The sequence below is a fragment of the Hibiscus syriacus genome, unplaced genomic scaffold (genome assembly GCF_006381635.1).
Source record: "Hibiscus syriacus cultivar Baekdansim isolate YM2019G1 unplaced genomic scaffold, ASM638163v2 tig00001728_pilon, whole genome shotgun sequence".
Taxonomy (NCBI): domain Eukaryota; kingdom Viridiplantae; phylum Streptophyta; class Magnoliopsida; order Malvales; family Malvaceae; genus Hibiscus; species Hibiscus syriacus.
Window position 1 is genome coordinate 1358518 of NW_024061884.1, and position 72089 is coordinate 1430606.

General features: G+C 34.1%; 2 protein-coding genes across 2 annotated transcripts; one reads left to right on the forward strand and one right to left on the reverse strand.

Moving 5' to 3' along the window:
* Nucleotides 1–14224: 14224 nt before the first annotated feature.
* Nucleotides 14225–50442, forward strand: LOC120132556 (formin-like protein 17). The gene is given in 15 exon segments (XM_039149301.1): nt 14225–14474; nt 35119–35242; nt 35319–35445; nt 35735–35806; nt 44555–44665; nt 44809–44850; nt 44939–45019; nt 45107–45157; nt 45261–45340; nt 45673–45769; nt 46124–46195; nt 46261–46377; nt 47053–47125; nt 47170–47253; nt 50321–50442. Coding segments are annotated over 15 exon segments (1503 nt in total).
* A 1398-nt stretch (nt 50443–51840) lies between these two features.
* On the reverse strand, nt 51841–52732 carry LOC120132566 (WRKY transcription factor 18-like; the record flags this gene model as incomplete). The annotated part of the gene is made up of 3 exons (XM_039149310.1): nt 51841–52259; nt 52330–52446; nt 52517–52732. Coding segments are annotated over 3 exons (681 nt in total), but the record flags the coding sequence as incomplete, so codon positions are not given.
* Nucleotides 52733–72089: the final 19357 nt, after the last annotated feature.

Sequence of the window (72089 nt, forward strand, 5' to 3'; positions counted from 1 at the left end):
ACCCTAGAATTTGGAAACTTAACATTCAAGCAATATTATCATGCAATAATGGTACCAAATGATAGCGGTTTTCTAATAGAATAATTAGCTTGAAAATGAAAAATAAAATTTTCTCTTACCTAGGTTATGAAGGCGAACAAAATGGATCTTGAAGAATGCCTTATTTTCATGAAATTTATAGTTAAATTCATGTTAATTTGTCATTTATTAAGCTTAAATGAATTTAAAATTTATTTAATGGGAAATAACAATTTTACCATTAATGAAACTTGATAATTACATCAATGCCAAGCCATATAACACTTATCATCTTCCCAAAGTCAAAGATGAACAAAATATTATACTCTTAACAATTTTATTCATGCACATTTCTAAAAATTTCAATCTTGTCATTTTCATCCAACAGTCCAAATTGAACATGAAAATAAATTCTCAAATCCAATGATCCATATTATTTTCCATCATTTTTAAAATGTGGAAATAATATTTTTAAGCTTAATTTATCATCCTTCAAAATTTCTCAAAATTTCTATTCGATCTGATTTACTGAATTTTTACCGGACTTTAACACTTTCTAGCTTTTAACACAAATACCGGATCAAAAATCTAATTCCCACCAAAACTTCATTTTTTGAGTGAACTATTCATTTATGAGGTCAAAACACCTAACTTTTGAAAATTACACTTTTAGTCCCTAAACTTTTGAAAATTACCTTTTTGGTCCCTAAACTTTCCAAACTTTATACTTTGGAAGTAAACTACTTATTCCTTGTAACCTTCTACAACGAGACATCTTTTGCTGTCAACTTCAGAGCTGAAGTGATTCTCCTCTTTATATATTTAAATCTCCACTTATTCTTTTAGGTGGATAACGAACTAGTTAAAATCGACATGAGTTGCCATATTGTGGGTGATGTTGTTCTTGAATTTATTAGTTTAGATAGTAGTGATCGGCAGCGGGAATTAATGATGTTCAAGGTCGTGTTCAATACAACCTTTATAAAATCATATATTTTGATGCTTAACCGTGAAGAAATTGACATCTAATGGAATTCTAAAGACCGATTTCCAAAGGATTTTAGAACAGAGGTATACATTCATGTTCCTCAATCGGTATTTTGTTGTGTGTTGTTTGGTTTTTGAATAGTTATTATCTTATGTCTTGGTGAAGGTTGTTTCCTCAGATATGGATATTCGAAATTCTGCCTTTTCAACTGGTTCAAGTGTTGAGGAGAAAGGTGGTCTTCCCATAGAAGCTTTTGCTAAAGTTCAAGAGATCTTTAGCAATGGTGATTGGTCATCTCCTTCAACAGATGTAGCAAATACACTTCAGCATATTCCATCAGGAATCCAAGAAAAAATGGAGAAATCAAAACACAGTTATTAGAACACAACATCACAAGTCAAACATGCACTGATTCAGAGAAACCATCTACATCATATAAAAATGTATCTCGAAAGAAGTTTGTACCACATGAAATCCAGGTTGTTCCCCAAAGGTCTTCACATTCCTATTTCATATCACCTTTTGATCCAATTAAGGGGAAAACTGAATCACAATTTCAAGTTGCTCCACAAGGAATAGAACATTGTAAAACATCTACTAAACCATCTGTAGAAGCCAATGCAAGTAGAAGGAAGGTCGAAACTTAAGAACTTCAAGTTGTCCTACACCAGTCTGCAACATTGAAACCAACCATGGATGCAAATTCAGTGAAGCTCTCTTGCCTTGTGTTTCAATAGAATCTTCTGCCATTGAGAACTCTACTTCGACCCCATCTTCTGCTTGTTATACCCCTTCTCTTCCTCCTACTGGAGCAATGAAGTCATCCCAATCTAGAAGACCCCCTGCTCATCCCCCTCATTCCTCTTCAGCTCCCACAGTCAAAAAACTTATCCTAGTCCTTCGGTCCCTCTCCCTGTAACATCCCAACCCTTACCAACCCGAATACGAATCCGAGGTGTCACATTGACTTTTCCCAAAACATTTTCTCTTACTAAATCGTTGAAAATTTTAAACTTTCATTAACATTAAAAGTAAAATTATTTACATACAATAATTCAAAAAGTTTACAAAACTTATCAGAGCGTATACAATTCAAATCTTTTATTTACATGCCAACTACATTCCTTATAACAAAATATGTATTATTCAAATACTTTTATGATCTGGTCTTTGGAAATGAGAAGGTGACCTGACTTGGCTATCATTACTCCTCTCCTTGCTTCTTAGAACCTACATGTGAAACACTCATACGCTAAGTCGTTGACTTAGTTAGGCATATAAAACGTATAAATGGAAACTTGAATCCGTAACAATACCAGAACATTTCATATCATCCTATCATACAAAATTATATAATATTACATATAACAAAATGCATACATACACATATGTTATCATTATCAATATTATTATCATTAATATCATTTATCACATAATCTTGTACTTATCATTTATACAATTCTTAAAACACATTTCCCCCAAAAACACACATAACAATCTCACAAGGTTTATTATGTTATGTCTTTTATTTTCCCATGGTACACTTGTGAGAACTAAATATATGTGAGTACATTGAGGTTGTGCACAAATGATGTCACCACAGCTCGTATAAATTACCACTGAGTGGCATATAAAATTGTATCAAAGGACCATGGAGAAATGTCCCGAAGGACTACATATATGTCCCGAACGACCACGTAGAACCCTCAACTCTTGGCATGCCAACTATACCCCTAGCTCTCTTATCACGTAACATGGGCTTTACCATTTATCATAATTATTATAACTCATGTAATGTCCCAATTGTTGAATTAGGGACTTTATTGAAAGTATTTTAAAATATGGGGATTTATTCGATTAAATGATAAAAGATGAGAATTAGTAGGATCAATAGTTAGACTAAATTGTGACTATGGATTATTAAAAGGGTATTTTAGTCTTTTGCATGAAAGAGGAGTTAAAATGTATTTTAATAAGGTATTAAAGAAAGAGGAAATATGGGAGTTAGGTTACACAAAAGCTTTTCTTCTTTCCTTTCTTCTTCCCCGTAGAAAGCTTCTCTCCCTAGCTCAAAGGTAAGATTCCATATGGATAGTTTATCCGTTCGTTTTTGGTTGGTTATTGAAGCTTTGAGTATGATAGAAGCCTAAAGAGGGATTTAATGAGATTAAAACTAAGAAATGGAGAAAATATTAGAGATTTTAGAAAATGGATTTTTAAATGATGTGTTAATATATTGGTGTTTATTGAGGTTTTTTGGTAGATTTGACTTGCCAATGAGGTAAATGAGAGATTAGAAGTATTAGATGGGATAAAGAACACATTAGAAAAAGTGGTTTGATTCTTAGAATTGAATGTTCTTGAATGATATTAGATGTTCTAAGAGGTTAAATGAAGGAATATTAGTATGGATAGTTAACGAAGAGTTTAATAGTTTTGTATGGAGTAATTATAACGAGAATTGGCCACATTGGGATGAAAATCAAGTTGAAAACTAGAAATTCTGGTAAGGGTATTGGTAGTGCTAAGAACAGTAGGCTACCATAGTATCGATAGGGTATCGATACCATAATAGGGTAGTATAGATACCATGGTAAGGGTATCGATACCTGGCAACATCAAATCAAATTTTGGTATCGATACCGAAAGGGAGTATCGGTACCATAGTATAGAAGTATCGGTACCAGGGTAGTAGTATCGATACTATGTATACAAAAATGTAAAAAAGAGGCTGATATTGGTATAGAAAGTTAATGATATGTTCTTTTGAGTATTATTTAAGTACAATGGTTAGAAAATATTCTAACATTGAGTATAATATATGTCTTTATGGATTGCTTGAGTAGATCGGAACCAAGCTCCCAAAACAAGCAAAACTAAGGGCAAACACAAAGTACCAGAGTAATCAGCCTTACCTTTTGGACACATAGCAAGGATAGTCAGGCGAGTGCATTTATTTATATAGTAAGGGTTATAATGATATGTTGTTTAAAATATATATTGCATCGATATATCAGTACTATGTGTACTACAAGCACTTTGTGTGCATATTTACGGAATTCATCATGAGTTGACGAATCACCGTACAGGCACTTTGTGTGCATATTCACGAAATTTATCATGAGTTGATGAATCACCATATAGGCACTTTGTGTGCATATTCACGGAATTCATCATGAGTTGATGAATCACCGCACAGGCACTTTGTGTGCATATTCACGGAATTCATCATGAGTTGATGAATCACCGTACAGACACTATGTGTGCAGCCCACAAAATTCATCATGGGTTGATGAATTCTCGTATAGGCATTAATAGTGCACTCTAATAAATGAACATGAATAGAAAGTGGTTAAAGGACCATAAAAGAACCAATGGTGAAGAGTTATAAGGTTTACAATAAATTGTAAAGAATTACTCGATATTAGAATTGTTATCTTGTATCATGTTTATAAGTTGCTTATGATTATGTATGCCTCACTAAGTAATACTTAACATGTGTTCATGTTACATGTAGGTTGAATACCAACTGAGTGAGGATTTCATCGGACATCATGTCAGAGTCACCTAATTCAGTAACAATATGAAATACATGTCTACTTTTGATATATTTTAATTGGCATGTAATAGGTTTAGTAAAAAACGCTGTGTAAAACCTTTGAATTGAATTATTGTAAAATGGTAAAATGTGGAACATTTCTTTTTAGGTGTATATGTAAGTAATGCATGTTTTAATCATAAATAAATTCTAATGGTTTTATAAAATAAAACAAAATTTTACGGATTTTGAAATGGGAACTGTTTTACAAATGATGTGACATCTGTAACTCGTATATGTATGGGTATATGGGAGATGGGTGTTACATTTATTGCTATCAGATCTATAGGTTTAGCCGATTCTCGACCGAATCAAGTGTAATTTTTAATGTAAAAAGAGTCTACATGCCACTAAGATGTCAAGGTTACTGATAGGGTATAGAATGGATGTGATAAGATGTCTCTCCTTACTAACTTAGTGTCATAACCGTTTTTAGGTGAGACAATTAAATATTATTTTAAAAACAGTTACAACTTTTAATTTTGGAAAATGGGTATTTTTAATTAAATTGAATAAAATTGGATAGAGTCGCCATCAGCCTTTGGGTTAGGTAGGTCGAATACCTAAAAACGTCTTTTAAAACAATTTTAAGAAAAATCATTTTTTAAGACAAAAGTTAGTCTGCGTTTACCAAAAATTCGATTAAAACGGGTTCGGGAGTCGGTTACACGTGGGGAAGGATTAGCACCCCCACAGCGTCCAAAATTGGTACTGTTTCGCTTACACGTTGTCGTAATAGTGGAAATCCTTAGTCAAATATCAAGTTAAAATATGATCCATTTATTAAATATTAATAACTTGTTTCAAATTAATTAATTAAAGAAACTATTTATTTGAATAATAGATCTAGCAAAAACATGAACTTAAAGGATTAAATGGTAAAAACATAAACTCAAAAGGCTAAAATAGCTAAAACAGATATTTAAATGACATAAATAGCAAAAACATAAACTTAAGTGACTAAAATATAATAACAGAAATTAAAGTGTCAAAATCAAGAAAACATATATATTCATATGTTGGAATGAAAAACACATATAAAAGTTCAGGGATTAAACAGAAATTATACCAAAAATACACAACATGTGTCATGAATGATTCACCGGCCATCGTGTTGTTGTGCTGCCGTGCCACCGTCTGATCATCCTAAAATTTCATTATGTTGTTCGTGTTGACCTCGCGCAACTTTTGACCGTTCGAAATTTTGATCGGAGGTCCCGATCGTCGGAAAGAGGCCAAAAAACGTCTGGATTTGTTTTCGCCGATTCACCACCGTCCACCGTCCAATCGTCCATAAATTTTAGTATGTTGTTCATGTTGACATGACACAACTTTTCAATATTTTGAATGTCGATCGGAAATCTCGATCGTCGGCAAGAAGCCAAAAACCGTTCGGCTTATTTTCTTCGATCTGTTGTGATCCACTGTCCGATCGTCCTGAATTTTTAGTATGTTGCTTGTGCTGGTCTCGTGCAACTTTTGACCGTTCAGAATGTCGATTGGAGACCCCGATCTCTGGCAAGAATCCAAAAACCGTTCTGCTTATTATCTTCGATCCATCTCTGTCCACTGTCCGATCGTTCTGAATTTTCAGTATGTTGTTCAAGATAGTCTTGCGCAACTTTTGACCGTTCAGAATATTGATCAGAGATTCTGATCACCGGCAATAATTCGACAGAATCACTGAAGCTTTTTTTCTCTCTCTCCCGTATTTGGCTTCCCATGTTTTTCTCTTGGTGTCTGACCCCTCTCTTTCTTTTTATGGTGGCCTCCTTGCATGTAGTGGTAGATGAAGTGGGTTAAGTGGGTTGAGTGGGTTTATTTTAGTGGAGAGTTAGGTGTGTTTTAGTGAAATAATGAAGATAGTGGGGGGACAAAAATTAGTGATGACAGCTGCCCCTCTTTGCTCATAGTTGTGAAACAGGAATAGAGCAAAGAAATAAAACAAAAATTTTTGGACTATCAATAAGTCTCGAGCTCCAAATTCTTCTTATTATGAACCATTCACTCTTCTTTAAAGGCATCAGTTGAGGTTGAGCAAGCTCTTCTTTTATCGGCTCCCCTTTCTTCGAATAATCATTGTTTGTTGACAACATTCTTCTTAGAGGTAATTTTGATGCTAACAATGATGCTGCTCATTTACGTTGAAGAGATCTGGCCACTTTAAAGTAAATTATTTGCTGAAGATGACACTGTTCCTTCTCGTTGAGGAAGTCTGGTTAATTTTGGATCAGTTGCGTCCTTATGGGCTACTGGAGCTGAAGTAAAAACCTAATGGGTTTTCCATGTGAGTTATGCATTGTGCCACCGTTTCGGCTTATTGTAATGGCTTCATTTCTGGGCCTACAAAATGTAAATGTTGTATTATTAATAATAATAATAATAATAATTATTATAATAATAATTTTTTGGTGTTGTTTGATTTGGGGGGACGACAGGGTTCATACGTGCTGAAGAGTTCGGGTCGTATAAGGATGATAACATGGATCCTACGTGATGAGGACTGCATGCTATCTTTAGGGATGATAACATGGTTCCTATATGATGAGGATAATTGGTTATCTAAGGTTGACACGACTCCTACGTGATGAGGAGATCAGGTCGGGTGATGACACGTTTGTTGTGACACTACGTCAATCCATTGGGCACGATATCCTTCTTCATAAAGTTGAAATCATGGGTGACTCCTTCGTTGTGAAATTGAGCTTTGAATTGGATATCCTTCGTCGTGAAGTTGAAATCAAAGGGTTGCATTGCTACTTGTGGACACGATATCCTTCGCCGTGAAGTTAAAATCATGGATGGCCCCTTCGTCGTGAAGTTGAGCCTTGACGTGAATATCCTTCGTTGTGAAGTTGAAATCCAAGCTTGTGCTGTTTCGAGTCCAAAATCCTTCGTCGTGAAGTTGAAATTGGCTCTGAAACTGAAAAGTTTATTGACAGACACTCCTTCTTTGAGTTGGATATCCTTTGTCGTGAAGTTGAAATCCAATCTAGAGATTGATGTTGTTTGTGTGTACGATTCCCTTTGTCGTGAAGTTGAAACCGTGGATGTGTGGGCACGATATCCTCCGTCGTGGAGTTGAAATCGTGGATCCATGGGTACGATATCCTCTGTCGTGGAGTTAAAATCGTGGATGGCCTCTTCATCTTGAAGTTGAGCCTTGACTTGAATATCCTTCGTTGTGAAGTTGAAATCCAAGTATTGTATGTTGCGGGTGGACACGATTCCCTTCGTCGTGAAGTTGAAACCGTGGTTGACCCCTTCGTTGTGAAGTTTGGCTTCGAGTTAAATATCCTTCGTCATGAAGTTGAAATCTACTCTCGAGCAAATTATTTCGTTTCGAGTTCAATATCCTTCACTGTGAAGTTGAAATTGACTCTGAATGAAACTAGAAAATTGTTTGTTGAGTACAATATCCTTCGCTGTGAAGTTAAAATTGACTGAAAGTTGGAAAGTTGTTTGTTGAGTCCAATATCCTTTGCCGTGAAGTTAAAATTGACTCTGAATGAAATTGGGAAGTTGTTTGTTGACAGACACTCATTCGCTATGAAGTTGAGCAAACATCATCAATTTCTAAATGTACTTTTGAATCGAGTATCTTTCTTCTTGAAATTGAAAATTGACTCTAAAAGATGCAAAAAATATGTATAAAAAATGATGAATGTGATGCTCTTAAGTATATCTAAGATGCATGCAACATGAATTAATTCATGTTTTATCTCTTAAATGGAGCCTCGTTCTTTGTTCCTGCATATGGAGGAAAGGCCTTCAGAAGGTCTGATTGTTCGTATCAGGATGTTGAATCCCCAAAGATGCCCCAATATTCGATGTTGAATCTCGAAAGATTCCCCAACATTTGATGTTGAATCTTTAATGATGCCCTCTATTACTTCAACGCTGATTTTAAACATGATTTTTGCATCTGAGAACCACATGTTAAATACCAAGATCACTGTAGAGAGATTGTCTTGTTTGAAAAAGAATTTTCTTTTTCTTTTATTTTCAAAAGTTCTAAAAATATCAATTAGAAGAGTTTTGAAAAATGTTTAATCAAAAAGTTTTGAAAATATTTCCCCTTACTAGGTTTCACAATTGAGACGAATCATAAAACTAGAGTTCATTGGACATCAAAGAATTAATTACACTGTTAATCCTTCAATAAATTATTACTATTTGACAAGTGTCAAGATCAAAGCTATCTTTGGGAAATGGTTAAGTAAGGAAAGGATAAAAAGTCTCAGGTTGTTGTGTTTGGTCAATGGTTTGGCCTTCTTATTTTTTTGATGTTCACTGATTGGATGGGATAGTTTGTATGCTTCTCTACTGGAAGTGTTTTTTGACTCCCAACTTTCATGGTTACGCTTGGATTATGCGATGCTTTCTCAAGGAATTTGTGTGATCGCCTCAACTGCACCATTTTTACATTCGAGCCACCTTTTTAGGTTTTTAACTCGAATCCTCCTTTGGTTTCAAGACGTCATTCAGAATTTACGTCTTGAACCCCCCTTTTTTATTTTTCCTACCATGCATTAAAGATTTTAGAAAACCTTTTGCAAATAAAGATTAAACCTGATGGGCGGAATGAAATCTGAAGATAGTCTCTTCTGTTTAGAAATCCATGTATGATTAGAAGGGACTTTTTAAGGCACGTAATGTAGGTCATGGTTCATGGTTATGAAAGAAAATGATAAATAGGCCCAAACAAGTATTTCAGGGTATTGAACCAAGGATCAATTCATTCTGATGCCTTCAATCCTATCTTGCTCAATTTGAATATGCTCGTATGTGTTTCTCTATTGATGCTCTATGATCTTCGAGTAAAGTGATTCTGGAATGATTGTGATTGATAAATCTCATAATTTGAAGCTTGATGCGCCATTTGACTTGAGGGAATCTTTATGTGTGCTTATTGTCTTCATTTTTTCTTTACTTTTTTCCTTTGTTTTTTTCCTTTTTTTGTTTTGATTGGATCTTCGCACTTGGCATTGGTTCACCTTTTGGTATCTCCTTTGGATTGATATCTTCACTCATGTGAGTAGATTTCTTCCACCTTGCCCCCCCAGTGTGGAGGATGATCCTTGGTTAGGGTTGAATCAGAAGAAAAAATATTATAGGCTTAAAAGGGGATAACAAGGGATACATATATAGATAAATGAAACAAAGCCATTCATCATCTCATACACAAAAGTCTTCACAGAAGAGGTATCTCCAGGGGGATAGATTTTTAGGATTAAGTTTTATTCACATGAAAACAATGTAATTAATGCATGATAGAATCATTTCAAAGTAATTATCCTTTCTGCTTCTTGCTCCCGGCATGCCTTAATTGCTCAGGCTCGTCCTCAGAAGATTGCTTTGAGATGCCCCACATTGTTTATTCTAGTATGAAGGTTCATGTTCAAGTGAAGATTCAACGTCTGTAGGTTTTATGGGTAAAAAAATGTTGGCTTTGCGTCTAAGAAGACAATGGTGTGACTTTATTGACTCGAAGGTATCGATATGACTCTCCATGGATTATTTTGGGTAAAGAATTGAGGGATTTTTTGTTTTTGTTTTTTTAACATGATAAGAAAGGTCTGATCTTGCCATAGGTCAAAAATCTATAATTCTTGAAGAATTAAAAGAATTCTTAATTCATTTAATATTCGAAGAACTAAATATTGAAATTTGCTCAATTATTCCACCTTAGAAGTTAACATAAATTCAGTCGTTTAAAAGATTAAGCAAACATGAAAGATCAAAAAACGTGTTCAAACAAAACAATGCTCTCAGTACAAATGATAGGTGCAATACCCTTTCTTCGATTATTCATGTCCCTTAATCCATCAGGTTTTGGATCCTGTGCTTCAGTGCCTTACCATTCTCAGAGGCATGTCTGGAGCTTCCTATGTGATAACTGTGCAAGATATCAACATCGTAACCCTCGGGATATGGGGACTCTTTTGTCAAATCATTCTGAAAGGATTAAGCTCCAACTGTACTGATATCAATTTTTCTTTAATTGTTCAAATATTGCTTCCATATGGTGTCACGTGATTAAGAAAACTGCATCGAATCCTCCATGAAGAAATTTCATGTTTATAAACATGCTTAAAAATGAAATGTATATGCAAAAAATACAAAAATGCATGAAATGTTCGAGGCATTGATCCAAAAACATGTTTTTTATGATAAATAATCCTTATTGGGGACAAAAGTGTTTTATCTTTTAAGAGACAAAAAATATTCTGACAGCTTCTGACATATTTACTAGTCTTCTGCCTTCGTTTGCAAATGTTGAGTTGCTTTTTGTACTGGTCCAAGAAGTCTCGAATGACTACATCTCTGACATTTACTTTTTGTTGAACCTGTTTCTAATGAATACGTCATTGGAGCCCTCAATTGATAGGAACTATGTGAAGTTCATTTGTATGTTTCTTGAATTCATCAACAATGGTCTCCAATTTCAGCTATCGTTTTGCCATCTTGTTCTTGTTGTTTTTGAAGAGAGTCTTCAGATCAGCAACCTTCATCTTGTCCCTGCAACCTTTGTCAGTCAGTTCTTGAAAGGTTGACTTTCGTTGTGTTTGATGTAGACCTGATCCATTTTGATTCCTTCGCAATGCAACAACATAGTATACTCTTCGATTGTAGGCACCATGTCATATTGGTTAAAGGTGAAACAGTTATACCTCGGATTCCAGAATTGAATGTGACACATAGTCACCTTGTAGATTGTCCTGCATTTTTCATCTCTTGTATTACAACCCCTTTGTCCATTAATGCAAACTACTCATGTTTAACAAACACGCTTTTATGGATCAACACCTCTTGCATTATATTATGACAATGCAAATGCAATGCAGAGAACAATGAAAAAAAATGACACAAACAAAAGAAGGGAGATAAATTAGTGTACTCAAACAAAACAAGTGAAATTGGTTAGTACATGTAAAACAATCGGTATATATAAAAAAATGTCATTCAAAGATGAATATAACACCTACCCAGTCATGATATCTACTCGAACATGCTTTAATTAAATAACATCCTACCCAAACATGCTTTCTACCCACAATGATGTATTTACAAGAAATTAATCCTAACCGCATGGTATCTAGTTCACATGCTGTCATTCAACAAAATTTAAAGCAAAAGAAAAGGTTAAAAAATGCTCCTCCTTTGTGTACACTTAATTTGGGTACCTACTGAATAGAGGTTCAGTATGACTATACCTATGGTGACTGTGCTACGGTTCACTATATGCATGGTTATGGCTCTATGAGCATAAGGGTACTCGAATTGTCCTTGATATCGGTGACCCCTTGGGCTACCAAACCCTCAATCCTAACCCATTACAGGCTTAAACGGATAGAGTTCAATTCGAGGGGATATATTCCCTTATGCCTGCACGGTGAATAAATTCACACGAAGACATAAGGTATATGAATCCCAAAGGTTACTTGCTAGGCCCATACGGAGAATAAATTCTCACGAAGGCGTCGCTTTCGCCCCCACTTAGAAAGCGTTCGGAGCTCGGGTATAGAGCTTAATTTATGCAAATGCATGTGATGTGTGTCAGGAGGAACATTCAACTCTTTGACTCAAAAGGAAAATGAAACCACTTGATAAAAACTTGGACATATCTGAAAGCAAAAAATCAAAATGTTAGTATAACAAAAAATGAAGCAATTACAAACTTCAATAAAGGATCATAAGTTAACTAAATACTTGAACTGATAATTTCCAGCAAACGACAATATGTAAGTGACTTACAGCCTGACTCTCTAAAAGTCCCCAGCGGAGTCGCCAAGCTGTCATAACCGTTTTTAGGTGGGACAATTAAATATTGTTTTAAAAACAGTTACCACTTTTAATTTTGGAAAATGGGTATTTTTAATTAAATTGAATAAAATTGGATAGAGTCGCCATCAAACTTTGGGTTAGGTAGGTCGAATACCTAAAAACGTCTTTTAAAACAATTTTAAGAAAAATCATTTTTAAGACAAAAGTTAGTCTGCGTTTACCAAAAAATTATATTAAAACGGGTTCCGGAGTCGGTTACATGTGGGGAAGGATCCCACAACGTCCAAAATTGGTACTGTTTCGCTTACACGTTGTCGTAATGGTGGAAATCTTGAGTCAAATATCAAGTTAAAATATGATCCATTTATTAAATATTAATAACTTGCTTCAAATTAATTAATTAAAGAAACTATTTATTTGAATAATATATCTAGCAAAAACATGAACTTAAAGGATTAAATGGTAAAAACATAAACTCAAAAGGCTAAAATAGCTAAAACAGATATTTAAATGACATAAATAGAAAAAACAGAAACTTAAGTGACTAAAATAAAATAACAGAAACTAAAGTGTCAAAATCAAGAAAACATATATATTCATATGTTGGAATGAAAAACACATATAAAAGTTCAGGGATTAAACAGAAATTATACCAAAAATACATAACATGTGTCATGAATGATTCACCGGCAATCGTTTTGTTGTGTTGTCGTTCCACCGTCCGATCGTTCTAAAATTTCATTATGTTGTTCGTGTTGACCTCGCACAACCTTTGACCGTTCGGAATGTTGATCAGTGCTCCCGATCGCCGGCGAGAGGCCACAAATCGTCCGAATTTGTTTTCATCCATTCACCACCATCTGATCGTCCTTAAATTTTAGTATGCTGTTCGTGTTGACATGACATAATTTTCAATATTTGGAATGTTGATCGGATATCCCGATCGTCGGTAAAAAGCCAAAAAACCGTTCGGCTTATTTTCTTCGATATGTCGTCATCCACCGTCCGATTGTCCTGAATTTTTAGTATGTTGTTTGTACTGGTCTCGTGCAACTTTTGACCGTTCAGAATATTGATTGGTGATAGTCTTGCGCAACTTTTGACCATTCGGAATGTTAATCGAATATTTTGATCACCGGCAAGAATCCGGTAGAATCACTGAAGCTTTTTTTTTCTCTCTCTCGTATTTGCCTTCCCATGTTTTCTCCCCTGGTGTCTGACCCTTCTCTTTCTTTTTATGGTGGCCTCCTTGCATGTAGTGGTAGATGTAGTGGATTAAGTGGGTTGAGTGGGTTTATTTTAGTGGAGAGTTAGGTGTGTTTTAGTGAAATAATGAAGATAGTGGGGGGACAAAAATTCGTGATGACACTTAGGTATTATCCTTATGAATGTTGTGATAGATGTAGCATTCTACAAATTCGAGAAGGGCCGCTGGTCGAGAGAGTATAGAAGAATCGGGTAGTGAAAGCTATGAAGAGAATAGTGAACATCCGATTCCGCTTGAGAATGCCAGCGCTCCAGTACCTCAGAGTATGCATGTTCCAGAGGTTGGAGCTTTTATGCAAGCTCTCGACACTATTTTGACAAGGTTCCAACCTTCTCCGCCTTCCCTTGCTCCTCCAGTACTGCGAATGCAAGTTCTGAAGGAGTTGAGAAGTTTGGGAGCTCCTGAGTTTAAAGGAGAAAAAGGTGAAGGTCCTAGGGATGCAGACTTATGGTTGAACGATGTGATGATGATTTTTGAAAGCCTTCAGTGCTCCGATCATGAAAAATTGAGAGGAGTTGTATCGTTACTCAGAGGTTCAGCTCCTATATGATGGACAAACACGAAAATGTATGCGTCACCCGAGCAAGTGAACTGGCAGTTCTTTCTAAAGGAGTTTAAAAACAAGTATATCGGGGAACAGTTCATGAGATCAATGCTGTTGAAGTTTCTCAACCTAAAACAAGACGATCGAGTGGTGCATGAATATGAAGATGAATACAACAAGCTTAGTCGTTATGCTACTGAGGTGGTCCCTAATGACAAAGCTGTTGGGACCATCGACGGACCTCGCGGTGCAACAGAAACAAAACTCGACAGTCTCACCAGTGATCCAAGTATGTAAAACCAAAATCGGGAGGAAAGGATGTGAATACTTACAATGGGTTCCTTGAAAAACAACAATGACAGCAGCGGGAAGTGGTGATCACGAACGGTTCAAATCGTAAGCCTCCACGAAAACATGTCTCGTCCTCTGCTTAGTTCACCCGATTGAGAGCAAAATTTTCTTTTTCCAAAAACGGTTTTGAGAAAAATGGTTGAAGTAAAAAAAACGGCTACTAGACCTTACCTCCTTAAATATATCAATTACCCTAACATCTTAGGGTTTTTAAAGTTATTTCGAATTAATAAATAAAATATTATTTAATTAATTCATATTAAATATACATTAAAGACTTATAATTAGAATTACTATCTTTAATGTTTATTTAAAAATTTATTTAATTTTTCCGAATTATATATATCAATTAAAAGAGTTGTAATCTAAATCACATTCTTTTAATGCTTACTTACTATATTCGAGATAATTAAATTCATATGTATATCAAATATACATATCTTAACTAGATATATTTTAGTAACGTACAACAAATTGTACATCTTTGCTCATTTCAATCCTGACATCTCTATGTCAATGACAACTCCTTATCATCAATCAATAACATGTTAGTCTTAAGCGTATTATTATTGTCCATTTCCATAATAATAATTTACTTTGGATCTTTTAATAATGATATTTTATGGACTTTATTATCTTTCAGTTTATGTTAAACACATACATATAACTGAAAATAATATTGGAAATGCCTTTATTCAATAAAATCAGTAAATAAATGTATTATTACAATCATCATATGATTGGTCTTTGGGCATACTCTAACAATCTCCCACTAGCACTAAGACCAATCACTCACATATCTAATACCGAGTGACTCGGTGTGACGATCATGCCTCTGTTGTGTAAGAGGTTTTGTCGATGGATCAACAATGTTGTCATCCATGTGTACTCTGCATACTTCAACATCTCCTCGATCTATGATCTCTCGAATGAGATGAAAGCGCCTAATAATATGTTTGGATCGTTGATGAGATTTGGCTTCCTTTGCTTGTGCAATGGCTCCATTATTGTCACAACGGAGTTCTATATCATCTAATATGCTGGGACAACCCCTAATTCCAATATGAACTTCTTGATCCAAACAACCTCTTTTGCTACTTCACTGGCTGCAATGTATTCAGCCTCTATTGTAGAATCAACTACTGTGTTTTGCTTCGAACTTTTCCAGCTCACAACACATCCATTAAGACAAAATACAAAATCCGATTACGATCGTGAGTCATCCTTGTCAGTTTGAAAGCTGGCATTAGTATAACCTTTTACACTAAGCTCTTCATCCCCTCCATATACAAGAAATTTATCCTTAGTTCTTCTCAAGTATTTAAGGATATTTTTAACCGCAACCCAGTGAATTTCACCAGGGTTTGCTTGATATCAACTCATCATGCTTAAAGCATACAATACATCAGGTCGAGTACATATCATGGCATAAATGATATAACCAATAGCCGAAGAATATGTAATCTTATTCATCCGTTCTCTTTCTTATGGAGTTGAAGGACACATTTCCTTCGAAAGAGAAATGCCATGTCTCATAGACAAAAATATTTTCTTGGATTCTTCCATACTGAACCTTTTCAGCACTTTATCTATATATGTACTTTGACTTAGACCTAGAATTCTTCTTGATCTATCTCTATAGATCTTAACTCCTAAGATATATGCTGCCTCACCCAAATCTTTTATAGAAAAACAACTACCTAACCAAGTCTTAATTGACTGTAAAGTAGGTATATCTTTTCCTATGATGAGTATGTCGTCTACATACAAGATTAGGAAAGAAACAGTGCTCCCACTAGCCTTCTTATGAACACAAGGCTCATCTTCATTTCTGATAAAACAAAACTCTTTGATTGCATCATTGAAACGAAGATTCCATCTTCGAGAAGCTTGCTTTAGTTCATAAATAGACCTCTATAGCTTACAAACCTTTCCAGCATTTCCTGGAATGACAAAACCTTCTGGTTGTGTCATATACACATCCTCTTCAAGTTTTCCATTAAGGAAAGCAGTTTTGACTTCCATTTGCCAGATTTCATAATCATGGAATGCAGTTATTGTGAGAAAAATCCGAATGGACTTAAACATAGCTATGGGGGAGAATGTTTCTTCATAGTCTACACCATGAACTTGTCGAAAACCTTTAGTGACTAATCATCCCTTTTATGTTTGTACATTACCATCCATGTCAGTTTTCTTCTTGAAAACCCATTTACACCCTATAGGTTTGACCCCTTCAAGTGGTTCAACCAAAGTCCATACTTGGTTTACTGACATGGAATCCATCTCAGATCTCATGGCTTCAAGCTATTTCTCATAGTCTGGGCTAGACATTGCCTCTTGATAAGTCTTGGGCTCATCTTGATCCATAAAAAGAACATCTCCATGTGCATTAACGAGAAATCCAAATCTCTCAGGTGCACGACATTCTCTTGTGGATCTACGCAGTGGTTGTGTTTCTAAATCTGTTGAATGCTCCTCAACAACTTGTGAAACATGCTAAACTTCAGGTTCATTGATTTGTTGTTCTTAAACTTCTACAAGTTCAATATTTCTACCCTTCCCTTTCTTTGAGATAAATTCTCTTTTGAGAAAACTCATGTTCAAGCAATAAACACTTTGTTCTCATTAGGGTTGAAGAAATAGTATCCCTTAGTTTTTTAGTATATCCAACAAATACACACTTATGAGATTTAGGTTCGAGCTTTCTAGACATCTAATGTATTACATAAGCTTCACAACCCCAAATCTTTATAAAAAGACATACTAAGATGTTTCCCAGTCTATATCTCGTATGGTGTCTTTTGAACCAATTTAGATGGAATACGATTTAGTGTGAAAGCGGTTATTTCACGTTCATGTCCCCAAAATAAAGTTGAAATATCACTATGACTCATCATCGATCGAACCATGTCTAACAGTGTTTGATTCCTTCTTTCAAAAACTTCATTCCATTGTGGTATACCAGGCGGTGTAAGTTGTGAGACAATCCCACATTCTTTCAGGAGTTGATCAAACTCTATGCTTAAGTATTATCCACCTTGATCAGATCGAAGTTCCTTAATACTCTTACCTTTTGATTTTGTAATTCATTTTTAAATTCCTTAAACTTTTCAAGGGATTCAGATTTATGGTGCATAAGATAAATATACCCATACCGACTGAAGTCATCGGTGAAAGTATTGAAGTAATGGAATCCACCTCGGGCTTGTGTTTTCTTCGGTCCACATACATCACTATGTATTAACCCCAATAAATCACTTGCTCACTCACCTTTACTATTAAAAGGAGCTTTAGTCATTTTTCCTAACAAGCAAGATTCACATACATAATATTGTTCGAAAAAAATGAATCTAAGAATCCATCTTTATGGAGTTTTGATATGCGTTTCTCACTTATATGGCCTAAACAACAATGCCAAAGATAAGTTTGATTCGAGTCATTTGTTTTTGATCTCTTAGTATTTATGTTATAAATGGTGTTTTCTTGATCCAAAATATAGAGACCATTAACCAATTGTGCCGAACCATAAAAACATTATCGAGATAAAAATAACAATAATTATTCTTAATAATAATCTCAAAACCAATCCTGTCCAAACAAGAAATAGAAATAATGTTCTTAGTCAAACTAGGCACAAAATAACAATCCTCTAAATTTAAATCAAGTCCACTAGGCAAAGATAAAACATATGTCCCTATAGCTAATGCAGCAACTCTTGCTCCATTTCCCACTCGTAGGTATACGTCTCCTTTAGCCAGATTCCTTCTCTTTTGCAGTCCCTGTATGGAAGTACAAATATGAGAACCATAATCGGTATCTAATACCCAAGAAGTAGATGTTGACAAATTTACATCAATAACATAAATACCTGAAACAAACGTTCCGTTTGCTTTTGCCTTCTTGACCTCTTCAAGGTAAACAGGGCAGTTTCTCTTCCAGTGTCTGGTCTTATCGCAATAGAAACATTTTCCTTCCTTGTTAACTCCCCTTTGGATTTCAATGCAATTTTCCCTTTCGGTTTGGCCTTACCATTGCCCTTAGACTTTGCCATTACCTTTTTCTTTCCCTTTCTTTTGTCCTTGTGGACCATCAGAATGGGCTTAGGTCCAACCTTTTTCATGTTACTTTCAGCAGTTCGTAACATGCCGAGTAATTGTGGCAAAGTCATGTTAATTTCATTCATGTTGAAATTAAGATTGGCTAAAGCTATATGGAAACGATTGCAGGATAACATCGGTAGCCAATTCATCTTTGAGAGGAAATCCCAATTTTCCAACGTTTGGATGTAGCCCATCATCTTGATGACATGAGCTCCTACATGAGTTCCCTCTGCCATTTTGCATTGAAAAAGAGTTTAGAGGTCTCATATCTCTCTTGACGTGCTTTCAATTCATATATTTCTTTGAGATTTTGAATCATCTCATATGCAACCATGTCCTCATTTTGCTTCTGAAGCTCATGAGTCATGGTGGCAAGCATTAGATATCCAACATCTAACATATCATCCATATGTTTCTTGAATTTGTCTTTGTCAGCTCTTGAAGCATTAGTTGTCGGTTCATCAAGAAGAGGTTCTTCAATGACATATTTCTTCCTTTCCTGTTTGAGAACAATTCTCAAATTACGAAATCAGTTAAGCAAGTTTATGCCATTAAGTTTATCCTTCTCAAGGAGTGATCGCAGTGATAAAGTGTTGTATGCCATTAAATCTACAACAATGGAAATATTAAAGTAAGTAAATTTACTGAATTAAAATTTATAAATAGGTCTTTATTTACAAATTACTCCTACTATTTTATTCAAAATTAAAAACACTCTCTGTTTTAATTTAGAAAAATTCAACGAAAATTTTTCTAGTGGGTGATGATCCATAGTACATCAATTTCCTAAATCAGCTTTGGCTTTTCTTTTAGGATAGTGATTATTTACGTAAGTAACACTTTACTAGTTACATCTCATGTAACTCCTCCTTTTGGTGAACAACTCCTGTTCAATTCATCTCATGACTTATCCAAATATTTAACGTCTAGGTTTCTAATCGTATTAGAATAACCTAGCTAAGTTATTACCAATATCTCAATCGGTGAATATCGCTTGCTTATTCTTCACGTTTAACCAAGATAGATTTTGTGTGCCAAGATAGAACATATCGCATCAACCAAGAATTTAACCTGAATTCAAATCGTACAAGTGGCTCTAACAACACTATTGGGATTGTCAGCACACCCCACGGCGTAGCGAAAAAAAACTCGATGGTCTCACCAGCGATCCATGTACGTAAAACTGATATGGGGAGGAAAGGATACGAATACTTACAATGGGTTCCTTGAAAAACAAAAAAGACATCAGCGGGAAGTGGTGATCACAAACGGTTCGAATCATAAGCCTCCAAATTATATATATCAATTAAAAGAGTTGTAATCTAAATTACATTCTTTTAATGCTTACTTACTATATTCGGGATAATTAAATTCATATGTATATCAAATATACATATCTTAGCTCTAGATATATTTTAGTAACGTACAATAAATTGCACATCTTTACTCATTTCAATCCTAAGGTGTGACCCTGTAGGTTCTTGTAACGTTAGTAGTAATTATTATAATAATTCTAATATTACATACAATGAGTGACATCTAGCAATATATCATTGTCACCTAAGTTATAAGAAATTTTGATCGACATATCATCTTTGTGATTAACTCTTTTATGTATTGCATTTTTTTTTCCTTTATATCTAGAATAGGCACAAGTCTTAGAATACTCACACTTGTATAGCCCATCTATTGTTTCTTGATATCTAGAGTAGACTATAATTAACGAATAATTTGTGATATCACATATCAACTTATTCGAGCATGGCCATGCATTTCTAGTCTCACTCAATCAAGCGGCTTGTGATATATTTCCTATTATGTAGGCATGACAAATCCTATCTTAACCATATACATCCCACTACATATATCGATATATATTCAATAACAGTCTTTATAGTGCAACCAGTTACGGAGTATGTTTAACTCTATCAAAACATACAACAATATATGTTGAGATGACATTGATCTCAAGTCTGAGGATCATACATATAGTCATCGCCATGAGCAATGTTATGATTGTTACATAATAATCCAAGACATATGCTCATGATGGGTCAATCCAATATATTGTTCTCTAACAATATAATCATGTATCAATTCTGACATCTCTATGTTAATGACAACTCCTTGTCATCAATCAATAAAATGTTAGTCTTAAGCGTATTATTATTGTCTATTCCCATAATAATACTTGACTATGGATCTTTTAATAATGTTATTATATGGACTTTATTATCTTTTAGTTTATGTTAAACACATATATATGACTGAAAATAATATTGGCAATGCCTTTATTCAATAAAATCGGTAAATAAATATTATTACAATCATCATATGATTGGTCTTTGGGCATACTTTAACAATAGCTCGACGGGATTGGTTTATTGAGGGACTGAGGCCAAAACTGAAAGAGATGATGTTGGCCTTAAGTTTTCCTAGTCTACAGAAGGTGATAAATAGAGCTAAGGCAATTGAAAGAGCTTAAGAGGAGACATTGGCAGCAGAGCTGAGTTTACAGTCAGGAAACAATATTGGGATTTAATCATCTATGTCTCATACTAAGAGAGGTAAAGGCTCATGTTCCCGATATACTGATAGAGTGGATGATGCAGCTGTACAAAAGTCTAAGTAGTCCTATTCTTCTACTACAAGATTGGGTAGAGCTTTTGGAGAAAGAAATAATCAATGTCAGATATATGGCAGATTCCACTGGGGAACTTGTAGAGTTCTTTATGGTGCTTGTTTTATTTTTGTAGAAGCGGTCACTATGCTAGGAACTGTCCACAAAAGTCAAGGGACAGATCAGCACAAACTGAGAGATCGGTAGCCGCATCAAGTAGAAGCTGAGGAAGAGGACGATCAGGGAGTCAATATGGGTCTAGTCAGAGATAAGAGACTCAGGAGTGGCTCGAGTTTATAATATAAAGACCAATGAAGATAGGGATGATCCGGAAGTCATAATAGATACATTTCACATTTCTGATGAGCCTATTTTTGTTCTAGTTGAACCTGGTTCTTCACATTCATATATTAGTACAAAGCTAATTAGAAATAGAGGAATTCTTTTAGAACCAATTAGTAGTTAAATGATAGCGATAAGTCCTATGGGTCAAAGTGCACGGGTGACTAGGGTGTATAGAAAATATCCAATTAAAATTCAAGGGGTAGTATTATTGGCAAATTTGATGGAGTTTCCCTTTGATGAGTTTGAAATTATTTTGGGCATGAGTTGGTTGTCTCCACATCATGGATGGGTAGATTTTCGTCGGAAGCGATTATTCCTAAAGGATGGGGAAGGCTTTAAAACTGTGGTGGTAGGTGAGAGGGAAAAATCCCTGTCCAATGTGATATCGGCTTTAACCACCAAGAGAATGATGTCAAAAGAAGCATAGCTTTTCTAGCTAATGTGATAGACACTCGAAAGCCGGAAGTGAGATTACAGGATATCCCTAAAGTTAGGGAGTTTCCAAAGGTTTTTCCAGAGGAGTTAGCGAGTTTACCTCTGGATCATGAAGTATAATTTAAAATTGAGGTTTACCCGGGTATCGAACCTGTTTATATGGATCTGTATAGAATTGCTCCATTAGAGTTAAGGGAACTAAAAGCACAATTGTAGGAGCTACTTGATAAGGGATTCGTCCGACCCTGTGTTTCACCTTGGGGAGCACCTGTGTTATTCGTGAAAAAGAATGATGGGTCTATGCGTCTATGTATCATCAATTAAACAAGGTAACGATAAAGAACAAGTATCCTCTTCCGAGGATTGATGGCATGTTTGATCAGTTAAAAGGAACAGTAATATTCTCTAAGATAGATCTGAGGTCGGGGTACCATCAGTTAAGGATTGAAAAGGAGGATATTTCCAAGGCAGCTTTTCGGACTCGGTACGGACATTATGAATTTGTAGTAATGTCATTTGGATTAACGAATGCTCCTGCAGCATTTATGGATTTGATGAACAAAGTATTTCAACCTTACTTAAATCAGTTCATGGTAGTGTTCATAGATGATATTTTGGTATATTCCAAGTCAAGGGAGGAACAAGATACTCATCTTTGGGTGGTGCTTCAGATACTTCGTGAAAAGAAGTTATATGTGAAACTGTCCAAATGTGATTTTTGGTTAACAGAGATTGCTTTCCTCGGTCATATAGTCTCTATAGAAGGTATAAGAGTGGATCCCAAAAAGATTCAAGCTATAGTGGATTGGGAACCCCCAAAGAATATTTCTGAAGTTTGGAGTTTCTTGGGGCTCAATGGTTATTATAGGCATTTTATGAAGAAAAAAAATCTGATGTTAGCTCTGCCGCTAACTCAGTTGTTGCAGAAGGATATGCCTTTTTTTTTACAGAAAGATGCCAGGAAAGTTTTGAAATGCTAAAAAGAATAGTAACTGAGGCTCCAGTTCTCGTGCAACTTGAGTCGGGTAAAGAGTATGTTGTTTACAATGATGCATCCCATAATGGATTGTGATGTATACTGATGCAAGAGAGTAAAGTCATGGCCTATGCTTCTAGGCAGGTGAAGAATCATGAGAGAAATTACCCAACTCATATTTGGAATTGGCGGTAGTATTGTTTGCTTTGAAAATATGGTGCCATTATTTGTACGATGAGCGTTTCCATGTTTACACAGACCATAAAAGTCTAAAGTGTTTGTTAACTCAAAAAGAACTGAACTTAAGGCAGAGAAAATGGATTGAGCTCCTAAAGGATTATGATTTGGTCATTGATTATCATCTGGGAAAGGCTAATGTGGTAGCAGATGCGCTCAGTCGAAAGAAGTTTGCAGCCTTAAGGGATTTAGATGTATGTATGTACTTAAAAGAATATGGCTCTTTGATTGCCAAATTAAAGTTAAGGTCGATGTTTTTGGAGCGGGTTAGAGAGATGCAAGATAGAGATAAGAAATTCTTAATGAGATGGTGCAAGTGGAAAAAAGAGAAGCCAAGGATTTCGAAATTAGGGATAGTGGATTCTTATATTATCGAGAAAGACTTTTCATTCCTGATGATGATGTATTGAGGAAAAATATTATTGGTAAAGCACATTATAGCCCTTTGACGATGCACCCAGGTGGAAATAAGATGTACCAGGATTTGAAAAGTCGTTACTGGTGGCCTGGCATAAAAAGAGTTGTCACAGAGTTTGTTGCCAAATGTTTGACATGTCAGCAAGTGAAAGTTGAACATCAAGTGACATTCGGGTTACTTCAGCCAATATCCACTCCTGAGTGGAAGTAAGAGTGAGTCACGATGGATATTGTTTCAGGGCTACCGTTGTAACCAGGTAAAAAGGACTAGATCTGGGTAATTGTAGACAGATTGACCAAGACTGCTCATTTCATTCCAGTTCGAGTAGACTACCCAATGAATAACTATGTTAAGCTGTATATAAAAGAGATAGTCAGACTTCACGAAGTTCCGATATCGATAGTGTCCGATCGAGACCCCATGTTTACTTCAAGATTTTGGAAGTCTTTACATGAGGCATTGGGTACTCAACTGAACTTTAGTACAGTTTTTCATCCCCAGACAGGTGGGCATTCAGAGAGAGCTATTCAGATACTAGAGGATATGCTTAAGGCATGTGTGATTGAATTTAAAGGATCTTGGGAAAGGTATTTGCCTTTAGCAGAATTTTTGTATAATAATAGTTATCAATCCAATATTAAGATGGCCCCGTATGAAGCTCTTTATGGGAGAAAATGCAGAACACCATTAAATTGGTTTGAACTGAAAGATCGGGAATTGGTTGGTCCGGATTTGATAAAAGATATGAAGGATAAAGTAAATATTATTCAGAGTAATCTAAATATAGCCTTGGATCAACAGAAGTCCTATGCGGATTTGAAAAGAAAAGAAACAGAATACCACGAGGGAGATAAAGTATTTTTTAGAGTATCGCTTTGGAAAAAAGTGTTACGTTTTGGGCGAAAAGGAAAGTTGAGTCCGATGTTCATTGGACCGTATGAGATATTAAAAAGGGTTGGACCCGTAGCTTATCAGTTTGCTTTTCCTCTGGATATGGACAAGATTCACAATGTTTTTCATGTATCGATGCTTAGGAGGTACAGATCAGATCCCTCGTATGTTATCATTCCTAAAGAAATAGAGATCCGAACAGATTTGACTTATGAGGAAAAACCAATTCAGATTTTGGCTAAAGAAACCACAGAATTACGTAACAAACAGATTCCATTGGTTAAACTGCTTTGGCAGAATCATAAGGTTGAAGAGGCTACTTGGGAAAGAGATGAGGATATAATAAAGCAGTTTCCACATCTCTTTGATTCAGGTACTTCTTCAAAATTCAAGGACGAAATTTCTTAAGGGGAAGAATTGTAATGTCCCAATTGTTGAATTAGGGACTTTATTGAAAGTATTTTAAAATATGGGGATATATTTGATTAAATGATTAAAGATGAGAATTAGTAGGATCAATAGTTAGACTAAATTATGACTATGGATTATTAAAAGGGTATTTTAGTCTTTTGCATGAAAAAATAGTTAAAATGTATTTTAATAAGGTATTAAAGAAAGGGGGAAAAGGGGAGTTAGGTTACACAAAAGCTTTTCTTCTTTGCTTCCTTCTTCCCCTAGAAAGCTCCTCTCCCCAGCTCAAAGGTAAGATTTCATATGGATAGTTTATCCTTTCGTTTATGGTTGGTTATTGAAGCTTTGAGTATGATAGAAGCTTAAAGAATGATTTAATGAGATTAAAACTAAGAAATGGAGAAATATTAGAGATTTTAGAAAATGGGTTTTTAAATTATATGTTAGTATATTGGTGTTTATTGAGGTTTATTGGTAGATTTGACATGCCAATGAGGTAAATGAGAGATTAGAAGTATTAGATGGGATAAAGAACACATTAGAAAAAGCAGTTTGATTCTTAGATTTTAGACGTTCTAAGAGGTTAAATGAAGGAATGTTAGTATGGATAGTTAAAGAAGAGTTTAATAGTATTGTATAGGGTAATTATAACAAGAATTGACCACATTGGGATGAAAATCGAGTTAAAAACTGGAAATTTTGGGCAAGGGTATTGGTACTGCTAAGAATAGTACCGATTTAGCAGTATCAATACTATAGGCTAAAATGAGATAAATTAGATGAGTAGTACCGATACTGATTCAATCAGTATCGATACCTATTAGGTAGTATTGATACCATAGTAAAGGGTATCGATACCTAGAAACATCGAATCTAATTTTGGTATCGATACCGGTAGGGGTATCGGTACCATAGTAAGGTAGTATTGATACCATGGTAAGGTTATCGATACCTGGCAACATTTAACCTATTTTTGGTATCAATACCCAAACGGAGTATCAGTACCATAGTATAGAAGTATCAGTATCAGGGTAGTATAATTGATACTATGTATATAAAAATGTTAAAAATAGGTTGATATTGGTATAGAAAGTTGATATGTTCTTTTGAGTATTGTTTAATTATAATTGTTAGAAAATATTCTAACATTGAGTATGATATATATCTTTATGGATTGCTTGAGTATATTGGAACCAAGCTCCCGAATCAAGCAAAACTAAGGGCAAAGACAAAGTACCAGAATAATCAGCCCTACCTTTTGGACACATAGCAAGGATAGTCAGGTGAGTGCATTTATTTATATAGTAAGGGTTATAATGATATGTTGTTAAAATATATATATTGCATCGATATATCAGTACTATGTGTACTACAGGCACTCTGTGTGCATATTCACGGAATTCATCATGAGTTGATGAATCACCGTACAGGCACTTTGTGTGCATATTCACGGAATTTATCATGAGTTGATGAATCACCGTGCATGCACTTTGTGTACATATTCACGGAATTCATCATGAGTTGATGAGTCACCGTACATGCACTTTGTTTGCATATTCACATAATTCATCATGAGTTGATGAATCACCGTACATGAAATATGTGTGCAACCCACGAAATTCATCATGGGTTGATTAATTCTCGTATAGGCACTAATAGTGCACTCTAATAAATGAACATGAATAGAAAGAGGTTAAAGGACCATAAAAGAACCAATGGTAAAGAGTTATAAGGTTTACAATAAATTGTAAAGAATTACTCGATATTAGAATTGTTACCTTGTATTATGTTTATAAGTTTCTTATGATTATGTATGCCTCACTAAGTAACACTTAACGTGTGTTCATGTCACGCATAGGTTGAATACCAGTTAAGTGAGAATATCATCAGACATCAAGTCAGAGTCACCTAATTCAGTAACAGTATGACATACCTGTCTACTTTTGATATATTTTAATTGGCATGTAATATGTTTAGTAAAAACCGCTCTGTAAAACCTTTGAATTAAACTATTGTAAAATGGTAAAATGTGGAACATTTCTTTTTAGGTGTATATGTAAGTAATGTATGTTTTAATCATAAATAAATTCTAATGGTTTTATAAAATAAAACAAAAAATTTACAGATTTTCAAATGGGAATTGTTTTACAAATGATGTGACATCTGTAACTCGTATATGTATGGGTATACGGAAGATAGGTGTTACAACTCATATAACATAGGTATATAATCTCATAGTTTCTTATCACATAGCTCATGTAACATTTTCGTATAGTCTCATAGCTTATATCACTTTCTCTTGTTATCACATATTCACATAGTCAACCAAATCATCACATATACATATACTCATAGAGCTTATATCATTTCTCATGAAATCACTTATATCATATAATATAGCTTATACTTTGTTCTCTTATGATCACATATATCATGTAGCATATATAGTTACATATCACATAGACATATAGTCACATAATTCCTTGACATGTAACTTATATCACATGTTAATGTAATCAATTATATCTTATTGTATAGCTTATGTCACATTCTCCTATTGTCATATAAATCATATAACATATAACTCCTCATCATATAGTTTATACCACAGTTTCATATATGTACACAATTCAGTTTTACATTTCTTATATCACTGGTTCATATAATAGTTTATGTCAACATCACATAGCTTATTTTACTTTTTCACTTATTCATATAATTTCATTATACCAATTCTTATAAATTATTACACAATCATGTACTCCTTTTCATATAGTTCATATATCAATGTAATATAGCTTATATCCTAGTTTTACATAATCACTATATCATATTTCTTATATACTAGTTTCTTATATCCCCTTAGTTCAGTTTCACATAGATTGTCACATAGACATATATTCTTATAACTTATTATCACCTAGTTTCTATAACATTCTCATATGATTTTTTGGATCTTTGTACTATACCTCATATCACATACAAACCTAATAAGTTTTAGATCATAGTTTCATTTAAACATATAAACCTCCCTATATAGCTTATCTGACATGTTCGTATACTAATTTATGTCAATATCTCCTAACTTATATTCTATTCTCATATTATCATATAGGTCAACCCTACTTAGTTTATCTCACTTTTCATTTAATCGCCTAAATCTAATTCATATAATTTATACATTGTTATCATATAATTACCTATAACCTTATCACACAAAACAACATAGTTATCACACATACATGTATTCATATAGTTACTATATAGCACATACAATAACATATGACACCTATGGCTCAATTCATGTACTCATGCATACATAATAATCATATCAAGCACATACTAACATTCATAGACTCATGCAATCAAATATTGGAAACATGCTCATTGCGAGTCATATATCTATATCTCCATATACACAATAACATGCTCTCACCTTAGCCTCACTAGTCCCAGCAATACATTTATCTCTTTCTCAATCAATCTTATCTTATTGACTCATTCGGTACTTGCTTCGTTCGATATCTACATGATACATATAATCGATATGAATATCTTAATTCTAATCACTTATAACCAATCATCATAAATTAAGCAAAAAGAAACACTTAATTTATCATTTCATGCTCAATAATATCGGTACTCCCACTGCAGTACCGATACTTTCCTTATATGGTATCGATACCCCCTTCAGTACCGATACCATTTTAATATTCTGGAGAATTATCTTGGAAATGGTATCGATACTATACCCTTGGTATCGATACTCCCTATTCAGTATCGATACCTTACTCAACCAGTATTGATACTACCCTTTGAATTCAACTGATTTTTTCCTTGAAGTATCGATGTTGTTCTTCCAGTACCGATATTCCATGCCCAAAATTTCTCCATTTCGTAAATAAACCAAAACTCACTTAATTCTTTTTCTATAACCTCCTTTTAACCCTTTAAACTTAACTACACTTATTCAAATCAACTTATATCATTTAAATTCATCCTGATATCCAATATCTCACATACTCACTTGAATTCAATAATCATATCAATTTATCAACATGTTCAAAATTTAGTTCTAACACTTTGAATTTCTTATTTCAGCTCATGACAAGTCAAATTTAGCCTCAAAATTCATTTACAACCTATCAATTAACAATTCACTTAAAAACTCTTTATATTTAATCTTTCATAACTTATCCAACTTTGAGTTTTAAATCACTTAAATATTTCCTTAAGCTTTCTTAACACTCCAAGAATCAAAACTAAACTTAAAACTCAAGAAATAACCAGCTTACCAAGACTCACCATTTAAATGGAGCTCACGGCAACGAATGAGAAGATAACAATGGTTTACAGACTTCTCTTTTACCCATTCTTCCTTTCTCCATGTGAATAAATCCCTTATAAAGGGAAGATTAAAATCTTTCCTTAGAAAAGACAAATTTGTCCTTACTTCATTCAATATTTACTAAGCAATCCTTCACAAAATATTCCCAATAAATCCCTGAACTTTTCAATTTTTCAAAATTGATACCAAGTTTTAAAACATACGTTTTAGTTACTAGCCCGATTTTTGGGATGTTACAAATCTCCCCCTTAAGAAAATTCGTCCTCGAATTTTCACTACACAAAGAGATGGAAAACACTGATTACACAAATCTTCTAAAGTTACATATTGATTCATTTACTTTAATTTCACGTTTATCATTAATAGACTTGTCTTTTCGCTTCTTCAATTCTTCACCTAAATTTAACCTTTATAAATCCATATACTGTCCTTCACCATGTAGACAATAACCCCAATCCTTGACACTCAAAATCATGAATCAATTGATTTCTTTCATCATTCTCTAATTGCTTTATAACATTCACAAAGCCTTTACTATTCTACAATCCTTATTTGAATTACAATACACATATTCTTTTTATTATCTCAAACTTTTCTACTACATCTTTAGCTTTCTTGAGATATACACATCCTTATATCCTTGACTATATCACTTCTACATAACCCAGATACACAATCATATCTAAATCCACCTCATACTTGATTAGCTCTACTTGATATTATCTTCAAATCTAATAACTCTATTACACTCACATTCCTCTAACCTTTGAAAAACCAAAATATTATACTTATATTAACTATTTGTCTATGCTTGGATATAACTACTACCATCCATTCAAATTCCCGAGACCTTGTTTAAAGATTTCCATAACTTTGAGGTAACTTTAAATCTTTCTTAGATATACTTAAGACATATACTTCATGAAATCAAACAATCTTTTCATATAACATTACTTACTTATCCAAGAAATATTCACCTCACTTCAATATAATCCATGTCATACTTGACCTTTTAAACTCCATCATTTAATTTACTTATCTATTTATTCCTTCCCAAATCAAAATCTCCTTGTAACATAGGTCATATCTTTTCCTTTATGCTCCCATACTCTTTTCATATCACTCATACTTATCTCTGATTACCAATCTTTATCACCTTTCATAACTTTGCTAATTCACACCACTTACACAAAACCTTATTCTTTACCATTTCTTATACTTACATTTTTCCCACTTAATTAATCAAATACCATAATCAAATACTCACTGAATCCATTTAAAATACTTCTTGTACTTTACTTTTCATAATTTCTAACAAAACTTTTAATCCAATTCACCAAGTTCATTCTTAAACTTAACTTCATATCAATTAACCATTCTTAACTCCTTATTTAATCTTCCAATACCATACCCTACCACTTGAGTATGTCTGGCTATCATCAGATTTAATCTTCCGACAGGGAATACAACTAATTCAGATCAAGTTTGAAGTTGAAAACCAGAATCTCTCTCTCTTTGATAATATTGAATTCTATGAAACACCAATTCTCTTATTCCTTCTAAGCTCTTTCTAGGGCTTTAGCACGATTTACCACTTCTTGAAAAGGGAACAGTTCCAAAACCAATAACACTCTTTTAATCTAGGGCACAAGCTCTCCACAAACCAATCACATACATTATTTTCTGTAGAAACTAACTCAACAGTAATTTACTCAATTTATCAAACTCGAACTCTTACTAATACACGATGCAATTCCTTTGATCTAACTCAAAAATTATAACTTCATTTGTCTTATGAACTGATCACCTATGTACTCATTCTTGAACTCTGCTAAAAACAATAACCATATCACTTGATCTTTTAACATTCTCATGATGACATTTATCCATGATACTCTAACTTGCCCGCATACCAAAGAAACTATTCCACTTCAGAACAATGAAGACCCTCTAACACTATTCTAACTAGTTTACAACCTCTTAAAAACGATCATTGATCTTATACAGGCACTTCTTGAGGTGCCTGCTTTTCATTATGTCTGGCCAGGGCAGGTGAATTGCTACCACCATCAGGTCTATCACCTTTCGCTTTACTTCGAAAGCTTTCATAATCATGCATCTAATATAACCTAACAATCATATTCTATTAACAAGAAAGCACACTCCTTACACTATCAGATCATAAGTTTTTCTTTTTGTTAGCATGTACATGTTTCAAAACTCATTTGCCTTGGATTTATGCCTAAAATCAGCTAAACCTTAGCTTGATACTATTAAATATAACACCCCATCCGTACCCGACCCGGATACGAATCCGAGGTGTCACATTAACCATTCTCAAAACATTTGCTCTTACTAAATCGTTGAAAATTTTAAACTTTCATTAACATTAAAATTGAAATTATTTACATACAATAATTCAAAAAATTTACAAAACTTATCAGAGTGTATACAATTCAAATCTTTTATTTACATGCCAACTACATTCCTTATATCAAAATACATACTATTCAAATACTTTTATGATCTGATATTTGGAAAGGAGAAGCTGACGTGACTAGTCTATCATTACTCCTCTTTTTGTTTCTTGGAAACTACGTGTGAAACACTCACACACTAAGTCATTGACTTAGTGAGACATATAAAACGTATAAATGGAAACTTGAATACGTAACAATACCAGAACATTTCATATCATCCTATCATACAAAATCATATAATATTACATATAACAAAATGCATACATATGTTATCATTATCAATATTTTTATCATTAATACCATTTATCATATAATCTTTTACTTATCCATTTATACAATTCATATAACACATTTCCCCCAAAAACACACATAACAATCACACAAGGTTTAGTATGTTATGTCTTTCATTTGCCCATGGTACACTTGTGAGAACTAAAGATATGCAAGTACATTAAGGTTGTGAACAAATGTTGTCACCATAGCTCGTATAAATTTCCACTGAGTAGAAATGTCCCAAAGGACCACGTATAACCCTCGACTCTTGGCATGCCAACTATACCCCTAGCTCTCTTATCACCTAACATGGGCTTTACCATTTATCATAAATCTTATAACTCATATCACATAGGTATATAATCTCATAGTTTCTTATCACATAGCTCATGTAACATTTTCATATAGTCTCATAACTTATATCAATTTCTCTTGTTATCACATATTCATATAGTCAACCAAATCATCATATATACATCTACTCATAGAGTTCATATCATTTCTCATGAAATCACTTATATCATATAATATAGCTTATACTTTGTTCTCTTATGATCACATATATCATGTAGCATATATAGTTACATATCACATAGACATATAGTCACATAATTCCTTGACACGTAATTTATATCACATGTTAATGAAATCAATTATATATTATCGTATAGCTTATGTCACATTCTCCTATTATCGCATAAATCATATAACATATAACTTCTCATCACATAGTTTATACCACAGTTTCATATATGTACACAATTCAGTTTTACATATCTTATATCACTAGTTCATAAAATAGTTTATGTCAACATCACATAGCTTATTTTACTTTTTCACTTATTTATATAATTTCATTATACCAATTCCTATAAACTGTTACACAATCATGTACTCCTTTTCATATAGTCAATATATCAATGTCATATAGCTTATATCCTAGTTTCACATAATCACTATATAATATTTCTCATATTTTAATTTCTTATATTCCCTTAGTTCAGTTTCACATAGCTTGTCACACAGACATATATTCTCATAACTTATTATCACCTAGTTCCTATAACATTCTCATATGATTTCTTGGATCATTGTACTATACCTCATATCACATAGAAATCTAATAAGTTTTAGATCATAGTTTCATTTAAACATATAGACCTCCCTATATAGCTTATCTGACATGTTCGTATACTCATTTATGTGAATATCTCCTAACTTATATTCTATTCTCATATTATCATATAGGTTAACTCTACCTAGTTTTTCTCACTTTTCATTTAATCACCTAAATCTAATTCATATAATTTATACATTGTTATCATATAATTACCTATATCCTTATCACACACAAAATAACATATAACACATAGTTATCACACATACATGTATTCATATAGTTACTATATAGCACATACAATAACATATGACACCTATGACTCTATTCATGTACTCATGCGTACATAATAATCATATCAAACACATACTAACATTCATAGATTCATGCAATCAAATATTGGAAACAAACTCATTACGAGTCATATTTCCATACTGCCATATACACAATAGCATGCACTCACCTTAGCCTCACTAGTCCCGGCAATACATTTATCTCTTTCTCGATCAATCTTATCTTATTGACTCATCCGATACTTTTTTCATTCGATATCTACACGATATATATAATCGATATGAATATCTTAATTCTAATCACTTATAACCAATCATCATAAATTAAGCTAAAAGAAACACTTAATTTATTATTTCATGCTCAATAGTATCGGTACTCCCACTACAATACTGATACTTTCCTTATGTGGTATCGATACCCTCTTCAGTACCGATACCATTTTAATATTCTGGAGAATTATTTTGGAAATGGTATCGATATTATACCCTTGGTATCGATACTCCCTATTCAGTATCAATACCTTACGCAACCAGTATCGATACTACCCTTTGAATTCAACTGATTTTTGCCTTGAAGTATCGGTATTTTTTCTTCTAGTACTAATACTCCATGCCCATAATTTCTATTTCCATTTCGTATATCAACCAAACTCACTTAACTCTTCTTCTCTAACCTCCTTTTAATCCTTTAAACTTAACTAAACTTACTCAAATCAACTTATATCATTTTAACTCATCCTGATATCCAATATCCCACATACTCACTTGAATTCAATAATCGTATCAATTTATCAACATGTTCCAAATTCAGTTCTAACACTTTGAATTTCTTATTTTAGCTCATGACAAGTCAACTTTAGCCTCAAAATTTATTTACAACCTCTCAATTAACAATTCACTTAAAAACTCTTTATATAATCTTTTATAACTTATCCACCTTTGAGTTTTAAACCACTATAATATTTCCTTATGCTTTCTTAACACTCCAAAAATCATAACTAAACTTAAAACTCAAGAAATAACCAGCTTACCAAGACTCACCTTTTAAATGGAGCTCACGGCAAAGAAGGAGAAGATAACAATGGTTTCCAAACTTTTCTTTTATCATTTCTTCCTTTCTCCACGTGAATAAATCCCCTCTAAAGGGAAGATAAAAATCTTTCCTTCGAAAAGACCAATTTACCCTTACTTCATTCAATATTTACTAAATAATCCTTCACAAAATATTCTAATAAATCCCTAAACTTTTCAATTTTTTGAAATTGATCACCAAGTTTTAAAAACTTACGTTTTAGTCATTAGCCCGATTTTTGGGATGTTACACTTTCCCTCCTCCATCCCTTCCAATGATGATTCCTCAAACATGGCTACCTGCTCAATTTCTTCACCCCAACCTTGGACATCAGGACCTCCTCCCCACCTCCCCTTACTAGTTCATCCTCAATGCCACTGCTACCCCCTCTTCCTGGTCCTGGTCCACTTGTCCACCCATTCCACCTCCTCCAGCTTCTATTGGATTATCTAGAGAAAACTCAATAAGTAATGGTAATATACCTTCAATTCCAGGACCACCTCCTGACACTCCTTTGATGAGGGGTCGTTAAATAGCATGTTTAGGTTCTACTAAGAATCAGGGTCAAACCATAAAAGGCCAACTTAAAGCATATCACTGGATGAAGTTAACGAGGGTCCAACAAGGAAGCTTATGGGCTAAGGCACAAAGACCCGAGGAAGCTGCCAAGTACACATTTGCCACTGACTCTTTCGTTCACATAATTTCATAGATATGTACTATGACAAATTTTTTTTTATACTAGGGCTACAGAATTTGACATGTTAGAACTTGAGACTCTCTTCTCTACAATTTCACCAACTACAAATAGCAAGAACAAGCCTGGGAAATCAAACAGTAATGCGGGTCGTAAACCTGATAAAGTCCAGCTAGTAATTAGCAGTCCCCCTTCTTTTGAACAGGTTGAAGGCTTGAAGGTCATTGTTAGTTCTCTTGATTGCCTGACTTAAGGATCTTAATTCTGTTTTGCACCAAATTGGGGATGAAAGGATTTTCCCCCTTTAAATCTGTTAATTATTTCATACTTGGTTCTTGATAGTGATTTTCCATAATGTTATGTTTCTTGGTTGGAACTTCTCTTTATCTTCTTATTAAACTCTTATTCATCTTGGAGCTTTTATCTTAATATGATATCTCACAAGAAATTCATTTATATTGTAGATTGAGCTTAAACGGGCATATAATTGTGAAATAATGCTGACAAAAGTTAAAATCCCTTTACCTGAAATGAAAGTAAGATAACTATGCCATTTCTCTTAAAATAAATGCTACTTGATGTGTAGTTTAGATTTTCATTAATAGTCAATGTACAAAAGACAGGTACCATGGTTGTTCACAATTAACAAATAACAGCATTTATTTTTATAGTTTGTGTATGTTAGGATTGGATAATTTTATTTCTCTCTAGGCACTTGATTACCAAAATTGAACTTGTCGAAAATAGATTAATTCAGTTGTATTTTTCATAGAGTAGGTACACAATTATATACACAAACAATAATTTATCTTATGAAACCCATATGCTAGGAAAGTAGTCTATTCTAAATAAGAATTAAATCCCTTAAAGTTAGGGATTGTAAGACTATTTACAATATCGTAGTTAATAACATAATCTTCCTAAATTAGGAATCTAATTTCTGACATTCCCTTTCAAGCTGGGAATGGATATCTTCCATTTTCAGCTTGCTTGCCAGTTTCTGAAAATACTTTCCAGGTAACCCTTGGTAAGTGTATCTTCAATTTGATCTCCAGTAGACACATAAGGCGTATAAATTAACCCACCGTCGAGTTTTCCTTTATGAAATGTTTGTCCACTTCAATGTGCTTTGTCCTATCATGTTGAACTGAGTTATGTGCTATGTTGATGGATGGCTTATTATCATAATATAATTTTATCAGGCCTTCCACTTGATCTTCAAGTTTTTCAGGATGAATTTCAGCCATAATAACTCATAAACCCAAAGTGTCATTGCCTTGAACTCAGCTTCTGCATTTGATCTAGCCACACATTATGTTTTTAGCTTCTCTAAGTCACAAGGTTTCCCCCAAAAAGGTGCAATACCCTGAGGTTGATCTTATGTCCACCATGGACCCTGCATAGTCAACATCAATATAAGCATCTAGAGTTAAATTTCCTCCCCTTTTAAAAATTATTCCTTTCCATGGTGTGCCCTATAAGTATTGTAAGATTTGATTAACAGCCCTCAAGTGTGAGTCTTTAGGATTATGCATAAATTAGCTCACAACCCCAACTACATAGGTAATGTATGGTATGGTATGTGACAAATATATGAGTTTTCCTACCAACCTTTGATAGGAGCCTCTGTTAACTGCTATACCTTTTGTTGCATCACCAGTTTGTGGTTAGCTTCTATTGGTGTCTCTGTCGATTTGCATCCAAATTTTCTCGTCTCTTCCAACAAGTCTAGGGTAAATTTTTGTTGAGATATGAAGATTCCTTGTTGAGAATGTGCTATTTCAATTCTAATGAAATATTTTAATCTACCTAGCTTCTTGACTTTTAACCCCTTACCAAACTTCTTTAAGTCATTCATTCCTTTCAAGTCATCCTCTGTAATTATAATATTATCTGCATAGACTAATAAGTGGTCACTCCCCTGAATGAGTGTTTCACAAATAAGGTGTGATCACTTTGACTTTGCTTGTAACCCAGCTTTAACATCACCTTGGCAAACCTACCAAACCAGGCTCTTGGGGACTATTTCAGTCCATATAGTGCCTTTTTTAACTTACACATTACTTGCTTATTGCTTAAATCGAAACCTGGCGGAATCCATGTATACTTCCTCTTCAAGGTCTCCGTGTATGAAGGCGTTTTTAATGTCAAATTGTTAGAGATTCACCCTTGATTGGCAATTAAAGATAATAGAATTCTCACAGTGTTCATCTTGGCAACTGAAGCAAACGTCTTGATATAGTCTATCCATATGTTTGATAGTACCCATTGGCCACCAACCTTGCTTTGTACCTTTGTAGGGAACCATCTAATTTGTACTTCACTGTAATACCCATCTACATCCCATTGTCTTCTTCCCTTCTGGCAATGTTACCAAGTCCCATGTCCTATTCTTCTCAAGAGCTTCCATTGAACCTACATGGCATTCTTCCAATTCTTATCTTCTAAAGCCTCGGATACATTTTTAGGAATGGTAATGGTGTTTAGGGTAGTAAGGAAAGTCTGTGGTTATATGATAAATTCTCGTGAAACATGAACAAGTACCTAAGGTTTTTGTGCAGGCTCTTTTCCCTTTCCTAATTGCAATAGGAAATTCAAAATCCCTCTGATCAATAGGCTTATCAAAATTTTCAGTAACAGTATTTTGATCAAATATAGGTTCAGTAATTACCTCATTTTGTAAAGAATAAGAGGATGATTGAACCTGCATTGGTGTCTTTCTCCTCGAATAGACCAATGTAGTATCCTGAGCCCTTTGCTGAGGTGTATTAGGCTTAGGTTTAGCAGTTTTTCTAGGACTGTTTGTGGGAGTATTTGGCTGGTAAGCTGGAAACTGGCTATTCAGTGGCTTGGCTCTTTGGAGTGGTTGGGTGACTGAAAGAAGGTTAAGAAGTGACTGAATAAGGAATAATATTTTTCCTTATCTTCTTTAAATGAAATCTCTCTCTGAAGATAAGGACAAGTGAAGTAGTTTTACTATTCTACAAAGGTAACATAAGCATAAACGAAATATTTTCTTGTAGGTGGGATAGCATTTTTATCCCTTTGGGTAGAAGAATAGCCCACAAAGACACATTTTAACGCTCTTGGATCAAGTTTTCCCCTGTTTAGAGAGTGTATATGGAAAAATGCAACTCAACCAAATATCTTAGGCTCAAGATTAATGAGGCATTGAAGTCGGAAAGAACTTGGTTAGGATTTGAATGGGACTTTGAAAATCAAGGACTTTGTAGGTAACATGTTTATCATATAGGTAGCTGTTAAAATAGCCTCCCCCAATAGTGTTTAGGAACTTTTTTTTTGGAACAAGAGTGCTCTAGTGACAGCAAGGATATGGCCAAATTTTCTCTTAGCTACTCTGTTCTGTTGGGGTGTATTAACACAAGAGGACTCGCATATAATACATTTTTCTTGAAAATAAGGGGACAAAATCTGGTTGAAGTAATCTATTGCTTTATTATATCAAAATCTTTTATTTCAGCCCTAAATTAGGTTTTGATCATGATATAAAGGTCTTAAAGACAAAGCTTACATCTGATTTCTATTTTAGGAGAAATACCCAATATATTATTGTATAATCATCAATGAAGGATACAAACCAACGAGCCCCGAATATATTTAAGACAGTGGATGGCACTACTATGGATGAGATTAAAGGGTTGGGAGTTCTTTTATTTCTTACTGGAAAGGAAGTGCGCTTGTGTCTCGCTAGTTCACAGATATAACAATGAAAATTTTCAACATTTAAATTTTTGAAAAGAGAAGGAAACATGAGCTTTATTACTTTAAAGGAGGGATGACCAAGCCGAAGATGATGAAGCCATATTTGGTCTTTATTTAATTGGGATTTTGACATAAGGGATAATGGTGAGGAACTCAGGGTATTACTTGTCCACTAGGGTCTTCAAGATAGTATAGACCGTTGACTTCTTTAGCACATCCAATCTTCCTCAACATTTAAATTTTTGAAAAGAGAAGGAAACATGAGCTTTATTACTTTAAAGGAGGGATGACCAAGCCGAAGATGATGAAGCCATATTTGGTCTTTATTTAATTGGGATTTTGACATAAGGGATAATGGTGAGGAACTCAGGGTATTAACTTGTCCACTAGGGTCTTCAAGATAGTATAGACCGTTGACTTCTTTAGCACATCCAATCTTCCTCCTCGACTTTAGTTCCTGAAAAATACATTGGTTGGGATGGAAGAGAACACAACAATTAGTTTATTTGATAATTTTTGGATCGAAATAAGGTTAGTTATAGGTGATAATCCAAGTGAAATTGGGCATATGGTCTGTAGCCCCTGAATCAATTATCCAGGAGCTTTAGGTATACGTATCTGAGGATTTAGAGTTTTGAGAATAGGATTCCTGAGAAAAAACTACAAATATCTGTTGATGAGGGTTTTTTTTCCAGAGATCTTAGTAGGTTCTTAAATTTTTCAATCTCTTCTCTTTTGAACTCAACAGTCTGTTCTTGAGGATCTTCAGCTTGTTGTTTTGTTGCATATGTGCGTCCTTGCCCTTTTGATGGTCTCCTTTCTCTAAGAAATTCCTATTTGTTGTTTGTGGCTTCCCATAAAGTTTCAGCATTTTTATCTTATGTGACGAGCCTTCTTACAGTAGGTGTACCACATGGATTCCTTATTTGTTTTTGTTGCTGCCTATTATCTTCATCATAATCGTTTTACACTAGATTTCTTCTCGGTTACAGTCCTTGTGACCAGGGCTAAACTCTCCACTTGACTGTTTTCGATCATCACTTCTCTTCTTCCTCCTCAGCACATATTATTGCAATTATTTCATTTAGTGAGGGCAAATACTCTTTTCCAAGAATTTGGACTCTACTGCATCAAACTCAATATTTAGCCCAACAAGAAAATCAGATTCTACCTTTTCTACAAACCTTTTTTAGATTCGACCTTTTTCTACAAACCTTTTCAAAATTGTTGCATCTTCGTTGCACCTTATTGGATATACTGATAGATACATTTCTTGTCATAGGTTCTGTGGTAAGTTGGAATACTCTGTTATCGATATGTTTTCTTGATTAGTAGATGATATCTTAGTCTTGATCTCATAGATTTGAGATGCATCTCGAACCTTTGAGTAGGTCTGTTTTACTGCCTCCCGTATTTTTTGGTTGTGTTCAAGAACATGCATGTATCACTGATTTCTGGAATCATGAAATTCCATAACCAGGACATTACCAGGGAATCTTGTTCATCCTAATCGAACCTATGGTCTCCTACTTCAGGTCCAGAACCAAGTAGATGGCTTAACTTCCCTCTCCCCTTTAGGAACGTTCGAACTAGTTGAGACCACTTAAGGTAATTTTTTCCATTCAACCTATAGGTTGATTGTATATTCTGCAATCCCCCTTGAACTCGAATTTCCTTCATTCATTGTGACTTCTTGAGTAGTTTCAGTACTACTGGTGTCGACTACTTCAACCATGTCAATACTTCGCACTCAAGAAGGGTTTTGAGATAGTAAGAGGTTGCTAGAAAGGAAAAATGGTGATTGAAAAAGAGCTTATACAGGATCTGATACCATGTAGAAAATGGACTAAGGGTCCGTTTGTTTCACTTAAAACAGTTTTTTGAAAAATGAATTACTTTCTGGAAAACATTTTCGAAAAAACATTTTCCAATGTTTGGATGGTACATTGTAAAATGTTTTACGGTGTTTGGTTAATTTTCTTAAAATAATTTTCAAAATCTGTTTTTAATAAGAATCATACATATTCGATGGTTTTATTATTTATTATTTTTAAGGTTCATTTTTATATATATAATCATATTTTATAAAAATTTGTATTTTATAAGTACGACAAACTAAATTTTTAGATAATATTAATAATTTATGTTGACTGTGTTATAAATACACTACTTAGGTTTAAAATCTTCATGATTCTTATTCATTCGTATTTTTAGAAAGAATTCAACGTATAATAATATTAGTAGGTTTATTGATATACTATTAATAATTGATTAAAATATTATAAAAATTATAAACATTATGTAGGTTTAATTAATAGTACACCACATTAAAACTACAATAGTACATAACTACTCAAAAATATTATAAGAATTATTTCAGAATATAACAAAATTTCTCAAAAACAACAAATAAATGTCTTAAAATGGAGAACAAATCATAATGCAGTTAAGTAATTAGTAAAAATGAAAAAACAATGATTGTTTGCATACCAACAGCTCTCCTGTGAGGTATGGGACAACTCATGATAAATATCTGAGCATAATGATAATGTCATAGACAACTTCATGATAGTCAATTTCAATTTTTATTGGCTGATTATCTCCAGACATCACTGAAATAAGAAACAGTTTTATGCCGGTTTCAAGTTTTCTGAGCACTGCTCTATAACATTCATAGCAAGTCTCCTGGCGCTTGTGTAACAACCTGAAATATAGATTTCAGAAATATAAATCCCCTTCCAATTAAGAATATAACTTCTAAGAAATAATACAGGCAGCAACACAATCTGTAAGCAATAAGCCAATAGTAAACATTAAATTCTTACACTTCTATTACGACCTAATGCAGACAATATAACAAGTAAAAGATCATCTCGAACATCTTCACTCTTCTAACACATCATGATTGTCTGCATGGATGATAAAACACTTTCTGGATGATCATCCCTAAAATATGTAGTAAACCAGTCTTTCATGACAATTCAAATACAGAGTAAAATAGCTATAATCTACCTGAAGATCTTACTGTAAAAACAATTTAGGGAAAGATCAAACATTCAAGCACCAACTTTACCAACATGCATATACATATAGATATGGCCAAGATACATACAAGAAGTCGAGAACAAAAGAGGTTGCAGGTGTATCTTGGCCACTACATTAAAGTGAATACTAAGACCATTACCAAATCGTACCATAGAGCCATTTCAAATTTCTACATTCGACAATAATAAAAGCATTCATATTACTTGCAAAAAAATATTTAAAATTAATGAGTAAAAATACTGAACATTTTATTAATCAGATATTCGGATTATCATATTCAAGATCCAAGATAAAAAAGCAAGCACTTCCCTCAAAAGTAAATAAATACTGGAGCAAACATACTGACAACAGAAAAAAAATGTACTGAACATTTCATTAACCAAATCATCACATTCAAGATCCAACATCACAACACAGGATCTATATTTTGCAAGAGTCTCCAAAATTACAACTCTACTCCAAATGATGGACCACTAGTATTGCTCAATCCATTGAAAGTTCCAACAATCAAGCTAAAATATCCTGAAAGCATGCCACAAATCAATCACCAGAAGTTCAGTTGAAAATTTATTACTTTCTAAGAAAATCAAGAACCAAACAATAAACCTTCATGAAAGAAAAAGCACCTTTAGAATATCATCACTATAAGGAAACCAATTAGAGATTCCAAGCACCATGTGAGACTAAAATAAAACCAATCCATATTCGAAAAATCTCTTTGGTCTATGTTTGGATAAGACAAGAATTCTTTAAATAGCTAGTTGCTATTGATTGAGTAAACTAACTACTCCATTGGCAGACATTTGTTTATGAAGGAAACTTATCATTCACAACAGAAGGAACAAAACAATGATGTTTAGTTAAGTTTGACCAACGGGCATTTGAGTTGCAAAAAGTAATTCAATGTAACAGAAAATGATCAAGGGAGGAGTGAGAGTAAGACAACATTTTACATGGATTGATATTGGTAAAGATTAGTTAGCTTCCTATAGCATTTAAGGATAAAACCCACAAGCTAACAGAAGGTAGAAATTTAATTAATGCAGTCAATTGAACTAATTCCAAGTCTAGGTTGACTTCTTTTCAAGGTTGATTATGTTCACCACAATACCCCTTAAAGCCCTTTGCAAACCATGATGACACTTCCAAACTAAGGCCAGACCCACAGTACACATTTTTTGCCTTTACACAAAACGATAGATTGGTGGTGTAATCCATGAAAGGCACCAAACCAAAGATTTACGGCATACTTATGTTCTTGAAGTATGGAGGTTATCGATCATTAAAATGTAGGGGGAAAGTCAAACACAGTCCAGGTCCCGAGGCTAGCACATTGCAGCTTGTTTAGGTCCTGGTTCACTGCTAGAAGAACCATAATGTTTGAAGATACAACTATTGGGACAGAACAATAGAACATTCTAATACGGTAACTAATAGCTTGAATTAACTCAAAAGAACGGTTGACCCAAATATCATATCAAGTAGCAAATTAAGGGTATACGATACAAGTGGAAACTCAAGTTGGCAGGAAGTATGAGTGGGGGTAGCATGTCACTAAGGAGAAACTTTGTGAATTGTGGGAACAACCCTAATTCAACCAATTAGGAACGAACTTTAGCTAAGCAATCTAATTCAGGTAGAACAGACGGTTACAACCCTAAAACCTAAAATAGTAGGGGAAAGAAAATGGTTAGGCATGAATTAACCCTAGCGAAGCTAGGAAGTTCAGTGGAGAAGTAATAAAGTTGAAGAATGCGTGCCTTTAACAGCTTGAGAATGGCGTCCTTGGCGAATGGAGGAGATTCCAACTTCCCAGCTCCTTGAGCTGCTCTTCCAGCTTCTCCGCCATTTGCTATCAGCAATTCTGTTCGCAAGGCAAAGCAGCAGCAGCTTCGTCTCCTGCTCACTCTCGCTGTGTAGCTTTCAGTATCAGTGAATGAGTCGTGGACTCGATAAGATGAGATATAAAACAAAGAGGGAAAAAGGGGTTTTGGTTTTTTATGGCACTTGCTCTCGCCCCTCCTCTGGGTTTCGGGTTTCGAGGCTTTAGGAGGCCAAGATCGATCGAAATTCGGTGTGGAGCGAGGGAAGGAAAAATGACTTACCCTTCTCCATAGGGTAAGTTATTTTACGGGGGGAAAGGAAGGAGTTTTTCGTTGATAGTTGACTCTCTTGTTTATGAGAATCAAATACAGTAAATATTTTTCGTAAAATGTTTCCACCAAATGACCCTAATTCACTTGTACTTTTTGTATGTACATGGTTATACACACAAACAATAACTTATCTTAAGAAACTCATATGCTAAGAAAGTAGCTTATTTTAGGTAAGAATTAAATCTCTTAAAAGTTAGGGATTGTAAGACTATTTACAAGATCCTAGTTAATAATATCTTCCTAAATTAGGAATCTACTTTCTGACCGAACTTATATAACATCCATCATGTTCAATTTGTTGCCCTGAAATATTCTTCATTTGATGTTTTACATTTGTACTTCTCTTCCACTATGTTGCAGAGTGCAATCCTTGCCTTAGATGATACGGCGTTAGATCCTGATCAGATTGAGAACCTTATTAAGTTTTGTCCTACAAAAGAACAGATCGAATTCTCAAGGTATTTAATATATGTGCTTCTATTATTCTCTGTCTGTGCTCTTGAAGTAATAGTTTTAAGATTGGAAGACTTCTATATGCTCATAACAGAGTAGATGGCACATGCACATTATACAAATAATAACGGTTGAGGTGATGAATATATTTTTATTTTCAGGGTTATATGGGAGACAGGGAAAACTTGGGAAAATGCGAACAGGTCAGCAGAGTATCTCTGGGTTGTACATTTTTCTTTAACAATTTAATTTTGCATATAATCTGATTACTTGCTCAGTATTTTGTGACAGTTCTTCCTAGAATTGATGACAGTGCCACGAGTAGAGTCTAAGCTAAAAGTTTTCCTATTCAAAATACAATTTTATTCCCAGGTTTGAGGAGAAACTGTGTACTCAGATTGGTATGAGATGCTCTCTACTGTTGTTGTCACCTAATTGGTACTTATTGCACCTTTACAGGTTTCTGATCTTAGAAATAGTTTGGATATTGTAAACTCTGCTGTTGGAGAGGCAAGTTAAGCTTCTTTTGGCATAAATTAGCTTTTCCAATTGAATGTGTTATTTCTCCTGAAGAATTTAGTCATTGAAACCATTTCACCAATGCATTCACCAGGTAAGGAACTCGGTCAAATTGAAAAGGATCATGCAAACTATTCTTTCTCAGGGAAATGCCTTGAACCAAGGAACTGCCAGGGGAGTGATTTAACTGAGGAGGTATATTTATTAATAGATGAAGAACTATCTTATTGTAGTCGTCTTTTGTATCCCATTCTGTTTAAATAAATTTATTAATGGGAAAGGTCTTTTTCACAGCTGATTTTGCCTTTTGTTATTCTTCTTGAATGAGTTGTGTATTTTTATTGTTACATAAGTCTCTTAAATGTTTAACACGGTCCTGTAATTCGGTATTTTTTTCCTTAATTGCTAAGAATAGAAATCGAGTCCCTAGATGCCATATCTGTACAATTTTTTCAAGAAGCATCAATTTGCTCCAAACGTTTCAGTAATTTATGGTTCGTCCCCACAGGTTCTGCTGTTGGTTTTTGGTTGGATTGTCTCCTTAAACTCACAGATACACGGGCTCGCAATAAAAAGATGAATCTCATGCATTATCTTTGTAAGGTAGAAGATCATCTACCTTAATTTTCTTGATTCTTATCTTTCCTGTTAAATTTGTTAATAACTTGAATATTCTTGTACTTCTGCACTTATGTTTCAAGATGTAATGCCTCTGTCTTGCTGTACCAAGTAAAATGCTTGAATGTGTGCAGACATGTCATCCTTTTTCAATTTTGTTGAAGACTAATTTTAAAATTTAAAGGTTACTAATATCATGAAAATTCTTGCAGAAAATGCATGGTATGTTGGGTTGTTTTACTTTTGCAATCATAACCTCTTATTGCCATGACAAACCATACTTTATTATATGTGAGAACGTCGATTTATGTTTTACTCTTTACGGCCTCTAATTTTTAGTTCCTGAGCCAAAAGTTGCCAGAATTAATAGATTTTCCAAAAGACCTTGCGACTTTGGAAGCTGCAACAAAGGTAAGATTTTTATGGCCTTTCCAGATCATATTTAAATTGCTTAACCTTTTCCATATGATGTTAAGGTACAATTGAAATGTTTGGCAGACGAGATGCAAGCCATTAGTAAAGGGTTGGAGAAGGTTATCCAAGAACTAGCTGCCTCGGAAAAGGATGGTCCCGTGTCTGCAACATTTTGCAAGGTATTTCCTATATATTAAATAGCTATTTTGCCTATCAATCAGGTTCTGCACATTCACATGTTGCTTGGATTTTCTTCTTATATTTCATGCAGTGCCTGTTAGGGACACTACAGCCTTGGCTTTCCTAGTCTCCACCCCGCCCCTTACCTTAACTAAATAACAACATTGCATAATCTTTAAAGAGGAACAAGATGGTGCATTAAAGTTCTCAATCAGGGTCTTTAGTAATTTTAGGTCAGTTTTGGCCTTTGCAGAAGCTAAATGGGATGTTTAAGTCAATATTGATTAAAAGAAACTTGATTAGAGCTGTTGTGATCCGAGACTTTGGTCAAAATATCTTGAGCTTTAATCTCATCCAATTGTTTTATGACTCAGTGTTGGGTTTTGATAAAAATGAACAGCTGTGAACAGCCTTCCGAATTATTTTTCCAAATATTCATTCGTTGTGACACCTATGTGCCTAAAGGCAGCACTTCGTCAGCCTTCAAAATGTTGAAGTGCTAATCAAGAGTACCATGACCATTGAGCTACTATACAACTCTATCACTTGTCTCGGGAATCATATTTCGTTTGGATCAGTAGTCGCTTTCAAATAACTTTGCTCTCTCTAATTCTCATTTTTCTTATTCTTCATATTTCTCTAACAGTAAATGCTTTATTTATATAAATCTTCAGACTGTAAAGGAGTTCCTTAGTTTTGCTGAAGGGAAAGTCAAGTCTTTGACTGCGCTTCATACTTGCGTGGTATGTATTACCTTAAGGAGGCTTTACAGCAAGAAACAAATTCATAAGCATTTCTAAATTGATCAGGGTAAAATGCAGATGCATTGGCTCATTATTTTGGAGAAGATGCTGCACGTTGCCCATTTGAGCAAGGTGGTTGTTTGGTCTTAACAAGTCTAATTAATGTTTAACCCTGCATCATTTTAGGACCCAAAAGTTTATCTAGTCAACTGATTTGTTTACACTTTGTTACCTTTTAATAACGGAAATATAATGGTTTTCTTTTATTGTAGTAATATTTCTACTTATCCCCAAAAGCAATAATTTGAGTGATGCTGTCCTAAATGATTGCTGTGACCCCCGCTTGATCTATAACGGATTGTTGTTTTCTCATCAGAATGCTACTAAGGTCACTTTGGATGCCTACAGTAAAGTTGATCTAGTTTGGATATCATAGCTAGCATTTGTGCTAATATGTTCCCATCTTGAGTAATTTGTGCTTTCGGAAAACTATTAGCTAACATGCACCCTTGTTAATCTCAGCTGCAGTTTTATATCTAGATTGTATTGTCATAACCATTTTTTTTTAAACAATTAAATATTATTTTTAAAAACAATTATGACTTTAATTTGGAAAATTTGGTGATTTTGAATGGATTTGAATAAAATTGAAAAGAGTCGCCATCGACCTTTGGGTTAGGTAGGTCAAATACCTAAAAACGTCTTTTAAAAACAATTTTTAAGAAAAATAATTTTATAAGACAAAAATTTGGTCTACGTTACCAAAGATTCATTTAAAACAGGTTCGGGAGTCGGTTACGTGTGGGGAAGGGTAAACACCCCCACAACGCCCAAAATTGGTACTGTGTAGCTTACACATCGTCGTAAATGGTGGAAATTACAAATTGAATATAAAACTAAAATATGATTCGTTTATTGAGATTTAATTAATTTACTTCGAATTATTTTATCAGAGAAAATTCTTTAATTTGAAAGGAAATCTCGAGATTAACAATCCTCCGTCGGGAAAGTTAACTCGTCTATTTCTTATCTTTTAAAGAATATTCTCTCATCATTTATTTAAAAACGTGTATCGAATATAAAATGAAAATTTAAAATTTACATTCACATAAAATAAAGTGAGTATCACTTAAGGTACCACACATTACATCATTTTAATAAATTAATTAGTAAAATATACTCGACTTGTTACAAGTCCCTATGTCGTTAAAATGTCGTATCGGATCGTACCACTTCGACCAAGTGGTACTTTCCACGCCCATTCTACGCATACGTGTTCTTGAAAATATAATCGAATATTTCTTACATAGATAAAATATAATGAAATAAATGTGATTGGAAATACAAAGATTTACATTAAATTTAAGTAAACACAATACCAATAATTAACTAATGAGTAAAATGCACATCCATACATAAATGACTAAAATACAAATTAGTAAATATTACAGACCAAAATAAATATTAAAACATTTAAGGGGCTAAAATATAATTAACAAATATTTAAAAACAGTAAAAAAATAAACCATAAATCATATTAGGGACCAAAATGAAATGAAAAAAAACATAAAGAACTAAACCACAATTAAGCCAAATGTTAAACAGGGACTAAAACGAAACATACATAAAATAATATGGCCAAATTCGAACTCTAATAAAAATGTAATAATAAACCAGATAAGACTAAAATAAATGAAGTAAAATAACAGACATTAATCGATATTTAACCCAAAATATGAGAGTAGTGATCAAGATAAAAGTTTCATAAATAAAGAGTACAATGTCTAAACTTTCAAAAATATTAACAATAACCAGCCCAGTGACCGAAATGAAAAAAAAACATAAATCACAGGTCCAAATTCGAAGATCATAAAACATACATAATATATAAACTAGTGATTCAAATAAAACAAAATAAAACTATAGGCTCGAAATAAGATTGCATGGATTTCATTTAGGGACCAGATTACAACCCTTACAAAAGCTTGAGGGACCTAAACTGTTATTTACCCATAAATGTTAAGAACACGCGTGCCAGATTACAGAGGTAAGAGGACCAAATAGGCTATTAGCCCTTAATCGCATCACTCGGCCTCCCTCTTGCTTCAAAACGACGTCGCCCGACGTCTGAAATATAACCCTTTTAAGGGTTATTTTGAAACCCTAAAATCATTTGCTCGCTCCCCATTTCCTCAGTCGTTTCACTCGTTCTTCCCTCCCCTTCCCTTCTTCCTCGTTTCTCCTCACGAGAACAACGCGGCTCCCCGGCCACCGTAAGCCGGTGGCCACGGGGAGCAACACAACCTTAATCACTCTACTTCCTCTCCCAGACCTCAACCAAAAAAAAAACAAACGAAAACCCACCCCAAGAAAAACTAGATCTAGGAAAAGAGAGGTTGTTTTACCTTCGGTAATGGCTCCTGTTCACTCCGGCGACGATACAACGCTCGGATCTCTCTCTAAAGGTAAGATGCCTCTCCTTTTTTTTTTTTTCTGTTTCGAATCTCTCTCTGTATTTTTCTTTTCGTTTTTTTCTTCTGGTTTCGTTCCCTTGATTTATGTTGAGTATTTGGTGATATGATGATGATATCTAGGTAGATAGGATTTGATTTCTCTGATTTGGGTGGATAAAGTCCAGATTTTTCGGGATTTTGGGGTGTTATTTTAATGGGTTTTCGGATTTAGGCTACTGTAGATGAAATATGTACTGATTTGGTGATATGTTTCACTGTAGATGACGATGGTGGTGTGGTAACAGTGACTAGATCATCGGAGTGGGCCGGAACTTGCGGCGGCGGCGCGACATTTCCTCTGTTGAGGGCGACGGCTACTGAACGGTTAGGGTTTCAGACCTAAATGGCCTTTGATCTGGACCATTGGATGGGTCCAGATCAGACGGTCTTGATGGTGCGGCGCTGAGGCAGAGAAGGGGTAACCCTAGCGGGTTTGGGCCGATTGCTGGGCCGCAGGTCTGGGTTGTTGGGCTCCGGGATTGGGCCTTTGTAATCTGAATTGGGCTTCTAAGCCTGCAAAAAAAAAATGTAATATGTAAAATTAATAATAATAGTTAATAATAATAAAATAATAAAAAAATAATAAAAATAAAAATAAATAAAAAAGACCCGGACAAAAACGGGTGTCCACATGTATTTTTATTCAGATTTATCACTTTCCCTTTTGTCTGCAACTTTTTCTATAGTCATGGCTACTCTGCTCAGCTTTTCGATGATGTTTGTCAAAGCACACGAGGAAAACTGCAAGCAACTTGAATTGGATATGAAGAAAGCAAAGGAGGAAGAAAACGAGAAGCCAATAAATTAGTACAGCACTGCTATTCAATGATAGATCGGTAACCTGACATTCTGATTCTCACATGTGAAAACATGTTATGTTTTGCTCAGTGAAGGGAAAAACCTCAGAAGCTTAGAGCACGACTGTATCGGAGAAGAACGCGTAGTCTAACATGAGACTGCAAGAATGAGTTGTTGTAAATTTCGAATGCATGCTGGTGGTGAATGGAGAGTCCAAATACCAATTTCAAATTGTAAGATATTTAACTGCATTAATTATTTAACATGTTTTCTGGTTCTGGAGTAGAGCCGATGGATGAGGTTCATATTAGGTCTTCTCAAGCTACCTGTAAGGTGCCTAAAAAGCTTTATTGTAAAATATATAGGAACACATCATTATATTATAGTTTTACTTCTGTTCTCCTTTTCAGTGTATATATATAAACATTGTGTAAAATTTTAGTCACAAGGAATGTAAGTGAAATTTTTAAGAATTGGTTGTAGACAGGGGTGAGGGTTCAATCAATTTGAGTTGAGTCGATTAAAAAAATTTGAGTTATTCATGTTGCCGAGTCCTATTTTACAACTTGGATTTTATTTGAAATTTTTTCGAGTCGATTCGAGTTTATAAAATTTGAGTCAACTTGAGTCGATTTTTTGAGTTTCTGTTTAAATTTAATTGTAAATATTTATAATATTATAATATTATTTGATTCCAATTTAAGTGACCTTCTATAACCATATATACAATAAAATTTATATTTATTCATATTCTTTTCATATGTGATATACATATATTATACAAAGCCAATGACTCGAGTCAAACTTGAAAATAAATCCACTAATTATTAAAAATTTTGAGTTATTCGAATTGCATTTTGCAACTCGATTTTAATTTGAAATTTTTTCGAGTCGAGTCGAGTTTATAAAATTACAATTTGAACTCAATTCGAGTTGAGTTTTTTCGAGTCGAAAAATTCAGTTTTTCGAATTGAATCAAGTTTTGCTCACCCCTAGTTGTAGATTATCATCTATACAAGATAATAACATCTTCTCTTGTATGAAGGTGGGTCTCAACTCTCAAGTACACATATGGAGCTACCAACCTACGAAAAGCCAACACATTTCTGGATTAGTATTCCTAGTTTTAACAGTGATACTATATAACTCGGTATTTAGCCCTTTGACTGTCATGGATCGGACTGACCAGCTGACGTGATACTGCCTAGGGTGGTTGAGAGTACCTTTCGGCCAGGTTGTGCCACTGACTATATTAATCACTCATGTTATCAGTATAAAAAATGAAATTCACACCTTGAAATGAGGCTTTGTCGACTCATTTGACGATCGACAAAACACATCCCATGAAAGTCTAGTGATGAAGAAACCGAATCATGTTGTTGGAAATAGGCGTAGTTAAGTAACAAAATTGTTGTATGTTGGTAGCTAAGACCAGAGTCGGGTTTTAAATAACCTCTAGCATTTAATTTCTTTTCAAGTTCATGAGATTGATGGTTTAGACAGTCCAGCAGTTATGGAGCTGGCAACTGCGGCGGCTAAAGCCATAGTGAAGTTCGAATCTTTTGTCAATGATTCAACGTAGTCTTTGATGTTGTTGCTTGTGTGGTAATCTTCCATAACATTCCCAAGGTAATTCGGAGTAGTGTTTTCAATGTTGGATGTGAGATCAAGAGTAATGGTGGGTCGAAAAGGGTTATCCAGAACCGGATAAGGAAAGCTAATTGCCGAAGAAGACAATGATTGTCCTGGTGTAGAATAAACATCATGGTTGTGCTGTCCTTCATAGCTTGCCATAACAAAAGATTCATCCTCCACGCATCGCTGAACCTATAAACAAGGATCCCAAAACAAATTCTAGAAATAAGCTCAGTTTGAGCATATAATTTTACTTATGTACCTTCTTTTTGACTGGACATCCAGGAGCCACAGAGCACTTGAAATAAGCTCGGGGTGAGGGGTTATTTTTAGTTACTTTCTGGCCATATTTCCTCCATTGAAATCCATCTTTAACCATCTGAAAATCTAGCTGTTATACACAGTAATGCTAAGAAAACTAGCTAGCTAAGCTAAAGTGAAGAACGTACAAGGCTCTTGTCTCTAGGGTCCGTTTTCACAAAAACATGTGACGCTTTAGCTACGGCTGCAAATTGAGGCCTTGCTCCCTTGTTTGATTCTTGGACATAGGCTTCGTGAAGCACCCTATACTTGCTGCTCATTGCTTCTAACAATAATCTAAGCCTTTGGTTCTCTTTCTGCAAATTTTCCAACTCTGCTTCCACCTGCAAATTTTTACTAACATTTTAACACAAAAATCTCTAAAAAGAAGATGCAGATCAAAGATGACAATGTTCATAAAAGATAATCGACCTTTCTTTTGTTAAAATGTGGCGCATCCATGGCAGTAGGTGAAATTAAAAGAAAAATCTTATTGATTTATATCAATGAATATGGCTGCTGGAAATATTTTTCAAAGTGGGAAAGAGAATTGAGCCTTCATTTCTGGTTTTCAAAGAGATTTTTTCTTAGTGTTTCATAATCATGGCCATAGGTATTTAATACAGTGTATGTGTGAATTGATAACGTAATGGGTATGACATCATGCGGCTGAAGTAAGCACTTTGAATGCATCACTTGTTTTTTTTCTTGCACCAACTTTGCTGGTTATGAGGTCCAACGTGTTAGTGGACATGTGTACACAAATTAGTAGACTTTGAACTTTCCCGTCTTTGTTAGTTTTCTCTTTCCTTGTACGAGAAAATTTAAAAGAAAACGAGTGATGAATGACCGATTACCATCAGTCATTTATAATTCTATCGACGTGCAGGGTCAACGGGTAATATCATCTAGAAACAAATCAATGAATGGGAGACAAAAGCAAAGGCAAGCTCATAAATGTGGGCTTGCTTTTCATTTTTCGAAACCCAAAGCGTGTACCACGACTATTGTACGTATACCGGTTTCACACACGAATGTTGGTCCTAAAAAGTACGTGCGTATTCTAATTATTAGTTATCTATCAGATCTAAACTACAAGTAGATAATCTAAGATATATACATTTCATGTATGATATCTCATTTCATTAGTGCTTCTCTCTTTCATTATCATCTCCAACCTCATGTAGTCTTTGATAAATATACTGATTTAGGCGGAGTATATTCTAGTGTGTACATACAATATAATTCGGGACTATAAATTGAATTAAGATAAGATGTATTAAATTTCTATATGATATAGCTTATGTAATATATTAAATTCTTTAAAGTAACAACGTATTATACGCTTAAATGAATCCGATAAAACTAAAATCTTATCTATATTTTAAATGGATATAATTTTCTCTGCAAACTTATTATTATCTTGAACCGACAACCCGACCTTGAATATGTCTATTTTCCTTCGGGGTAATGTACTTAAATCTTTTAAACCATGGCCCATTGCCTTACGGGAGTCTCTATTTTGGCCCAAACCGGGAAAAGTAAAGTATATCAGCCCGCACCTGCGAAGTTTTTTTTTAATAACCGGACCTCATTAAAAAAAATTTGTAAACCTATTAAGGAGGAAAGAGTACTCACCTTCATTAATTTAAAATAATGTCATTTACAATCGCATGATTCAAACACGAAAGATAATCAAACATAAAGGAAATAGAAGAACTTGAGGCTAAAGAAGCTAGAATATAAGCCACAGAGTTTGCCGAACTACGAATCTGAGTAAGCAAGAAATCAGGGTTGTCATCTAAAATGCATCGAGCATTTGTCAAGATTAAACGCACAGAAGATAAATCGGAATGAGGCTGTACTATATGTAATAGTTCATTTCAGTCCCAGTACTTTAAAAATGACAGTCTTTGTATGTTAATTTGTTCGTTGAACGGCTTATGATTTCTATGTAATTAAGAAGGAAAGCTATGATAATATCTAGACTGCAATAGAATACTCTTCTCCCATTTTCAACTGAGCCAAGAAAAAAGAAGATACAAAAGTACTATGACTTTTCAACCGTATTTTGGTTTACAACTCTGCCTGAAATGGCTGCAGAAAGAGCTGCCGTGAAATTAGGGTCTCTAGTCAAAGAAACTGCCATTTGATGAACTAAAAGTTAGCGGATAGCTGATGCATCAAGTTATGGAGCTGAATTTGAGTATCATCCCCCAATCCAACTGGATGCATCAAATCAAGAGTGGCCCTAAGAGCTAAAGATTTGGTTTGGGAAAATGCTGAACCCCTGTTGCTGTTGGGGCTTAATGATCGATGTTCTGCCAGAGCAATATGGTCGTGGTTGTGCTCTCCATCATATGTAGCCACTAATACCAATGGATCTTCAGCACTTCTTTGCACTTGAAAATCGATCAACCAATACCAAAAACAACAATCAGTGTTAGATTTGGCTTGAAATTAAGTTGGCAAGTTGGAAATTTCATCTTGGTTGGTGGCCAAACTTTGAATATGGGAATTTCATATTTGGTGGCTAACTTGTACACATTGGAAAATTCTTTGGTAGGTGGCCAACTTATTTTTCATGTTTGATCCCTAAAATATTAGGTTATTTATAAGTTTAGTCCTTAAAACTCAACTATAAATAGGCCTAAGTATTTCATTAGAAATTATCCCAAAAAAACAAGTTTTCTCTTCCTCTTGTATTCTTCATTCTCCCACTTTGGGAATTCTAAAGAATTCCATTTGTTGTGATATTGGCGATATAGTGAAGTTTTCATCCGGTGTGGTGCCTGAGGAGTAGACGATATTATCATCGAACCTCGTAAATTTGGTGTGTTCTCTCATTTATTGTTTTTATTCGATTTTTTCCATTGTGTTTCAATATTCAATAGTTTGACAGGTTTATCCGCTGTGCAACCTTTGGTGGTTTTGATCTTGACATTTTAAGTCAATTTTGAAACTACGTTCGTGTGGGAAATAACCCGATTTCCCCAACAATTGGCATCAGAGCTTCGGTTGAGGTTATCCTGGTGGTTCCGTTGCTGAAAAGATACAGTTCGTGCTATTGAATATTGTTCGTTTGAATTAAAATGCCAAGATAAGGATCAGTTGAGACATCAAACTCTTCATCCGGACCGGTGAGGAGGATGATGACAAATGCAAATTTCTCGGTGGACTTATTCGATGGATCCGATCATTTTGGCATGTGGCAAGGCGAGGTGTTAGACGCTTTATTCCAACAAGGTCTAGACATCGCCATTGAGGAAGAAAAACCCGAATATATGGAGGAGAAAGAATGGGGAGGAATCAATCGTTTGGCGTGCAGCATGATTCGATCTTGTCTTTCCAGGGAGCAGAAATATGGCTACAAGAACGAGACTTCTGCAAGTAAGATGTGGAAAGCATTGGAGGAAAAAAATCCTAAAGAAAAGCTCTCAGAATCGTCTCTACATGAAGAAAAGATTATTCAGATTTGATTATCAACTAGGCACCAGTATGAATGAACACATCACTACGTTCAATGAACTAGTGGCAGACTTATTAGGCATGGATGAAACCTTCAAATATGAAGATTTGGCCTTGCTGTTGTTGTCATCTCTTCCAGATGAATTTGAGCACCTTGAGACAACGCTATTTCATGGTAAGGATAATGTTACCCTTAAAGATGTAATTGTTGCTTTGAATAGTTACGAGATCAGGAAGAAAACCAAGAAGGAGATCAAGTACGAAGCAGCGGAGGCCATGGTGGCAAGAGGTCGCTCGAAAAGTCAAAAGCCAAAGTGGAGAGGGAGATCAAAGTCGAAGTCTAGACTGGGAAAAATATGAATGTGCCTTTTGTCATGAGAAAGGCCATTGGAAGAAAGATTGTCCGAAGTTGAAGAAGAAAGGAAAAGTTGCTCCAGATGCATGTGTTGCAGAGCATGATGCAAATGACTCTGACATATCATTGGTTGCTTCATCAACAACATTCCATTCAGATGAATGGATATTAGATTCGGGTTGCACCCCTATCATATGTCACCTAATCGGGAATGGTTCTCTGATTTAGTAGAACTAAATGCAGGAGTTGTTTATATGGGTGCCTGTAAAACTGTTGGAATAGGTTCAATTCGATTGAAGAATCAAGATGGATCAACCAGAGTTCTGACGGATATCCGATACGTGCCCAATTTGAACAAAAATCTCATCTCGTTGGGAGCCTTGGAATCCAAAGGCTCAGTAGTCACTATCAGAGATGGAGTTTTAAAAGTCACATATGGCGCACTTGTGATAATGAAGGGCATCAGGAAAAATAATTTATATTACTATCAAGGTAGTACAATTATTGGAGCAGTTGCAGCAGCTTCCGGAGGTGATGATTTGGACGCAACCCAGTTGTGGCATATGCGGTTGGGACATGCTGGAGAAATATCCTTGCAAATTCTGGCAAAGAAAGGATTGTTGAAAGGTGCAAAGGCTTGCAAATTTAACTTTTGCGAGCATTGTGTTCTAGGAAAGCAGAAGAGAGTGAAGTTTGGTACCACTATACATAATAAAAAAGGTATTGTGGATTATATTCACTCAGATGTATGGGGCCCTTCAAAGACATCGTCTTTGGGAGGAAACCATTATTTTGTAACTTTTGTAGATGACTATTCCAGAAGAGTTTGGGTGTATCCGATGAAGTGGTTTGAATTTTCCTGAAATGGAAAAATATGATCGAGAACCAGACTGGTAGAAAGATCAATCGTCTTAGGACGGACAATGGAGGGGAAATTGTTTGACACTTCACTGTTAGAAATACACCACAACAGAATGAGGTGGCAGAGCATATGAATCGAACACTATTGGAGAAAGTTTGATGTATGTTGTCTAGTGCTGGGTTAGGCAAAGCATTTTGGGCTGAGGCTGTGACATATGCTGGTCATCTCATCAATCGTCTCCCGTCATCAACGATAGGAGGAAAAATACCATTAGAGGTATGGTCTAAAAAACCTGCTACTGATTATGATTCTTTACATGTATTTGGATCCACTGCTTATTATCATGTGAAGGAATCCAAGCTTGATCAGAGAGAAAAGAAGGCTTTCTTTTTGGGAATCACCCATGGAGTGAAGGGATTTCGCCTTTGGTGTTTAGACACCAAGAAGATAATTTGTAGCAGAGATGTTACCTTTGATGAATCTGCCCTAATAAAGAAGGTAACAAATGAAGCTGTCCAGACAAGTAATACTCCGCAGTAGGTGAAGCATACTCTAAAACAGGTGAAGTTTCAGCAGACGATGATCCCAGAAGTTGATGTAGCTGATTCTTCAACTCCAATAGAAGAATCAGAAGATGAAGAGGTTCAAACCCAAGAACCATTGGAGACACCAGAACCACTTGCAGTTACAAGGCCAAGAAGAGAAATTCGTAGACTTGCTCGATTTGTTGATATGGTGGCCTATGCTCTTCCAGTTGTTGATGATGATATCCCTGTCACTTACCAAGAAGCAATACAAAGCTTGGAAAGTGATAAGTGGAAAAGTGCCATGGATGAAGAAATGCAATCTCTCCAAAAGAACAACACTTGGAATCTGGCTCAATTACCAAAAGGTAAAAGAGCAATTGGATGCAAGTGGGTATTTGCAAAGAAAGATGAATCTCATAGCAACAAGATGTTCGCTACAAGGCACGGTTGGTAGCTCAAAAGGAGGGGATCGACTACAATGAAGTATTTTCCCCTGTTGTGAAGCATTCCTCCATTAGAATATTATTGGCCTTGGTAGCACAGTTGAATATGGAGCTAGCTCAACTTGATGTAAAGACAGCTTTCTTGCACGGTGATTTAGAAGAGGAGATCTATATGACTCAGCCAGAAGGATTCAAAGATGGTGGTCGTGAGAAATGGGTTTGTAAGTTGAACAAATCGCTATATGGATTGAAGCAATCTATGAGGTAGTGATACAAGCGATTTGATAGCTTTATGAGGAGGTAAAAGTACACTAGAAGCAAATATGATCATTGTGTGTATTTGTAAAAGCTTAAAGATGGATCTTTCATTTATCTTCTCTTGTACGTTGACGATATGTTGATTGCTTCGAAGAGTCAAAAGGAGATAGACAAATTAAAGGCTCAGTTGAATCAAGAGTTTGAGATGAAAGATCTAGGTGAGGCCAAGAAGATTCTTGGTATGGAGATAAGCAGAGATAGACAGAGAGGGAAGCTTTGTTTAACACATAAGCATTATCTGAGAAATGTATTACAATGTTTTGGCATGAATGAAAATATCAAACATGTAAGTATCCCATTAGCTTCTCATTTGAAACTTAGTTCTCAAGTATCTCCTAAAACTACGAAGAACGAGAGTATATGACAAAAGTTCCATATGCTAATGCAGTTGGGAGCTTGATGTATGCAATAGTGTGTAGGCATCCTGACATTTCACAAGCAGTTAGAGTTATGAGCAGGTACATGCATGATCCTGGAGAAGGACATTAGCAAGCTGTGAAATGGATTCTACGGTATCTCTAACAAACCGTGGATTTTGGTTTAGTTTTTGAACAGGATGAAGCACTTGGCCAATGTGTGATTGGATATGTTGATTCCGATTATGCTGGTGATTTGGATAAGAGTCGATCAACTACTGGGTATTTGTTTACTCTTGCTAAAGCCCCAGTAAGTTGGAAGTCTACATTGCAATCTACGGTGGCCTTGTCTACTACAGAGGCAGAATACATAGCAGTTTCAGAGGCTGTAAAGGAAGCAATTTGGCTTAACGGGTTGATGAAAGACTTGGGAGTTGTTCAAAGTCACATTAGTCTCTATTATGACAGTCAGAGCGCTATTCACTTAGCGAAAAATCAAGTCTACCATTCAAGGACTAAGCATATCGACGTGAGGTATCACTTTGTGCGGGAGATCTTTGAAGAAGGAAATATTCTACTTCAAAAAATTGCGACATCAGAAAATCCTGCAGATATGATGACCAAGGTGGTAACAGTAATCAAGTTCAATCATTGTTTGAACTTGATTAATATCCTGAAAGTATAAACACCTTCGGGTGTGTGGAACTTGTGAGCGTAATTAGAGACACTACAAATTTGGGGAGTTAGAGAAGTTGAGTAGGCTTGGTAATTTCAAGCCAAGGTGGAGATTTGTTAGATTTGGCTTGAAATTAAGTTGGCAAGTTGGAAATTTCATCTTGGTTAGTGGCCAACTTATTGGAAATTTCATCTTGGTTTGTGGCCAAACTTTGAATATGGGAGTTTCATATTTGGTGGCTAACTTGTACACATTGGAAAATTCTTTGGTAGGTGGCCAACTTATTTTTCATGTTTGATCCCTAAAATATTAGGTTATTTATAAGTTTAGTTCTTAAAACTCAACTATAAATAGGCCTAAGTATTTCATTAGAAATTATCCCAAAAAAACAAGTTTTCTTTTCCTCTTGTATTCTTCATTCTCCCACTTTGGGAATTCTAAAGAATTCCATTTGTTGTAATATTGGCGATATAGTGAAGTTTTCATCCGGTGTGGTGCCCGAGGAGTAGACGATATTCTCATCGAACCTCGTAAATTTGGTGTGTTCTCTCCTTTATTGTTTTTATTCAGTTTTTCCATTGTGTTTCAATATTCAATAGTTTGACAGGTTTATCCTCTGTGCAACCTTTGGTGGTTTTGATCTTGACATTTTAGGTCAATTTTGAAACTACGTTCGTGTGGGAAATAACCCGATTTCTCCAACAATCAGAAACAGAAACAAATAATGTTTCAAGACCTGTCAATTCTAACCCATAAGATCAGCCTGAAATCAGGAGCAAGACTCACATTTTTCTTAATAGACAAGTTGGGGCAAAGGAGCACCTGAAATATTCTCTGGGACAGGGGTTAACTCTTTTGACCATATTTCCTCCATTGATATCCGTCCCTCACAATCTGTAAAGATCCATTATTAGAAGATTCAATCAGGGAAGGAAAATTGAACAGCGGGGAACCTACCAGGCTGGTATCCTAGGGATTTGTGGGGATGTGAACCCTTGATATCTTGGGTTTAAAACATTCCTTTGGTTTTTTTCTCCACTCTTCATCGCTAGAGCTGCTTTCACTGAATCCAATCATGTTTGTATAATCCTCGTACTCGGTTTTTCTCTTTGTTGAGATTTTTGAAGCTCAATTTGAACAACCGAATAATTGTACGAGGGGTGAATTGTCAAAAATAGTTTAGGGAGTAAGGAGAAAGAAAAGATAGACAATTAAACACAGTGATTTATAGTGGTTCGACTTTTCAACTAAGTTTACCTCCATTACCTTAGCTACTCACTAAGGATTTTCCAACAAATATACTAATTTGTTCTTTCTTTATCAAGGACAAAGAGATAACATTTACAAAACTACCTAACTTTTCAAAGACTCAGTTAGAACCAAAACACTTTTACAAGGAAAAAGATGTAAACAAAGAAAACCTTAAAAAACAAGGTGTTTACAAAGAATTAAATCTCACAAGAACAAAATATTTACAAGAGAATATGAATAAAGAGGGAAAAGTTATTCTCTTGTGTTTGATTGCTTAAATAGGTTTTCTAACCTTCTTCAAGTGTCTTGAACTTGTATTTATATGTTGGAATGAGTTTTTGGTTATTTCTAGCTGTTTAAAGCAACTTGGAGCCGTTGGGGATTTTTCTCTGCAAAATAAAACTGCGCAGTACAGAGGATATCAGTACTCCTATAGGGAGTATCGGTATTACCTTTATTATTTTTAAATAAAACTAGACGTTACTAGCCGTTAGGCCTGACGATGTCAATACTAAGCCTATGATATTGATACTACTATGTAAAGTAGCATTAATAACCTTTTGGGTATCGATATCATTTTTACATTCTGAAATTTGAACAATGCTGGTAGTATCGATACTACCTTGAGAGTATTGATACTTCTCTTACCTTTGATATCGATACCACATGAACAATATATATATTGATCATATAGTATGATATTGTAAGAACAATATTGGTACTACGTACGTTGAAAATTAGTTTTGTGTTCAAATTCACTTTTTAAAAGACTTTGAATTATTTTTGAAAACTTTGAATAAATTGAATTCAAATCCAAAAATATTTTGCCATAAATTGTTATATCAAAACATAGTCCAACAATCTCCCCCTTTTTGATATATCAAAACATTTGATTTTTTTTTGCAAAACTCCCCCTTAATAAAAATATTTAATGAGAAAGATATCAAATGTTGGAAAATGTTCAACTCCCCTTTTTTCATTAAGAAATTAAATTTTTCAAACCCATATTTCTCCCCCTTTTTGTTATATAAAAATAATTCAATTTTAAAGTTCAAATATAACATTGGAGAGTAAAAATTTAACTTTAAAAGCTTGGCACTTAAACAAAATTGAATTTCAACAAAGTATAACAAATATGTTAGTAGCACATGAAATTCAATATATCTAAGTCTGAAATACTTTATGCAATACCAATGAAATTAAGTACATGTGCATAAAGTTATCCTAAACAAATGTTATGCATTTAAAAAATTTGATATCAATTGTTAGAGAGATATCATTTGCATTTTAAACCACGTGCATAAACATTTAAATTTAGGTAAAAATTAAAGTTTGTAAAATCAAAGCATTTGAAAAATTGACATCAATTGTTAGAGAGATATCGTTTGTATTTAAAACCAATTTTGACCAAAATTCATTATGATGAACTAAAAATTATGAAAAATCATTAAAACTTTAGAGAATGCTCATCATAACACATTTTTCAACATACATAAGATAGAAAACATGAAATCATTTAAAATCAAAACTAATGCATGCATAAACCTAAATGAGCTTACAACATTTGAGTTTACCTATTCCTTTTCAAGAGTGCTTACAACATATGATGCAACCAAATATGCAAAATCAAAAAGCTTATAAGCTTAGAGGTTACCTATTCCTTTTCAAGAGTGCTTACAACATTTGAGTTTCGTCACTTTCATCACTATTGCTCCCACACACCTACAAGAGACATTTAAGTAACATTAGTTTCAATGCCCCTTGTTCCCTTAGGAACCCATACTTGTCTAATTTTAAAAGATTTTATTTTCTTTATAGGACAAATATGTTCCAAATGACCATGAAAATGACAATGTGAACATTTTTGTCATTTTTAAACATAATGAGTTATTTTTAGAACTTAATTCTTTTTCTTTTGTTAAGCTCTCAAGCATAACTTTCAAATCAAAAATTTCGTTTTCTGAATCATTGATTTTGACTTTTAAAAGATCTAAAATCATTTTTTCAAAATTTTGTTTTGTTTTTCAAAATCAACTTTTGCTTTCAAAACCAAATCATTTTCAACTTTAAGTTTTGAAATTAATTTTTTATATTTGGAATTCATGGTCTTAAATTCCAATACAAATCATTGTAAGCAACTTGTAACTCATCAAAAGAATCTAATTCATATGAGTTATAAGTTACCATTGAATCTTCTTGGATGGCCATGAGGTATAGATTGGCTACTTCATCTTCATCATTGGAGTCATCTTCATCACTCCATGCTGCCACAAATTCCTTTTTCTTGCTTGAACTCTTCTTATTTAGGAAGGGACATTCATACTTGACATGCGCCGTGACAGGTGTCATTTTACTCTCAAAATATTTCAGACTTCTTAAAAACAAATAATGAAAGAAAGAGATAGAGTAGAGTAGGGAAACAGGGTCGGTCCACATGGACTCAGGTGTTTCTGATGAAGTGAACTTTATGATTTATAAAAGAATGAGATAAAGTAGAGTTTTAGATGAGATTAAATAGGGGGCTTTAAAAGTCGTTTTTTTTAAAAGATAAGAATTAAATAAAAGAAAATAATTAAACAAATAATTTAAAAAGATTGAGATAAAGAGAAACTTATAGTAAAATTAGCCTTAGACTTCAGCTTTGCCTCAAATTCTTATTGATCATCGGAATAGATTTTTTTCTTCGCTTATTTACTGGTTAAAGTCTACAGGGCCCAACCACTGTAACTTGTTTTTCTCTCTTATGAACTGATAAACCAAAATCTATTTTTGGATATCAGTCCTTTAGGGAGACTAATTACGACTATCGTCATTAGCACCGACCTATTTTATAGATATGGAAAAAACCGACTTGGACTATGTCGCCTTAATGAGAATCTAGCCCGATCTCAATTTCCATTAGTAGACCGCCACTAAGTGTGTTCAAAGGAAGTCGAACTTGATACCAGCCGATTCTCCCTCCCAACTGTAAATCAGAATAAATTTCGAACCAACAAGCTCATTTTGATTTGAAAACGATTTGATTTTAAAACGATAGGTCAATTACTAATCTTATTCCTCCATAAATTTGAGAAAATAAATCGAAGTTATTTTAGTGCTTTTCAATCATCACAATAGGGATTGAGTCATTGCTTCAGCCCTTGGCTATGGAGAAATTAGCTAAGTATGAAAATTATACTTAGGATCTTTGTAAAATAAAAATAAAAATAAAACAAAGAAAAACTTTGAAAAAGAAAAGAAAACTTTTATTAAACTAGAGGAAAGAAAAAAAATGATTTCTAAATATATTTCTAGGCTTACCCTGAAAGGGTATTTATAACCTTCAAAATCCTAAAAATAAGAAAAATATAATTCCTAAAAGAAAGAGATAATTCATAATGAAAATACTTAAACTATTTAAACTAAAATACTAAAAACAAAGATAAGATAAAATATAACTCTTAAAATATTTAAACTAAAATCCTAGAGATGAACATGGAATAAAAATAATCCTAAATATAATTACAAATGTTTTATTCAAATTCATACTTTAAATCTCCTAAGATATCTCTGCCTGTCCACCTTCTAGAAGATACTGATTAGATCTTCTAGAAAATTGTTACTGACTGGACCTTCTAGAAACTGTCACATCAGACCGTGTTATACCCAGAGTTGTGCCCATGTCTCTAGCCGTGACCAAATAATAAGAAAATGCAGAATGCACATTTTTACTGCTAATTTTGGAAAGTAAGATCCAGTATGAAAATAAGCATAATACAACTAAATTAGCAGCAATAAATCCACAAGATCGAAGAATTAACGAGCAAATATTATCTATTTAGAACACTCATCTCCCCGTTCTTTGACAATTGAAGCACACCGAGGGACTTTTCTTCTTGCTCGATTCATGCTTCACTTTTTTAGAAGCCATGAATCTCTTGAATCTTTTGAAGAGCTTGACCATCTCTTCTTCTTCATCATTATTTTCATCCACCTTTTCACTTGAATCTTGATTGCTCTCATTGGTGGATTTGAAGGCAATGCCTACCTCATTCTTTTTCTTGTTTTCTTCTCTTCATCTTCTTCCTCTTCCTTCACCCTCAACTCATGAGTGAGAAGATAATCAATTAGCTCATCGAGAGTGAGAGACTTTAGATTCTTAGCCTCAATGATCACCGTCTTCTTTGATTGCCAACACTTTGGAAGAGAGTTGATAATTTTCCTCACAAGCTTCTCATAGGGATTACTTCTCCAAATACCTTGACACCGTTGACAATAACGGAAAACCTGGCCCATCACAGGCCTTTGTTATCGAGCTCAATTTTAAGGGAACACACCTCCTTATGTCCATGCGGAGGTGAATACCATCACGAGGATAATAAGGCGTGAGCTCCAGGAGCGATCCACTATCCCATGCGGAGGTGAAAACCTCACGAGAGAGTAGTCTCTCACTCCTACTTAAATAGGACAGAGCAGGGTTTTAGCTCATGTCATGATAATGCAACTGTGCAGTGTGTGAGGGAAAGCGAAAATAAAACAACATATAATCACAAAACACTAAAAAAATCAATCATCCCTAAACACATAATTAATCTGAAACCATTAGCAAACATATCAATACAACTATTTATTGGTTAACAAACGATACTAAAACCAAACAAGAGATCAAAAACCAGATTAAAATGAATTTATAACTTTCAATTGCAAAGATAATTAATTAATCAACTATAGGCCTGACTCTCTAAAAAATCCCCAACAGAGTCGCTAAGTTGTCGAAACGATTTTTTTCTTAAATGATAAAGAGATTTTGAAAACCACACCAATTTTAACTTACTTGTAATTGATTAATTTTTTAATTAAAAAGTAAAGTGATTAAAAAACCTCTCGTTTCAAAATTTTAGATTTCCTTTACGATAAGAAAAAAACATACGGTTCGAAGAGTTGCCACCAATCTTTGATTAGGGTGTGATTGGGCACCCAAAAGCGTTTTTGTTATTTTAAATAAAAAAATTAATTTTAATTAAAACAACAAATGGAGGTCTGCGTTATCAGAAAATGAGTTCAGGAGTCAGTTATGCATGGGGAAGGATTAGCACCCCCAAAACGCCCTAAATCAGTACCTAGTCGATTAATTAACGTCTTTGCAATGAAATCTACAAATTCGGTTTTAATTTGATTTATGATCCCCAACAAAACAACATCATATGAATTTTACAATATTCAAAAGCACCAAAATAGATTAAATTAAAATTACCCAACTGTTTAGAAAGATAAAGAATATTCGATTATTTAAAAATATCGAGACCAAATCTGAAATGAGTGATAACAACCTTTTTCTCGACAAATTTAAATAGCCGAACATTTCTTTTTCTTCCATTCTCAAATTTTAAGTGATGAATCAATTTTTAGGTGTCACTAACGTGATACACTTTTAATTTAAAATCGTCAAAAGTGGATCTCTAATAAGTTAAGACAACCCACTTAAAACAATTTTAAATTAAAAGGGTATTACATTTAATCCAATTATGTAATGATGTCGAGTTATGCATGTGAGGCCATCATGCAAATTGCGCAAAAAGGATGTCATGCAAAAATTAATTTTAAAAAAATAAATAAAATAAAAACATACCATACCAGACTATAAATTTACAAAATATATATACATATTAAAATAATGACTAAATCATATTAAATATGATTTTACTGTCTTAAATGCAAACAAAATCATAATTAAGGTGTAAATGAGAATTTTATACCATAATAAACAATTAAACTAAATTAAAATAAAACACTAATATAAAGGACTAACATCGAAATAACCCTAAAGATTAGTAGGACTAAAAGGTAACATGAAAAAATATGGAATCCTAAAGTCTAAACAACAAAAATTAAAGAAAATAACATTAGGACTGAAATTAAATGCGCAAAAAATAAATATACAGAATTATAAACATGCTAACTTCGACGTAGGGACTAAAACGAAACATAAAAAAATAAAAGTGAAATGTATAAAAATAGTAAAAATTAAATACACTAGTACTTGAGACCAAAGTGCAAATAAACGCTAAAAATAGAGGGATTTTAATAGTTTTACCCTAAGAACTCGGTGGCTAAATTTAATTTACCCAAAGGTTTTAATATAAAACCTAAACTAAAAATAAACCTAACCTAATTGTAACTAAACCCCCAGCCGCATCCACTTCAACTCTCTCCCAGGTTCCATTCGGCGAAAATCTCAGCTAATTCAACATTTGAAAGCCCCCTCAACATGTTTAAGCACATCGTAAGCTTCAGAAATCAATTGCATATCACCATATTCGATTCCATTCGGTGAGGAAACCACTAACGAAGGTAAACATTTTGCTCTCTCCCTCCCCTTAATTTATTTTGTTTTGGTTCGAAAGGCAATGATTCCTTTGGGTTTTTGTCGATGAATGCTTTCTCTGGATATTTGGTTATTTTATTCTGCTATAGATTCCTTTTTTTCGAAATGAATCCAACACACACACTCAACATATACTGGAAATAGAAAAAAAAGCTAGGAATACCTCAAAAATACTTGTATTGCTTTCGAAAAAGATGGGGAAGACCCCTGTTACACTACTTGATTCTTCAATACCAGGGAAGGAACAATCCCTCTTTCAATATTGTTTCCTTTACTCTCTGTGTTACTATGCTCTCCCGATTCTCTGTTTTTTTTTTTTCACCTTCCGTTGTTGATGAAAATTTCCAGCTTGAATCCCTCTCCCCCCCCTTTTTTGGTTGCCTCCTCTTTTTTATATTGCTTGTAGGTGGTTTTCTTGGTCGATGGGCACGAAATCCGACGGAGATCGTGGTCAATTCTGATAGCGTCATCAGTGTAGAGTGCTCCGCGGTTCAGTCGATGAGCGTGTTTGCTGCCGGGCAGCCACTTGGGCGCGCAGCAGAGAGGGCAGCTTTTTTTTTTCCTTTTTTGTTTTTGATATTTTTCTTTTCTTTTTTCTAATAAATAATAATTAATAATAACAATAATAATTTTAAAACCGGACAAAACGAGCATCTACATAGTATCCACCCAAGCTGAGCCTACTGGAAATTCGTAGAATATAAGAAGCAGAAGCAGAGGCAAAGAAGAGAGATTAAAAAAACCCAGGCCGGGAATAGGGACTATATATATAGAGAGACGAAAGATCTTTGAGAGGAAAGTTGGCTCAGCTAAAACATTGAAATTTTAAAGTCAAGACCAAATCTCATGATTGCATTACCTTTCTTGAACTTCAACATTCAAACCATAGGCTTCGTCTTCTTGACCTTACTTTTATCTGCCTTCAACCTTCTTTCCCTTTTTTTTTAATTTCCCTATCTTTAATATTAACTACACTGATATTGCAATCCAAAAGTAATTATCACTCGTAACAATTGATGTTTATTTCCTTTTAATGTAACTATACAGTTACTATCATTTATAATGGTCTTTTTTTTCCATTTTTAGAACTTTTTAAAAATTATTTGATAACTTTCAATTATTTATTGGATCGATAATTCTTGTGGTTCACGGAGGTAGAAAGGATATTTGTAGATATGTATTAGAATGTATTAAAGACTAGGCTTAGACCGAAGTAGGAAGAAAGAAAAAGGTTAAATTATGTTTCAGTTTCTTGGTGATGGTCTCGTTAAATTGACCCCCAACATGGCAGGCTCAAAGCTTAATTCCAAATCACCTAACCATACGGTTTGAACTTAGTTATGTTTTGAGATTAACTCCCATTGGATAATCCAAATTTTGGTTCTAAATAACCCCACAATTTGACTACTGATGCTCAGTTGAAGCCCCATGTGAAAGGAAGCAGCTGCCCCTCTTTTTTTTTAAATCTCCAATTTCAACAAAAGATGTGGAGTAAACCCAAAATTAGAGCAAAGACAGTAGTCTTGGGACAGAGCACAGAGTGTGAACAAGTTGGTTAATTGGACGGCTGGAAGGCGGCCCAAGATCTCTCCCCCTCCCCCCTCTCTCTCTCTTACAGTTCGTTAGTAATTTAGGGAGGCCTCCTCGCCCACATAGAGTACCCCGAAAAAATATTTTCACGTGTAGAGTATCCCTCTCTCTCTCTTTCTCTTACAGTTCGTTAGTAATTTAAGGAGGCTTCCTTGCCCATATATAGTAGCCGAAAAATATTTTTCCGTGTAGAGTATCATTGTATTATTTTTGAATTAAGTTTATTGCTACAATTTAAGGGAAAGACATGAAGAATACCATGCGACTTTATTTTTTTATGAAAGACGCATGTATTACCATGCGTCTTCAACTTTGTAAACAAAAAAAGATGATTAATAAATTTGAAGACGTGCAACAATCTTGAAGTTTTCTAAATTTATTGGGAAATGATTAATGGAGTGCACCATTTGGTGAGTTTTTTTTTTCAAACACAATATTACAATTATTTCTCTAATTTAGGGATGGGTATGAGATTCAACTCGACGAGTTTCGACTCGATCTGATCAGATCATGTAGGATTTTTTTAAAAAAAATTAAGTTCAAATCGGTTCAGATTTAGGATAAAAATATCCGATCTGATACAACAAAAAAATTATAATTTTATCTTATATATTTATGAAAAATTATAATAACACTCATCTATATATTATTTTCTTTCAATTAAATCTCTATTTTTATTTATAAAAAATAATTTTTTTAATAACTATATTATTTTGGAGTTGAGTTTAAATTTTATTTTAAAAATTGAGTCAAGTAAAAAATATATATTTATCGGATTGAGTAGATCGAAAATATGAGCCGACCCATACACATCCTACTTAGTGTAGCTTGAAGATTCATACGGATAACAAATGCCTTTTTGGGTTGAAAAATCAACTATTAAATGACTTCAACCACTGCTTAGATAATTAAAGGATGCATGTAATACCCAACATGACGTCATTGCTTGCGCATTCTCCTTCCAAAACCTATATATATATATTAAAGACTGTTAATCTCATGTAATTTCAAGATTTATTACAAAAAAGTTTCCTCATCGTATCTAAATTTACGTATATAAGTTTTCTCCGATGTCTGCACACCCGGCTATTTTTTCATGAGGCTCCTATTTTTTCATGATTATAATTAGGTCTTTATTTTTTTAAATCTTATTTTTGACTTTTATAATTGAGGTCATAATATTATTCAATTTCCTTTTATCTTTATAATTGAAATCTTGTTTTCAATCAATTTTTTACTTTTATAATTGAGGCCTCTAATTTTGTAATCTCACTTTTAACTTTATAATTGAGGCTTTTAAGTTTTTTCAATTTCACTTTCAAAGCCTCTAAGTTTTTTCAATATCAATTTCTACCTTTATAATTGAAGCTCATAATTTTTTTAATCTCTCTTTTTAATTTTATAATTGAGGCCCTTAAGTTTTTTTAATCTCACTTTCTAACTTTCTAACTTTCTAATTGAGGCCCCTAAGAATTTTCGATATCAATTATACCTTTATAATTGAGGCTCATATTTTTTTTCAATCTCAATTTCTACCTTTATAATTAAGGCCTCTAATTTTTTTTACAATTTTATAAAATTCTCAATTTTCATCTCTTTCTCAATCTCTCTCGTTAATTCATTATGAATTAAATCTAATTATATTCTCTTTTTTTACGAATCTTATTTTTCAATTTACCAAATATTCTTTAATTTTTAGTCTTTCTAATCTCAATCTAATGATAACATAATATGTTATTCTTTATTTTTTAATGTATTATTCAAAATAAAGCTCCATATAATAATTTATATCCACATTCGATTTTTTATTCTCTTACTTGTATTTAAGATGTTTTCTTAACAAAACAATGAAATTAATATTCGAAAAAAGTTTAATAATTTTTCTATGATATTAAATTAATTGTTTAAAGTAACTGAATATATTTTCCTTCAATCAAGGCCAATTTTTTTTTCCCTCATGGTCCCGAAAATATTCGAGACGGCTCTGGTTGTCCAAAAGACTCCAGGACATAATTTATACCCTGAAATCTCCTCTCAAACTCTATATTCTCATGGTTTTCAGAACCGGACCGGTCAGCGAACCGGCTGTGCTACCGGTTCACTGGTTCAACCGGTCGAACCGGTCAGAATGGTCGGAAGAACCGGATGACGTCATAATTAATTAATTATTTAAAAAATTAAATAAAAATACCAAAAACATTTAATAGAAAACAATTTTTTATATCACAAGTCATATTCAAAGCAAGTCATATTCAAAGCAAGTCATAACATATATAAGTTAAAAACCATAAAATAATGTGAAACAAAATGATTTAAATCAACTACAACATAATATTTAAGGTAAAACATATTAAATAATAAATATAATTATATAACTATAATCAAACAATAAATTTGTGACTAAAAAAATCATAACAAATGATGTCGTTTGGTTTAATTTAAAAAAAATCTCACATAGCTAAGAAACATAGAAGAGCATCAAAAAAGTCTAAAGAGTAAAAATATGAAAACAAAACAATCCCACATGACTAAGAAACATAAAAGAGCATCCCAACTGATTTCTATAAATAATAGAGGTAATTTGGCATTCAAAATCATGGAGCCTTTTGGTGAGCACAGAGCGAACAATTCTTTCGCTTCAATCGAGCTCGAATTTCAGGCTTCAATTGAGCTTCTAATTTTTTTTTGAGTTCGAACTTTTTGAGTTCAAGTTTCAATATTATATTTCGAGTTCGAGTTGAATTTGATAATTTTTAGCTCGTGAGTTTTTGAGTTAAGTTGAGCTTATTTTAAAGTTTTCGAGTTCGAGTCGAGCTTAGCAATACTCGAGTTGAATCGGCTCGTTTAACAAACGACGTCGTTTGATTTAATTTTTTTAGAGCCAGTTCTATCGATTTTCAACCGGTTCACGGTCTGGTCCGGTTCGGTTCGAACGGTTCACAGCCGGTTCAGCGGTTCCTTCCGGTTCACTAGTAGCGATTTAACCAGTGTAAAATGAACCGGACCAGACAACGATTCTTGATTGAACCAGTTAAAATGACCGATCTGATCCGATTTTCAAAACAGTGTATATTCCTCTCAAAACACATTAAAATCACTACTAATTAATGACTTCATTTTGTCGGATTAATCATTTTCTATCTCCCACATCACATCGTAAACCAGCATTTTTTTTATAAAAAATCTGCTGTAAAAATTTTATAACTGTAACCGTATAGAAACTTATCTTTACTTTTTTTCCTAGTAATTCTTTTAATAGTGGCCTCCCCATATATTGACTATCGATGTGTCTTTTGGGTGTTTGTTGAAGTGTTAAACACGAACTCGTGCTTTGAATCGGACGTCTTGAGCTTAAAAATATTTCTCAAGTGGAAAAAACTATGTAATACGACATGCTCTTATAATTAACTCCAATAAACAATCCCTATGCCTCACTCATATAATAATAAATGATTTGTGTTATTTAAGCGATTGTTAATCATGGTTTTTAGAACTAGACCGGTTAGCGAACT